The sequence below is a fragment of the Podarcis raffonei genome, chromosome 17, assembly GCF_027172205.1.
Source record: "Podarcis raffonei isolate rPodRaf1 chromosome 17, rPodRaf1.pri, whole genome shotgun sequence".
NCBI classification, from domain to species: domain Eukaryota; kingdom Metazoa; phylum Chordata; class Lepidosauria; order Squamata; family Lacertidae; genus Podarcis; species Podarcis raffonei.
In genome coordinates this window covers 22,423,212-22,495,300 of record NC_070618.1, presented here as the reverse complement: position 1 = coordinate 22,495,300, position 72,089 = coordinate 22,423,212, and the positions used below count along the sequence as shown (strand labels likewise).

General features: G+C 43.7%; 1 protein-coding gene across 1 annotated transcript; it reads left to right on the top strand.

Moving 5' to 3' along the window:
* The first annotated feature begins 16,363 nt into the window (after positions 1–16,363).
* Positions 16,364–68,705, top strand: LOC128405339 (atrial natriuretic peptide receptor 1-like). Its single transcript, XM_053371868.1, has 23 exons — positions 16,364–16,417; positions 19,911–20,007; positions 20,965–21,097; positions 23,081–23,204; positions 27,666–27,770; positions 29,649–29,751; positions 30,544–30,689; positions 32,067–32,139; positions 35,069–35,216; positions 35,972–36,058; positions 38,067–38,210; positions 40,980–41,101; positions 43,410–43,551; positions 46,716–46,764; positions 48,738–48,842; positions 52,122–52,241; positions 54,429–54,522; positions 57,130–57,217; positions 58,631–58,770; positions 62,424–62,576; positions 64,374–64,472; positions 66,209–66,300; positions 68,396–68,705. The coding sequence occupies exons 1-23, from the start codon at positions 16,364–16,366 to the stop codon at positions 68,528–68,530; spliced, it is 2,553 nt and encodes an 850-aa protein (XP_053227843.1). The 3' UTR covers positions 68,531–68,705.
* The last annotated feature ends 3,384 nt before the right edge of the window (positions 68,706–72,089 follow it).

Genomic DNA, 72,089 nt, shown 5'->3' with positions numbered 1-72,089 from the left:
GACTCCACCTGAGTAATTTTGGTGACTTTCTGACACAGGTAGGGCTGGAAAAGACAACCAGTCAGGTTTGACAGTAGTGAACTGGATAGCCCAATGGAGGAATACTCATGTGTGGTTTGAAACACACCTTTCACCCTAAAATGGTACCCATGGCAAAACAGTTTCTTAAAGGAAAGTGTTGTTTGTTAAGCAACATAATTGTTGCTTAACAATTATGTGCTTCTTGCTAAGTGTTGTTTTATAAGCAACATAATCTGTGCACAAGAGTGCTGTGGACAGATAAACAATATTAATATTTAGGTTTAGGCAGGAGGTACTGTTTTAGATAATGAATTGAGGAGCTGGGGGCATTCATGGAGTGAATGTGGAGGCATGGTGTGAAACATGGATGGGCACTCTCCTACTCTGCTCCACTTTACATTGCAACCCCCTGGGATTTGGGTGCGAGTCTCTCTCACAAAATATCTCATTCACAACAGGAGCAGTTAGAAAGAGGAACCAAAAATAAAAACACACTTCCTGAAACGAGACTGCAAACCAAGGTTGTTTTAAAAATGCATGAATGTCCTGCATAGAAAAGGCATTAAAATTACAGATGACTACTTTGTCGATGAATAATTCATTTAACAAATAATCTTAGCCCCCAATTCTACCAAATCTAACAGGAGGCAAGCCGCCCTGCTGCGATAAACTTTGAGGTAGATGTAGTGACAGAAAATATGTGCCACCTGCACTTCATAATTTAGCACAGTTTTTAGGAGAGCTCATTAAAAAAAGAAAAGAAAATCCAACTCTTATGAACTCTTTTTTTTTTTATTTACAAGTCTAATACAGATTTGGGAAGGTGGAAAATAAGTATGTCCTAAGCTGACTTCTAGCAAAGGGGTAGCCTAGCCTTCTTTTAAAATGGCTATTTATGTACTCAGTGTTTTCACGTCGGAATCAAGTCTCACTAGAAAGCATGCCCAGGGATGATATTTGAAGTTTTGATGCCTCTTTTTTCAACAAAGGCTTCAGGGGGAGAGGGAGATTTCATTTTTGAAAGAGTTCTTCCCCTCCCTTCCATCTTGCCTTTCCTCCAAGAATTTCAGCACAGCTTTTACGATGTCTTATTTATTGTGGGATGTAATCTATTGGTACAGTCAAATGCAGCATTCCTTATTTCCCTAGAGTGGGCACAGGCAGGGGGACATCCAGTCAGTGTAACTTCCTGTTCCACTGGTCTGGAGCATCCTCCCCGAGAGCCAGTGTGGTGTAGTGGTTAAGAGCGGTAGTCTAGTAATCTGGGGGACCGGGTTCGCGTCTCCGCTCCTCCACATGCAGCTGCTGGGTGACCTTGGGCCAGTCACACTTCTCTCAGCCCCACTCACCCCACAGAGTGTTTGTTGTGGGGGAGGAAGGGAAAGGAGAATGTTAGCCGCTTCAGGGTTCACAGATCAGCTGGGGTACGTGTGTATCTCAATAGCTCACCCTGTGTGCTGATCCTGAGGGTTAGCCACTCCTCTTTTCAGCCCCCTTGTCCTCCCTCCGCAGCTCCCTTTTGTTAAAAACAAAGACAAACAGACTTCTGGAGAGAGAACATTGCATGATCATCACATATAGCTTGGCTGATACTTCATCCCTTAAATATCGGTGTTGGGAGATATGGTCTGCTCTGCTGGCATCTGCTAGCAACATACCCTCCAGCATTTCTCCAATGAAAATAGGGACATCCCAATCCATAATGATAATTTTACCATTTAGACCCCATGCATCTTACTGGGTTGCCTCAGCCGCTCTGGGTAATTTCCAACATACCATATTTTTCCATGTATAAGACGCCCCCATGTATAAGACTCCCCCTATTTTTGGGGACTCAGATTTTAGAAAATGGAGGGCTATACTATCCGTGTATAAGCCGCCCCCTAATTTTTGACATTATTTATTAGGAAAAAACCTAGTCTTATACACGGAAAAATACGGTATATAGAAACATAATAAAACATTAAACATTTTAAAAAACACTTCCCTATACAGGATTGCCTTCAGACGGCTCGGGGGTCGGATAACTCCATACCCTCCAACAGTTCTCCAATGAAATCTTAAAAACCACTGTGTATACTTAATTTTTTTAGCAGGATTGTTGTAACCCATATAATGTAACACGTATAATGTAATAATCGCTGGGGGAGAGAGAGATAAAATGGATTCGAAAAATGTAATTAGATGCAAAGAATATAGGGGGAAATTTGGAAGTCAGGGTGGGGCGGGGGAGTCTGAGGGATTTAAGTAATCCCAGGAGTGCAAAATTTGAAAATGATGTGAATGTATTAAAAAAAAATGTTTAAAAATGAAAATAAAATATTTTTAAAAAGAAAATAGGGACACCCTAAGGGAAACTGGGACATTTCGGGATCAAATCAGAAACCGGGATGGCTTCTCTAAATCAGGGACGTCCCTGGAAAATAGGGACATTTGGAGGGTCTTTAGTAAATAAGCAAAGATGTTGAAAGGAGGTGTGGATTTTGAGCTCCTCAGAGAGAAGGCACGATGTGAATATAATGCATATATATTGTATGTTTAAATTTGAAGACTATGCAGGGCTCTGATCCTGTACTTTGTGTTCTTCTGCCATCTGGTGGTAAGTAGCCTGGAAATGCTACAAAAGACATTTGTGAGGAGGGAAATGAACCCATCGCCCGTAAAGTCGTCAAGTCAAGTAACCTTTATTGGCATCACATAAGAACATTCAGAATACATTCAGAATAGATAGGCCAGTGCGATCTCGTTGCCACACCAATGGCACAGTCACCCACCAAAGGGCAGAAGAGGCGAGCAATCCGCCTCATCTCTGTGGGTTTCCAGCAAGGGCAGGATCCTGTAGCATACTTTGGCAACAAAAAATCAAATAGAGGAACTTAGCTACTGTCTTGGTGAGCTCCTAGTCTCTCCCCTGTAATAAGAAGCGCATAACCTCTGTCTCTGGTTTCCGTGTTGGAATACATAGATGGTCTAGTAATTGTTGGATCATCATACAATTTACATTTAAGGGCCATGTGAGCTAGAGTTTCCACCAGGTGGGCCAATCCTATCTCCTTCTGCCAAACCCGCAAACCTACCCCAGAGGAGGTTAGAAGGATTAGAATTGAACCTAGCCAGCGAAAAAGCCCTTCTTTCTTGCGGGTTAAACAGAAATTGTAGATAATTAAGATTAAATTCCTGCACCCAAGTAGGATTACATGCAAAAGACCCAAAAAACATTTGATACAGATACATACATTGAAAAGGAGAATTTTGAAGACTGCTTTTCAGCTGAAGCCAGAACTCTTTTCACTGGGACTTACAAATATATATTGGAACTTTGCTACAATATATGATTATGGCTGTGAGACTTCTATATACAGTGGTACCTTGGTTGTTGAACGGCTTAGTTGCCGAACAAATCGTCTTCCGAATGCCGCAAACCTGGAAGTGACTGTTCTGGTTTGCGGACGTTTTTTGGAAGCCGAACGTCCAATGTGGCTTCCGCTTTGGAAGCCTTGGTTTTTGAACCATTTTGGGAGTCAAATGGACTCCCGGAATGGATTAAGTTCGACAACCAAGGTACCACTCAGTGCTCAAAGATAGAAGGACTCATTATTAACAACAAGGGAAGAATAGTTGTTAAAGCTAGCGGACTTAACTGAGATGGCAAAATTGACATGGTTAATCAGAGAAAAGTCATTGTTAACATTTGTTAACGATTGGCAAGCTCTCATAGACCTTTTGGCGTGTGAAAGAAATGATGACATTTGGATTTGTGGATTTAAAATATTTGTTTATAGAAAGTGTCTTTGTTGCATATTATATTGGAGTGGATGAAGTGAATATTGTTTATATATATGGACAGTTGAAAAATTGGAAGTCCTTTACCTTCTGAATTTTATTTTTTCTCTCTCTCTTTCAACCTCTTTCTATTTATTTATTGCTCTCTTTCTCTTTCTGTATTCCTTTCTCTTCCCCCCTCCCCCTGACACACAATGTTTTTATTGTTTTTAGATAAAAGTCTTAGTTTGGACCAGTAAAGTAAATTGAGCTACCAGTGCAGGCAGCAAGAGATTTTGGGCAAACCCTAATAGCAAGACTCAGGTTCCCAGCTTTGACTATATTCAGACTGAAATTGAAGAAGAACCAAAACAAGCACTGCATTTTAAGAGTGTTTGTTGAAAAGGGCCTCAGCTCAGCAGAAGAGCACATGCTTTTCATGCAAAAAAGCCTCAGGTACCTGGCAACTCTGAGTTTTTGGAAGCACAATGACAGGGACCATTCAGTCTCTAACTGGAGGGCTAATTATGTTATCAGAAAGTCCACTAACCAAGCAATGGGTGTGTGCTTAGGAACTAGGAAAATGGCACATTGTTTTCTGAGGTAGCATGCGCTCTGATTGGCTGTGTGATCCTGAAAGAGTTTTTCCTCTGTATATGCGGTTGAATATCTCCCTGCTATGGAGAAGGCCTGAAGTAAGAATGGAGGAAAAACAACCCTCCTTTTTTAAAAATGTATTTCCCAAAATTTAATACATACCCCTTTGAATTCTCTTTGTTCATCTCATTTCTCCATACTTCCTTGGCCACCTCTCTATTCCTTTCTCCTGAAATTCTACTCTGGTTTTGTTCGGTTTCCTCAGTTATCAGGATTTCTGTTCTCTTTCGACTCCACCTGAGTAATTTTGGTGACTTTCTGACACAGGTAGGGCTGGAAAAGACAACCAGTCAGGTTTGACAGTAGTGAACTGGATAGCCCAATGGAGGAATACTCATGTGTGGTTTGAAACACACCTTTCACCCTAAAATGGTACCCATGGCAAAACAGTTTCTTAAAGGAAAGTGTTGTTTGTTAAGCAACATAATTGTTGCTTAACAATTATGTGCTTCTTGCTAAGTGTTGTTTTATAAGCAACATAATCTGTGCACAAGAGTGCTGTGGACAGATAAACAATATTAATATTTAGGTTTAGGCAGGAGGTACTGTTTTAGATAATGAATTGAGGAGCTGGGGGCATTCATGGAGTGAATGTGGAGGCATGGTGTGAAACATGGATGGGCACTCTCCTACTCTGCTCCACTTTACATTGCAACCCCCTGGGATTTGGGTGCGAGTCTCTCTCACAAAATATCTCATTCACAACAGGAGCAGTTAGAAAGAGGAACCAAAAATAAAAACACACTTCCTGAAACGAGACTGCAAACCAAGGTTGTTTTAAAAATGCATGAATGTCCTGCATAGAAAAGGCATTAAAATTACAGATGACTACTTTGTCGATGAATAATTCATTTAACAAATAATCTTAGCCCCCAATTCTACCAAATCTAACAGGAGGCAAGCCGCCCTGCTGCGATAAACTTTGAGGTAGATGTAGTGACAGAAAATATGTGCCACCTGCACTTCATAATTTAGCACAGTTTTTAGGAGAGCTCATTAAAAAAAGAAAAGAAAATCCAACTCTTATGAACTCTTTTTTTTTTTATTTACAAGTCTAATACAGATTTGGGAAGGTGGAAAATAAGTATGTCCTAAGCTGACTTCTAGCAAAGGGGTAGCCTAGCCTTCTTTTAAAATGGCTATTTATGTACTCAGTGTTTTCACGTCGGAATCAAGTCTCACTAGAAAGCATGCCCAGGGATGATATTTGAAGTTTTGATGCCTCTTTTTTCAACAAAGGCTTCAGGGGGAGAGGGAGATTTCATTTTTGAAAGAGTTCTTCCCCTCCCTTCCATCTTGCCTTTCCTCCAAGAATTTCAGCACAGCTTTTACGATGTCTTATTTATTGTGGGATGTAATCTATTGGTACAGTCAAATGCAGCATTCCTTATTTCCCTAGAGTGGGCACAGGCAGGGGGACATCCAGTCAGTGTAACTTCCTGTTCCACTGGTCTGGAGCATCCTCCCCGAGAGCCAGTGTGGTGTAGTGGTTAAGAGCGGTAGTCTAGTAATCTGGGGGACCGGGTTCGCGTCTCCGCTCCTCCACATGCAGCTGCTGGGTGACCTTGGGCCAGTCACACTTCTCTCAGCCCCACTCACCCCACAGAGTGTTTGTTGTGGGGGAGGAAGGGAAAGGAGAATGTTAGCCGCTTTGAGACTCCTTAAAGGGAGTGAAAGGCGGGATATCAAATCCAAATCCAAACCCTGCATGTGACCTGGGAGATGGACCTCTGGCTGACTCCATAAAAGAGCAAAGTCACGCAGCCAAGTCTTTTGTTCATCTTGTTACTGCTGTTGTCTTGTTCTATCTTTTGCTGCCGTAGGCTCCCCTTTATCACATCCACAAAATAATAATAATAATAATAATAATAATAATAATAATAATAATAATAATAATTTACTTATACTCTTCTGGCTGGGTATCCCCAGCCATTCTGGGCAGCTTCAAACAAAATATTAAAATACAACTTCCGGGTTGGCGCCATTGTTTAATGGCGGATTCCCTCCGAGCTCCGGAGGGAATCGGCTCCGTAGCGTCTGGGTCTGGCCGCTGCGGTGAAGCGGGGACCCTTAAAATCACAGGCGCGGTTGCCTGTGAACACAGAGACTCGGCGGGCACCATTTGCGCCCCCCCCAATCCGTGACGGAGCCTTTTTAAAGGCTTCGGAACGGAGGCAGGGTGAGGCGTGGTGCTGAGAGTACTCCCTCGTCTACGGAGTGAAGCCGCAAGCCATTGACAGAGAGCGCCAACTTCTCCTTTGGATCGATTGGACTTTAAAACATCAACCCGTGAGTAATACGGAGATTGGAACTTTAAAAAACTTTTTAATTTGGATCTGGAACGAGCGGGAAGGGGTTAAAAAGGAAGTCCACCCCCCCCTCTTTGTAAACAATTTAAAGCAAAGGACCGGGCAGCTAAGGTCGAGAGAATCTGTTTCTTGTTTTTTAATAAAAGATCTTGACTTCACGGTTTTGACATTATAAGAAGATTTACTGGAGGATAAAAAGAATTTTGGGAGCTGAAATTTCACCCCCCCCTAGACCCGGGAACGTCCTATGAGAAAGCCTGCTGTATTGAAGAGTTTGACAGCTGTCAAGTTAGCTGTCAGTCAGCTAGTTGTCAGCTGGAAAAAGAGAACATTGTTTCTGCTGTTTCTGCTGGTTCAGTCGGTATAACTTGTTGAAAATAAGGAGGGCTGATACAAAATAACTGGACTTTTGGTTTTGAGCTGAAAGGAATATTAAGGAACTAAAATCCCCCTAGAGGGGTAATAGGGACACTACATTACAAAAATGGCTGGAGCATGTAAAATTCAAGCAGAATTGGACAGAGCATTTGTTCTCCTGGGAAAGTTACAAGATGAGTACAATGCTTTGTCTACAGAGGTTTCAGTACTACATTTGACAGTAAACAACAGTCTTGAGCCTGATAAGGATTTGAAACAGGAAGCCCATTCAACTGAACAAATAAATGAAACTGAAAGTGTAGACACGATGGAGCAATATGTTGCTTTTGAAGAAAATGAAGGAGGAGCTGGAATTCTGCAGGAGTCAAAGGAGAGTTGCAATATGAGGCCTGACATGATGATAAAAAAGGACAATAAAAATTGGATGCGGAAAGCCTGGTCTGAATGGGAGTCTGAAAAATGGAGAGATCCCCTTTGGAGGAGATCTGAAGACCTGAGGATTACAAATTTGCTGAAGGTGAAAGTTGGAGCTTTGGGGACATGTGGATTTGAAAGAAATTTGAAACAAGAGTTGGAGTACCCCATAGGCTTTGCTTTTAAGTGCGGAGGACTGGCTGGAAGCAACATGGATCCTGTTGGGCCGGAGCCTCTCCGAGACGTGGGGTTTAACATAAAGGACTATCAAAGAGACCGGCAGAAAGGAACTGAGAGAGATATAAGGGCCTCGGACGTGAGATCTCCAGGCTAAATAACATAAGACTGATGGATATTGGTTGGGGACTGGAACCGGGAAAAGGGTGGGTGGAGGTTGGGAATCCAAAGGGTACATAAGTATAATTTGCCTTGTTTTTTATATTTTGTAAGTTGTATGGAAATTGGGAAAATCGTGGAAGGGAAACTTTGGTCGACTTTAGGAAAAAGGTTTAAGAATAATTAATGAGGTATAAGAATAGATGTGTAATTTTGATAAGGTAAAATTGGGGTGTTTTTTTTAAATTAAATGAAAATAAGGCTGGTAAAAATAAATTGAGGAAATGGAAAAAAGAAGTAAAGTAAAATAATAGTATGTTAGAACAAATGTTTAAGTTAAGGTGAAGAAATAAGTTAAGGACTTGCTGAATTGACAATTTAAATTGGAATACAAGAAGGGGAGGTGCGAGGAGGTCTGAGAAATAAGGTTAAGGAAAACAAGTATCTGAAACTTTATGTGTTTTTTCTTTTTTTTCTGTTAAGTCTTGAATTTTATGTATTTTTGTGTTGTTTTTACTTTGTTTATTTTTTGCTTTTGATTGTTATATGTTTGTTGAAAATACCAATAAATATTTAATAAAAAAAAAACAAAATATTAAAATACAATAGTCCTTCAGTTATTAAAAGCTTCCCTAAACAGGCCTGCCTTCAGATGTCTTCTAAAAGTCTGGTACAGTAGTTGTTTTTTTCCTTTGACATGTGGTGGGAGGGTGTTCCACAGGGCGGGCGCCACTACCGAGAAGGTCCTCTGCCTGGTTCCCTGTAACTTCGCTTCTCGCAGTGAGGGAACCACCAGAAGGCCCTCGGCGCTGTACCTCAGTGTCCGAACAGAATGATGGGGGTGGAGATGCTCCTTCAGGTATACTGGACCAAGGCTGTTTAGGGCTTTAAAGGTCAGCACCAACACTTTGAATTGTGGTCAGAAACATACTGGGAGCCAATGTAGGTCTTTCAAGACCAGTGTTATGTGGTCTCGGCGGCTGCTGCCAGTCACCGGTCTAGCATTCTGAATTAGTTATAGTTTCCAGGTCATCTTCAAAGGTAGCCCCATGTAGAGCGCATTGCAGTAGTCCAAGTGGGAGATAACTAGAGCATGCACCACTCTGGTGAGACAGTCTGTGGGCAGGTAGGGACTTAGCCTACAAGACAACAACAAGAACCCACTGATGCGAATCAATATGGCTTACTTGACCCAACAATACAAATGTCTTACACTGAATGCAACTGATCAGTAGAAATGATTCTATGACCTGGAAAAATAGACAATGTACATCCTTTTGTAACCCAAGAAAATCTTTAATAATATTTAATAATTATCTTTAATTTTATGTGTTTGTGTGTGTGTGTGTGTGTGTGTGTGTGTGTGTGTGTGTATGCAAAGATGCTATTATGGCCACTAGCATGCACCATCCGAGGAAGCCAGAGGTATAATCATGGTTCTAGAATACATTCCAGTTGGACAAAAAACCAGGAGAGGATGTAAAAGAAGGACAGTGAGTGTTGCAGAATTCCTGGGGGGTGGGGGTCTGAATTTCCCCTACCGCTAAGCTAGACGCATTGTGACCATTTTGGACATTGGCCAAGAAATCATGGTAACATCAGGTCTGATCCTAAAAAGCTGATAAATCTAGAGAGAGATAAGAGTTTTCACAAAGGCTGCTCATTTTTTTATACATATAGACAGCAAAACAGGTCTTTCCTTGTACTGGAAACAACTAGTTGGAGATTGTTATTAGGAATGCAGGTGGTGCTGTGGTCTAAACCACTGAGCCTCTTGGGCTTCCCGATCAGAAGGTTGGCGGTTTGAATCCCTGCAACGGGGTGAGCTCCTGTTGCTCTGTCCCAGCTTCTGCCAACCTAGCAGTTCAAAAGCACACCAGTGCAAGTAGATAAATAGGTATCGCTGCAGTGGGAAGGTAAATGGCGTTTCCATGAGCTCTGGTTTCCATCACGGTGTCCCATTGCACCAGAAGCAGTTTAGTCCTGCTGGCCACATGACTGGAAAGCTGTCTGTGGACAAATGCCGGCTCTCTCGGCCTGAAGGCAAGATGAGCGTTGCAACCCCATAGTTGACTTTGCCTGGACATAACCGTCCAGGGGTCCTTTACCTTTTTACCTTTACCTGCCCTCACCCCTGAGGCTCTTGGGAAGATTACAACAAAATTGAAAACAGTCTAAAACAACTCATAATCACAGAAATGAGGTGGGTCCTATAACAAACATCTCCAGTGTCAAAAGTCAGAGCAACGAGGTAGCATTCCCTGAAAGCTGTATAATGAAGGTATACTGCTCTCCTTTAGTACAATCAGCTCAGTACGTTCTCAGAGCCCAGGGCACTCCTTGGCAATTTTGCCTCAGGACAGCAATTAGGAAGAGGAAGAACTGCAAGTAATGGACTCCAGGAGAAAATTGTGAACGGGAAACCTGATTTAACCTCCAGGCAGTATGCCGATGAGCACCTCTCATTAGGGATGCCAAACTCCTCATGGGAGGCACAATTTTGTACTGTGTCTTCATATGATAAGATATATAGGTGATGAAGCCTGGGGGTTTTAAGCGCAACCTTGACAAAATAGCAACAACTGCAAAGTGTCAAAACAAGACAAGCCTGTTGATCTCTCCAGATATAATCATTCCATCTGTGTCATTTAATCTGCTTCACGTATTAGTGAATTAAGAGTTTTTTAATTGTCTTGTAGCCTAAAAATTATAGATATATACTGAATCATTGGTGCAGTTTTCTAGGGGCCTTTTGAAAGTTTAATCTCGTCCTTCACAAAAACTAAACGAAACCTGTTCTAACCTTAAACTATCCTCACAATCCCATGCATGTCTACTCATAAATTGATCACAGTGCGCTCAATGGAGTTTAAACCATGTTAAGAAAAGGTTTGTAGCCGAAATTATTCTTTTGCAAGATTTTTTTTGGGGGGGCGGGACTGGCTAAGTGCCCATCATCCCCGATCCTTTGCGTAAAGCATGTACTATTTGTTGGTGGGGAAAAGTATATACAAAGGAGAATGTCTGGATGCCAAAATCTGAGTTTGGGGCACGTAGTCTTTGGTGAGAGAACCCCAGGTGAAATAAAGCCTCGTTTCACCCCAGCATAAGGACCCCCCTCTCTCTTTCTTTCTCCCCCAGGATTTGAAGGCTAGTGTACAGAAGTAGGAGCAGAAGGCCAAAGCAGGTTGGTGAGATGGTTCAGAGCCTTCTACTCTTCTGAAACCAAGTTTCCCTTGTTAGTTTTTGTTTGTCACTGTGCAGCTGCTTAGAGTCACAAGACTCTGTTTACATTCCAGAGACATTCCAGGCTGCTGGAAGTCTCATGGGAGAAGGGAGACGGATGTGACGTTACTGGTTTCCTGTTCCTTTGTTCCTTTGCTTCAGTTGCTCTCTGCCTTCACAGAGAGAGGATGTGTTTTCTGTCTGCGTAGTAAGAAATAAAGCATAGCAATGTAGCCATAAATCTCATCACTTCCGCGTGCTGCTTTGATTCTCTGCTGAATAGGAATGTGCCTGGAGCCTTATCAAAGGCTCAGGTCTTTAATCACGTCAGAGGGTGATTCCAGAGGAATCAGCCGGAGGAGGATGAGCTTTATCAGCTCAGCCGAGCGCAGGTTCCGACATGCCTGTGCCCAACAAGCCAGCTCTGAAGCTTACCATGCACTGAACTGGCATTAGGGAAAATGCAGGAACATTTAACAAAAAGCACATGCCAACTATTTTCCAGTCACAATCATCTTTGACATGATATTCCATCCAGGTTGAAGAATGGCGGAAGCACCTCTGTGACTCTGAACTGATACTGGGGCCAGGGTTTTTTTTCCCTTTCCTTCTTTTTCGTTTCTTAGTATGTGTCTTGTATGTCTTCTGCAGTTACTGTATACCGTATACAGTGGTACCTCGGAAGTCGAACGAAATCCGTTCCAGAAGTCCGTTCAACTTCCAAAATGTTTGGAAACCAAGGCATGGCTTCCCATTGGCTGCAGGAAGCTCCGGAAGCCAATCGGAAGCCCCACCGGATGTTCGGGTCCCAAAGAACATTAGCAAACCGGAACACTCACTTCTGAGTTTGCGGTGTTTGGGAGCCAAAATATTCATCTTGCAAGGCGTTCCTGATCTAAGGTATGACTGTACTAAACACACACACACACACACACACACACACACACATACACACACACACACTCCCTCCCTCTCTCTTTAGGGTAGTAAATTCTAAATGCAGACAGTCTGAAGACAGAGATCCCTTTAAGATCACATTCATTTCCCCTGTGTTCCATCTGCTTCTTGGCTACTGCTCATTGCCAGGCTGGATTTACAGCTTCTAATACAGCACTGATGTTTGGATTTCATTCTTTAAAACAGGATTGTGCTGTTTTGGTCCAGACCACTAGATGGAAGCAAAAGAACAATGCATTTGTCAGACACTCAGCTTTTCCTGAGTTAGGCAGTAAGGCAACAAAGATTCCCATATCTGAATGTACAGCGAAGACAGGGCTTGATGTGCAAAGCGAAATTGCTAAAATAAATATTTTATAGCAACACAGTATGTGATGTGAGGGCTGAAAATTCTTGACAAATAGGTTTTGCTAAGCATCCTCTTGACCCAGCAGCTTTTTGTACCCTCGAGTAGCTACAAACTAGGTGAACAGAGGTTGGATTTTTTTAAAAAGCTGGATGAAAATGATAAAGGGTTGGGGTAGAAAGAAGAATGAGTAGGTGATGTGCTTGCATGGTGAGATAACAAGCATCCTGGTCTGCTTAGCCATTTATGTTTTGAGCTTCAGGACCAAAAGAGAAGGGAGGGGATCTTTTTCCAAAACCACAAGCAGCTGTGGGGAAGCTCCAGTTGGACTAGAGTTGCAGCTTTGGGACAGAGGGATGTTTGATTTCCCCTTACGCCACTTTCCCAATTTGTCTGTCCCCCGTCCCCCGTCCCACCTATGTTGGTATTTCCTCATCCGTTCTGTGGATTTGGTTTTGTTGTTGTTGTTTTGTCGTTTAGTCGTTTAGTCGTGTCCGACTCTTCGTGACCCCATGGACCAGAGCACGCAAGGATTTGGTTTTATTGCATGCATAATTTATTGCTGCAAACTGTGGTCCTGGATTTCTTTTATTTTTTTAAATAACAGTTTTAATAGTATATTAAACAAATAATCTAGCGAGAGGAAAAGGGGAAGAGAAAGAGAGAGAAGTTGCTATAAAATCAGGTCCTGGTTTCAGAACCTGGTTTAATAGTCCAAGATTGAACCATAGTTTCCTGGTTCGGATGTAACAGAAAACTGTGGCATAAACAAGCCTGTCTCAGCACTGGAATTGGCATGTGGCAGAAGGAGGGAAGGCATAGCTGTCGACCTTCCCTTTTTTTGCGGGAAATTCCCTTATTCCAATGCCGTTTCCCGCTGCTTCCCGCTGCTATCCCAGATTGTTAGATATCCCGTAGACTGTTCCCAGGACAGGTGAGGCTGCTGATCCCTTATTTTCAAATCTGAAAGTTGACAGCTTTGAGGGAAGGCAGTGGGGAATTCTCGATCACAATGCTTGTTCTGGGCTTAATAAACCACACAGCTGCCAATCTTCCCCTTGAGGAAATGTTTCAGGTATTGCACTGATTCTGTAAAATAAATGTGGTAAAGGATGGTTAAGTCCAGTCAAAGGTGACTGTAGGGTTGTGACACTCATCTTGCTTTCAGGCCGAGGAGCCAGCGTTTGTCCACAGACAGTTTTCCAGGTCATGTGGCCAGCAGGACTAAACCGCTTCTCGCACAACGGGACACCGTGACAGAAACCAGAGCACACAGAAATGCTGTTTACCTTCCCGCCACAGTGGTGCCTATTTATCTACTTGCACTGGTGTGCTTTCAAACTGTTAGGTTGGCAGGAGCTGGGACAGAGCAACAGGAGCTCACCCTGCTGCATGGATTCGAACCGCCAACCTTCTGATTGGCAATTCCAAGAGGCTCAGTGGTTTAGACCACAGTGCCACGCACATCCCACTGATTCTGTAGCTCCTTGCAGTCAGTAATCACATGCACCTGAGTGTATATGCTCCATATCTACAAGGCCACCATTGTTGTAAAGGCTTTCAATTTGTGAGAGGGATACAATGTTCTCTCCTATGTGAATGTATGAATAATAAAGTGATTCCTGTGGATACAGAAGCTGGGCATTTCTGATCTAAACTCAGTTATTAGACATCACAGGGGTCTAGATACCTGCTTGCAAAAGCACCAAATTAGTTTTTTATAATTTATTTAGTTTTCAGTTTAGAGTTTTACAGTCAATTATCCAACAACCAACATAAAAACAAGATTCCAAAGGATCTCCCGAACTTCCCTCCTTCCCTTTGTGGGTACCATTGTTAACCATTTCCTCCTGCATCTTTTATAATAATCCAAATATTTTACATCTCCATTATATCCAAATTTCAACATTAAACTACAAGTGTTATTCCAATCCTACTAATGATTTTAACTGTTTACAATGGTTCTTAAGATAAATTATAAATCTTCCCCATTCCTTATTAAAAAATTGGCCTTCCTGATTTCTGATTCTTCCGGTCATTTTTTTGCCATTTCGGCATAATCCATCAACTTAATCTGCCTGGATTCTGATTCTCCAAGCCTGTCTCCCATTTTGATAAATGAGTTTGAGAAGATCAGGAGGTGCCACTTCATGCCGATGCACATCAAAGAGTGATGATGAATGCAATGTTCCCAGCATCTCTCCAAGGCTACATTGTGTCCTTGCTTTGGCCTAGAAAACTTAAGTTTCCTCAGACCTGTGTTTGAGTAGCAGCTGTAGCCAAGGTTCTAGGGAACTAGAACTAGGTGGAATTTTACTGTAGCATAGAAATGACACTTTCTGGGGTGCACAAAGGAGCTATCATCCTCATGGCCACCACTTAAGTAATTTGAAGCAGGTAGCACCAGGGCCGCAGGTGGCGCTGTGGTCTAAACCACTGAGCCTCTTGGGCTTGCCTATCAGAAGGTTGGCGGTTCAAATCTGCGTGACGGGATGAGCTCCCATTGCTCTGTCCTAGCTCCTGCCAACCTAGCAGTTCGAAAGCATGCCAGTGTAAGTAGATAAATAGGTACCACTGCAGTGAGAAGGTAAACGGCATTTCCGTGCGCTGCTCTGGTTTCACCAGAAGCGGCTTAGTCGTGCTGGCCACATGACCCGGAAAAACTGTCCTCAGAGCGGACAAACGTCGGCTCCCTCGGCCTGTAAAGCAAGATGAGCGCCACAACCCCAGAGTCGTCTGCGACTGGACTTAACTGTCAGGGGTCCTTTACCTTTACCTTTTTAGCACAAGGATGGTGGGTATCTTGTGAATGAACGCTGCATAGGCTGGAGCAGAAACACTAGAGATGCTCAAGGAAATCGTTCTTTGCCGGTTGCTCTGCGAACTCACCTGATCTGCATCTTCAGAACAAATGTGCCTTCACAGCTCCAAAAACACACCCAAATACTTCATTTATTTATTGAATTTATATACTGCCCTATAACCGATGTATATTTTAGGATAAAATCATTTAGAAATACATGTTCCGAAAGAAAATGTTTGTGCTTTTTATGCATTTAATTACATATTTCCATGTGGCTTTTTTTTAAAAAAAATCTATAATTGCAGATTAATGCAGAAACAGGGCAGAACTGACTTGCGAATGAACAAATGCAAAACTGACACAGACAGAAATAGACTGATCCAGCCATCTCTAATTTCAGTCATATCTGGCATTTTAACCAAGCCCTAAATTAGTCCCAGGGGCTTAAACTGGCATAACTCTATTTGCTAATTAATATCTGTCCTGCAGCCTGAAAATTGCTAGTCTCTTAATATATGCGTGGGAATAGAAATGTTGTTGACTCTACTTCGGAGTTTCATTTTTGTATTTTGCATCTCTCTCTCTCTCTCTCTCTCTCTCTCTGCCTGCTTTAAACTTATTACTTTTACTTGTTGGCAATTTATTGCATTGTTAAGTCGCTCTGAGATTTCTTTTTGGCATCAAGCAACCCAAAAAACGAACAACAACAACAACGGTGCATGACCCCCTAATTTCCTCACCTAATTTCCTCACCTTGTTGCAGCAAGAAACACTATTTCAAAGAAATCGAAAAGGGGAAGCCTGTGGACTAAGAGTTATGGGCAGTGTGTGTGTGTGTGTGTGTGTGTGTGTGTGTGTGAGTGAGTGTGGCTCACCTTATCATTACTCTTCCCTCTGCAATTAGCAGGAAACTGTGTGTTTGTGTGTGTGATCACGGTGGGGGACCCTAGGCAAGCCTCTGTGTTTCCTTGCATGAGTCATGTACCTGGGACACTTTCCATAATGTTGTCACTGCATGCAAGGAGATCTACTGCGTGGTGATGGGGGGCTGGGAGGAGGAGATGGAGCCCTGGCAACTGTAGAGCACCTGTACGAGGAAACACAATTCATTCAGCGCCAGACATCTGCTTGCTTCAATACCTGTTTAGAGAGACTATGAGTGCAGTCACATCCTTCGGCCCTGAGCCCTATATCCTCCTCAGTTTACTGGTAGGTAAACATTATTTTAGATGTTGTTATGGGTCGTTGAGGATAATTGCAAAAGCAGAAGGTTTATTGCGGCCGAGACACACAACGTGCATCCGTAATACGGACAATGTACCAATGACAAACTTTATCCAGGTTGTACAAGCTGCTTTGCAGGCGGAAAGGTGAAACAGAAGCAACTATGAGAATGACAGCAGTAAAAATGATTTATGGGTACGAGCCAGCTAAACCCTGATAAGTCTCGCTGGCTGCAATGAGAGTTAAGCATTCAACAAATTCTCTCCATCTGAAATAAATGGGCCTGGGGGGGGTAAGGGAGGGACGTAATTTTGGTTGGATTGCAGTACAGGTGATAGTAAAGAAGGGCTTTCTTACATTAAAAATGTTGCTTAATAAAATAAAAAATAATAATAGTCAATTTAAAAAAATGAAACAGCAATAAGCTAATAAATCGTGAACAAACCCTAGTATCTCTAGGTCTGTTTGTGGGGTGGGGGGAGTGATAGTGGCAGCGACAGTCTCAATAGATAACAGAAAACTGTTAGCCATATATAATTTGCATCCTTCCATTGAAGTGAATATATTGCGATGTAAGAATCTCTTTTATTCGTGTGTGTGTGTGTGTGTGTGTGTGTGTGTGTGTGTGTGTGTAATATAAAGTACAAAATTACAAGTGCACAGAGTAAAATAGGACACAAAAAAAGAAGCAAGAATAAATAGTACCCATGTAGAAAACAAAGCAGAATAAAAGGGGGGGGTATTGTAGTTAACCAGACCTTATCCTAGGGCTGCCATATCCTGGATTCGTCAGCTGAAAATAGCATCCTGAGAATCGGTTAAAATGTCTGTGGAAACCCAGGCATATGGCAAGTATGGTATTGTTGTTGCGAATTACCTTAAAAACAAAAAAACTCAAAAACTTCTTTTTTTGAGATTTTGCGCGCGCGCACACACACACACACACACACACACACAGACACAAAGCTTTTGTCTGGATTTTCCTTTCTGAAATATGGCAGCCGTACTTAACCTAATATGGTGTTTCTAAAAATGAATTCCAAATATCATTAAATTTGTCCATGGGAAGTCTACAGTTGAAGACAACTTGTTGATGTGAAGTGAGTTTGTACATATCTTCAATGTTTCTTATTCTTTGCATATCTTCTTCTGCATTTTCACAACTTCATTTCCTCCCCTCACATTAGAGAATCCTCTAATAATGTCCCCTTCTACTTTTGATGCTCTTCTGCAGCATATAAATGCTCATGTCTGAAGAGAGGAACAGATCCTGGGAGTCTACCATTCTTAATATTCAGACATATTTGTAGAACAACCTTACGCTGTGTGAAATGGAGGTGGTGTTTAATTAAGGGCAAAGGCAGAAAAACCCATAGCCTATTTACAGAAAAGGCAGCTGTATTGTGTGACAGATGAGAAAAATACAAGTTTAACAATGGTGGGGTGAGCAAAGAGCTCTTTTCATGAAAAAATGATCAGGGAATCCCTTTGGCTGAAATTCTGTTAATATTTGTTGCAATTGGTTCATTCATCAACATGACAAACTCAAGGCAGTTAATACCAGTGTTATGCATTCAAGGGCCATGTTGATATCTTTGCACAGAGGTCCATAGGGTGTCAGGGACTAGCAAGACTCCAAAGAGGGTGGGATGGAGGCAGGGGACCAGGGGAGCGACCCAAGAGACTAGTGATTTATGGGGTTTGGTGCCACCCACAAAGCAAATCAGTCTCTTAAGATTAAACCAAGAAAGAGTACAGTGGTACCTCGGGTTACATACGCTTCAGGTTACATACTCCACTAACCCAGAAATAGTACCTTGGGTTAAGCACTTTGCTTCAGGATGAGAACAGAAATTGTGCTCCGAAGGCGTGGCGGCAGCAGGAGGCCCCATTAGCTAAAGTGGTGCTTCAGGTTAAGAACGGACCTCCGGAACGAATTAAGTACTTAACCCAAGGTACCACTGTACCACTGTACCACTGACCTCTATAAGACTGAATATCAATATACGTATCAAGACTTTGAGATTAGACCATTGAAGAAGCCCAGAAAACTATCTTGGGAGTGTGCTACCTGCAAGCCCCAGTTAAAGGGCCTCATCGGGGGCGAACAGCAACCTTTTGATTACTTGGACTGCCAGGGCAAAACAGGTGCAAAACGCCAGCACCCTGTCTAGTAACATTGATCTACAACTCTACTAGCATCTCTCGGTATTGTGAATATCACCGAACTTACCTTTTGTTGGTACCTTCATGAACTTATCTAAAAGACTGAGTGAAGCATTTGAAAAATCTATTGAAACCAGACATTATAAGTTCATTTCAGGCTGGGTAGTTCGCAAGTCTTTGTGGCTTTGTTTAATGTTTTGTATTTTTCTCAGAAGGTTGATAAAGTATGTATAATTATTGTTCTGTGTATATTAATAAAAAAACGTGTTGCATGAGCAGGAGCCAGGGCAGTGAGAGGAGGAAGAGTCAGGGGAGTCCAGGACGGAAGAGAGGCACACAGGATGTGGCAGATGAAGAAAAAGCTGTGTGGGCGACAGACGAGTCAGTAAACTCTCCACCTTCCCCTGCCCTGCTGTCTCCTAGAATTAGTAGGGGCTGGAAGCGGGAAGTGTAGTGATGATCTCCATGCAGGAGAGGTTGCACGCATGCAACTCACCAGGGGAGGTTATAGAAGCCTGCAGTGAGGTCTCACTGTTGCTGCAACTACCTTGCAGGGTGCAAATCTGAGGGGACAGCTGCCAAGTGGCTAGATGCGTGTGCATCCAGAACACCGTGGGAGTTGCTGTACACGCTTCTTTGGTCCATAAAGACTTAACTCTCAGATGCATGCCTTCCTTAGCTGGGGAGGTCCAGGACACAGAGTATGCATGGGTGCTTAACTCTCCGGGTGCTGATCTGGTCTTGCCTGTCAGGCTTCAGGGACTCAGCTTCCTCCCCGCCCCCTTTGGCAGTAGATAAACAGAACAAAGTGAAGGAGTCTCTTACCAGTTAGAGATTTTAATGATCACAGCGAGAGAACAAAGAATCTCTTTCCTAGGAATGGCGGTGCTCCCAATTAAGGATCTCACCCACTTCCCCCCTTGTCATCCACATCACTTCTGTGTCTTGCAACCTGATCTCGCAACCACCGTGCTTTCTGAGCTGCCACATTATCTGCTCTTCTTGACCTTGTGTGCTGGTCCCGTTTTGGGAAGCTTTTAATGTTTGATGTTTTATTGAGTTTTTAATATTCTGTTGGGAGCCGCCCAGAGGGGCTGGGACAACCAAGTTAGATGGGTGGCATACAAATTAATAATAATAATAATAATAATAATAATGCAGTAAGAAACTTTTCCTTGTCTTTATACTTTCCTGGGCAACCAGCCAGGAGCCACTGACAGCATCCTGACACTGAATCTCTGAAGATGTCTAATAGGAAATTGAAAGAAGTTCCAAATCTTTATGTATGGCTTTCTGTCTTTTTCTGTGGCAGGTTGTTTTCGTGGATGGGTGGCATGATTTGGATAACACCGATTATGACTGCTGGCCCCTGGAGAAACCAGATGAGTATAACATGCTGGATTGTGGTGGTGAGTTCACCTCTTGTTTTTGCAGGATATAGCCTCTTGGTAATGCAGTAGACTGGAAAGAAATGGAAGTAATCAAGAGGATTCCTAATGCATCTCCAAACTTGTACCTGACTGCAAATCCATGAGTCAGCACTAACATCTATTTCCAGGCAATTTAAATGGAGGACAGTAACCAGCACGCTCATAAGAATGTCAGGGCGGGGGGGAATGTTTGCCTGGAGTTCAAGTATTCCAAGGAAAATTCAGCCAGGGTGATCTAAACACAAAGAAAAGATTTACAGCAGAGGTCTCCAAGCTTTCTTTGCCTCGGGCCGGTGTCTTGAGCAATGACCGCATGGTGGGCTGGAGGGCAGGGGAGCGCACTCCCGTACACGTGTGCACATGCTATTTCTGGTGCACATCTGGGTTGGAGGAGGTCCGTGCGCATGCGCACAAGCTATTTCCGGTGCTCCTCCGACCCGGAAGTGGGTTGCCGTGGCACGCTGGTAAGAGCAGGCGGTGGGGGGGGGGTCACCGCGGGCCGGATAAACAAGTCCCTCAGGCCTTATCCAGCCCCCAGGCCGTAGGTTGGTGACCCCTGATTTACAGCATGGTTACGATCTATTCATTATGTGTAACTAAATATACAGGAGCTTGCCTTTTGTCCTGAAGCCATTGGACAAAATCAGACCAGCTGCATGCCAACTCCCAGAAGCCCAAACCAGCACAGCCAATGAACAGGGATGATGGGAGTTTTGGCCAGAAAATTCTGGAAGGCCATTGGTTCTGTATCCGAGCTCTGGAGCAACAGATTAAAAAAAAATGCTCCATCATCTATGTGACACCCCTTCAAATCCTGCTTTATTAGTTACATGCACAAAATAACCTGTTTAGGCCAATATCATTTGCATAGTGCTGTTGATTGGTTGTTTGGTTGGTTTTGGCTGTGAAGTGTTGAGCTGGCTTTTATTTCTTCAGGCCTGGAGATGGCTTGGGTTCAGAGGCCCCCAGAAAAGGTCATAAGCGGGGAATCCTTTGATGTAATCTACGCAGTCATTGCTTCCGACAACTTTTACCACTATTCTGTGGAAAATGGGATCCTTTCCCACAGGTGAGTCATTGAATGCAAGGTGGTCCTAGCTGTACTCCTCTTCAAGGTTTGACAAACATTGATAAACCTGTACAACAAAACAGCCTTGACACACCTGCAATTCTTTCATACAAGTTCAGCAACCTCTGATTGTTGCAGACTATATTAACATCTGCACTTTTTGTAAATGCTACCACCCAGTGAGACATCTGGGTCACTGGGGGACTCAGTATGTTTTCATTATAGTTCACATACATGAGAGGACAAAAGCACACCTCTGAAAATTTATCTTCTTGAACTTCACCTGTAGCTGAACATAAGTACTAGTAAGCTTTTCTCCAATATTCTGCCATAGCAGGTGCTGGAAAGAGAAGCTCCCCTCAGATTAATTCAGGAGTCCCGTCCCCGCCCCCCCAAGATATATAAAAACAGAAGTTATTGAATTATTTTTTTCACCTTCAAATAAAGGATTGGGCAATATCACAATCTGGTGTGAATTAGATTGGAATGACATTTCCCCCCAAATTTAATACTTAAATCACAGTGTTGTTGTTTTTAACTTGATTAAAATTGGGGAGACTCTTCCCTGTTATGATCAAAGAAATATTGTCTTAATCTCCTTTCGCCGTGATAGGTAGGCATCCTTCTTATCCCTTAAAGAACATCTGGTTGATATTACTTCCTAGCATGCTTCTGCCCTCTTTTGGCTAGTAAGTCAGGGCTGAGCCAAGAGACAAGGGGCCAAGGTCTCAGGTAGCCACTGGCTTTCGCACCTCCTGAATATTCCACTACGGTTCTCAGCACGAAATAATTAAATATCAAAATCCTATAGGAATGTGGATTTGGAGAGAGAATATATTTTAAATGGTCTTTAAATAATATGCAGATTTTTTTTGCACAGATTCCCCCAAGAAATCACAGGATTGATGCAGAAACGGCAGGTTTGTGGGTGAAGCTGTGTGAAAGTGACAGAGACCAGATTTGACTGCTCTTGATTTGCTTGTCTTTAGGAGGATTTGGAAATTATGGTCCTCCTTACTATACTAACACCAAGATGCAGGGCCGGCCCAGGACATTGTACTGCTTCTGGCAAAACCAAAAATGCCTGCCACCCTGCCTGGCTGTCTCTGCCCACTTCTGCCTCTGCAGCTGCCCCCTGCCACAACTCACTGCCTGGCCACTTCCTCTTCCACCACCCACCGCCTCCTTCGCAGTGGGCACAAAGGAGGAAATTGCAGGCGATGGCAAAGGGTGTGGGCGGGTGTGGAGGAAGCAGCCACAGTGGTGAGTTGCAGCATGGGAGGCCGCCACCTGAGGCGACCTCCTCCCCTTGCGTCATGAGTGGGCCGGCCCTACCAAGATGTCTACATGTCGAATCCTCCGGAAAAACAATCTCTCAAAGGACCTGTTGATGGCATTTTACCATTGTACTGTTGAGAGTGTATTAACTTATGGTCTGTGTGTGTGGTTTGGGAGCTGCACGGTCAGGGGGAAAACAATGCTGTCCAGGGTTGTAAAGACTGCAGAGAGAAATTGGGTGCACTGTTCCCACCTTGGATCAAATCTACGCTTCCAGGTGTCATAAGAAAGCTGCAGAGATAGTGCAGGATAGTGTGCACCCCAGAAGTGATCTCTTTCAGCTTCTGCCTTCTGGAAGAAGGTACAGGGTTATAAAGACTAGGACTAGCCGCCTGAGAAACAGTTTCTACCCAAATGCGATTTTGGTTTTAAACGCATTGTAAGGAGTCTGTATTGGAGTATATTGTATTTTAAAATGGGGTATCAGAGTTTTTAGGGGGCTAACCAGGTGGGGATAGCTGGGATAGCAGGCTTGTTGGTTTTTGAATGTTTGATGTAGATTTTTTCAATTTCGTTGTTCTGTATTGGACAATGACAATAAAGATTATCGTATCGTATCATATCATATCATATCGCATCGCATCATATCGAAATTGATTTCAAAGTAAGTTTTGTCTCTGGATTCTTTTTTTCCTTTTGTTTAAGTGATGCAATGGCTGCCAAAACATTCTGTGAGGACCAGGAGTGCCCTTCAAACTGGAAAGATGCAAATGAAGAGAACTGCTGTGTCCATCATGCGAACATTCACTCTTGCCCGTTGGCCTTCATGGTTAGTACAAACATCAAGGCTCTTGACATGGCCGCATTTGCCTAGACTGGGGAAACTGATAGGCATTAGGTCCCGGGAAACACCGTTTAATGGAGGCATAGAGCAGGGCTAGAAATTTGCTCAGTGGTTCTTTCCTTTCCCCTCTGTGGGCTATGGCTGAGAGGCACCAGGAACATGCATCTCTAACGAGGAGAACATGCCTAGCACTGTGTTATAAAAGCGGGAGCTGTAAGCCAGGAAGCCCCTCAATTCAAATCTCAGCTCAGCTATGGAAGCAGTGATGACCACCAACTGGGATGGCTTTAAAAGAAGATTGGACACAGGGGTGCCAACTTGAATAATAAAAAATGGGGGGACACACAAGGTAAGCCCTGCCCATATAATCAATCACAAGACACACCATTTGACTGGCAATGCCCATCAACTTTGGGGCCTTTGCCTCCTCAAATATTTTATTGGGGGGGGAGCGATGAAAGGACATCGGCCTCTAGGAGTTGGCACCTATGACTGGACCTATTCATGGCAGGCAGTGCCATCAGTGGTTCCTGTCAGGAGTTCAGCCAACACTCGAGTAGGACCCTGGCAGAGACACATGCCCGACTGGCATGTTCCCTCCCTCCTGGTCGATTGTTCAGGAGCTTCTAAAGCTTTCTTCATCTCGAACATCACAGCGACCAATGCCAACAGACATTGGCACACTTAGGGATTCGCAGAATCTTTGCAGCTTGCGTGACAAAACCCCAGCAACTCAGCATTTTGGCTAATCTACTTTATTTACATATAAACACACACGGAGCACTGCAACACGGCTCCCTCTCTAGCATCAGACAGCAAAGAGAAAATGAACAAAGGACAATAATCCCATTTCACGGAACACAAACATCCTGTCTCCATCACATCCCACTCTGTGGAGTCAAAAAATATACCGTCATGTGAAAGACAACAATCTTATGACTGCAATCATAGAGCAGGAATTCTAACAGTTACTAACCACAATGGCTATGTTCTGCCTCCGCTGTCAGTTCAGTGTGCCCCTGAAGACCAGTTTCTGGGAATCACAGATGCAGAGAGTGCTATTGCACTCATGTCCTGCTTGTGGGTGTCAAGGCTTTGGGAAAGCTATTCGTCCCCCAGTTGCAGCAAGAGCAGAGAAACAAGGTAGAGTAATTTTCATGAGTTTTATTCAATCATAACAGCGAGAGACAAGAGAACGCGACCAAGCCCTAACAATGGTGTCACTCCAACTGAGTCCCTCCTCCCTCCTTCCTAGCAACAGCGTCTGCCCTAACGGTGGCTGCTTGTGGTCAAATGTCTCTGATTCCTTTTTTCTTGCACTCTTAACGAACACCGAGTTCTGGGAGAAGGGGGGTCAGAAATACTCTCCAGTGATGATGTGTCAGCGGGCTGCCCTGCTTCTGTCTCCTCCTTCGCCTCCTCCTTCTAACACTGCCCAACTTTTCTGTTCATCTGTCTCTGAGCTGTGACCTTCCTCCAGCTCCTGCTATAAATCAAGGCTGCATTCCTCTTCTCCTGCAGCATCAGGAGAAGGGGAGGGTGACCCCCACTATTCCTCCTCCAATCTCACCTTCTTGAGTCCAATCCCTGGCAGTCGGCTTCGCAAGAGCATCTTGTTGGCCACTGTGAGAACAGGGTGCTGGACTAGATATAGCAGACTCGTCTCATGTTCTTGTGATCTTACGGTTATCTGATCTGAGGGATGTCCCCACTACGCTCTCCACGCTAGACTACTCCCTGCAATAGGGAAATGGTAATATGAGGATCCACTGCACTCTTCTGATCCCTGGCTGCTTTGAGCACTTGAAATGTGCTATATAAATGCAAAGCCCTTTTCTCCGTCTTCTTTAGAAAGAAAAGGGGGAAAGTTATTCTATGTGAACAGGCTTTTCCGGCTCTCCCTGCTTTTCGTTCTGAGGATGGGAAGGTTTTTTGCGAGTTAACCAAAAGGACACCGTTCTAGCCATTGGTTATTAAAGTTTCATTTTGGTGCAGATATTTTATGCTTCCCTGCTTAGATGGAACTGAATATGAAGGCTAAGAGGAATGTGGCTTTGTGATACGGAACACTCTTATATTGAGATAACTCTGTTCGGCTAAGTACGAGCTATTTATACACCCTGGTGTCTTTTGCACGATTCTTTCCTTTCATACTTTTACCTTTGCTTGCAGGAGCCATCTGCATTTTGGTATAACACAAATGGAGAGAAGTACATGGGGCTATCTGACATTAGCCACCAGAAATAAGCCATCCTTCCCCTACCCCCCACCCCCGCTAAAACCTTAAGTCTTTTGTATTGTATATTTTAGCACAATATAGTGAACATAATCCTTGTTGGTTACAGCTGGCTGGGAAATGAGAATCTTTGAAAATACTTACTCAAAATAGACTTTGTCCCCGCCCCCCACAAAAATCTATGGAAGAGCTGTCAGAACATGTTAAACATCAAAGAAAATAAGCTGCAGAGAATCCTCTGTAAAGGAAGTATATGGACAAAATTCCCTTCTTATACGCCTTTTACTGAAGGAAATCTAGAGGAGCTACCACCGCAAAGATGGTCATTTACACATCATCAAAAAAGAGAACAAAGGGTAACGCAGATTTGCATGGATTTTTCATCTGCTAAATTAATTTGTAGGTGCAGAGGCAAATTCAGAAATAATCACTGCATATTATTTAAAAATACAATACAGCTTATCGTATTGATGAAGACTGAGATGAGGTGGCCTCTGTAACTGCTTAGTCTGCTGTCCAAGTCCCTGTTCTTACTACTTCTTGTTCTGTATGTTTAAATTAGACTTCAGGGGCAGATTTAAGGCAGTGCAAGTGGTGTGGTTGCACCAGGTGCACAGCCAAGGAGGATGCCTTCTCAAAGCACTTGCTCAGCTTCAGGAAGGAGGTGTGAGGGCTCTGACAGTGTGATAGAGTCTTTCTGCCTCCTTCCCAAAGCTGGCCAAGTGTTTACTGGACTTTGGGAGGAGGGCTCTAGGATTCTGCCAGAGCCTTTCACCTCCTTCCCAAAGCCTGGCTTAAGCTGGAGCCACGAGGGCTGAGGAGAGGGCATTAAATGGCCTTCCACAGGGTGGCATATTGCCAAGGTCCACCCCTGTAGACTTGGACCAGGCAGCCCTTCAAACAGAGCAGGGGTGGGAAAACTTTGGCCATCCAGATGTTTCTGAACTACAACTCCCATGATCCCTAGCCATTGGGGCTGATGGAGTTGCAGTTCTGCAAGCAAAACAATCTAAGGCTGTCAACGGATGACCCATAGAGAGCTTTCTGGGGGATAAAAGGGTCTCTCACAATTGAGCTAAAATGTCAATGTCATGTTTAAAATGTCAGGGCGGAACAGAAGCTTACCAAAATTTTAGTTCTGACCGTGACATTTTAACTTTTCCATTGAGCCATCCGGAGGGGGGGGGGTTGGATTTTGAATTTGAAACTTTGAAATATTCATGGGCAATTTGAATGGGGAATTCTACGATAACTTGATTTTGCAACCATGTGGTCTAACTTCAATTCAGTAACCTTTAAAGCCCAAAATGACCTGGGTGTAGGATAGCTTATGTAATAACAACTGTACAGTAGATCCCTATTTGCCACCTTTTCCATATGATTTGCTCATGCTGGGAGATATTGCGATGGCTTACCCAAACTTAGGCTGGTGGTTTTGAGGAGAAGGACTTTCTGTGTAGTGGTACCCACTGTCTAGAACTTCTCCTAAGGGAAGCTTGCTATGTCTCGTCTCCTTTATCCTTCAGGAGGCTAGCTGAAGTGTTTTTATTCTAGAGGGCTATGGGGCCAGTTGATGTTTGATATTATTGTACTGTGTTTTAAATGAGGGATAGCCAATATGGTACCCTCTAGAGATATTGAGGACAACAGCTCCCATCATCTCTGTCCATTGGCCATACTGACAGGGGATGATGGGAATTGTAGTCCAAAACATCTGGAGAATACCCCTTGGCTACTCCTCTTATGAAGTATTCTTATGTCTTGGTATGATGTTTTCGTATTTTGTAAACAGCTTTTTGCATTCTGTAAAGTTGAGATATACATCAACTGGCAATACTAAAACTAAAATAATTTAAGCTTTCAAGAGCACTGAAACTCATGGTCCTGGAGGTTAAGTGAGATGCAAAATTGGAAATCACAGGAAATTACAAATAAAAATGGCAGGTACTTAAAACATTTCATCTGACATGCAAGAATACTAAATGTACCCAAAAGGGCTGAAAAAATGAAGCCTAACTGCATAATTCACTTTAAGTTATCGGGGCGTTATCCAGAATTGCACTAAGGCTGATTATATATTCCCCTTTCTTAAGCAGAGAATGTGGCATTTAAATTCATTTCCAACTAAAGTTTACTGTTACATGAACTTCTAAAAGAATATTTACATGACTCTGAAGCTGTATTGTTTAATTTAATCTGCTTGACAAAAGGGGAAAGGTGGCATTTGTGGACCATGGATCCCAGACGATGGCCAAATATTCACCCACACCAAGTCTACTGCGGGCAAAATGACACAGAGAAATTGGACTGCCAAGGTAAATAAGGTTTAATCCTCCTCACAGACTCTGTTTCACTCTCTTTTGGACTGCTGGGCAAAAGCCTGAATTACCGTATTTTTCGCTCTATAAGACGCGCCAGACCACAAGACGCACCTAGTTTTTGGAGGAGGAAAACAAGAAAAAAAATATTCTGAATCTCAGAAGCCAGAACAGCAAGAGGGATCACTGCGCAGTGAAAGCAGCAATACCTCTTGCTGTTCTGGCTTCTGTGATAGCTGCACAGCCTGCATTCGCTCCATAAGACGCACACACATTTCCCCTTACTTTTTAGGAGGGAAAAAGTGAGTCTTATAGAGCAAAAAATACGGTATCTATTATTCCCCTTTGCCAGCCTGGTGCCCTCCAGATAGCTTGGACTACAACTCCTGTGCTGGTTGCAGCTGATGGGAGTTGTAGTCAAAACCATCTGGCCTCAGTAGGCCACAGTGGGAATTTGGCTAGCTTAGCAGCTGCTCGGGACATTATGCTCTCTCTTTTTTAATCGTTGCACCAAGAAGAACTGACCACATTTATGTCTCAAGAGCTCCAGACTACCTTTAAGCAGTTGTTGCATTGAATGAATATTCATTACACATATAGTAGAAATGGCCAAGTATCAGCCTAGTATTGTGATTATGGCACAACATGGGGTTAAAAACCCCCCACCTAAGTTGACTCTGGGTTTGATGTAGCTATGTATTTATATAATGGGGAACCTGTAGACTTCCAGAAGTTGTTGGACTCCAAATCCCATCATCTCTAGTTAGCATGGTCAGTGGTTTGGTATGATGGGATATAGAGTCCAAAAACATCTGTAGGGTCACAAATTCCCCATCCTCGGTGTACATCATGCAGCTATTAGGGCAGCTTAACTTAATGTGGGCAGTAGCTTTCTGAATTAGTGAACTCTTTAAAGTCCTTTCACAGGAATTATTAAAAAGGACAGTGGAATAGGGCACTGTGATGTTGCTGCAAATGTTCAAGAAAAGGGCTCCCCCTTTCACTTAGCTAGATCCAGGTTCATTTAGTTATTCAATATTTCTTCACGCAGCATTCAGAATGCATGACTCAAGATGTGGCGATAGCCTCTAGCTTAAAAGGAAATTCGACAAATTCTAAGAGAGTAGGCTATTAGCTATGATAGATCAATCGAATCTACATAGTGTGTCTGGAATACTGTGTCCAGTTCTGGGCACTGCAATTTAGGAAGGTTATTGATAAGCTGGTTGTGTGCAGAAGGGGACGATCAAGTTTCTGGAAACCAAGCCCTATGAGGAACGTAAGTTGAAGAAGTTTGGTATGTTTAGCCTGGAAAAGAGAGACTGAGATGAGATATGATAGCCACCTTCAAATATCTAAAGGGGTTGTCACATGGAGAATGGCGCAAGCTCTGGAGGGTAGGACTCAAACCAACGGCTTCAAGTTTCCAGAAAGGAGATTCCGACTAAACATCAGGAAGGACTGTCTGACAGTAGGAGCTGTTTGACAGTGAACAGTCTCTCTTGAGAGGTGGTGGCCACCCAACCTCTCTTAAAAACCTCCAAGAAAGGAGAATCGATGTTTTGAAACAGAGGTTGGATAGCCATCTGTAATGGATGCTTTAGCTGAGATCCCTGTATTGCCAGGGGTTGGACTCGATAACCCATATGGTCCCTTCCAACCCTACGATTCTTTGATTCTATGAGTGAAACGCTATCCCTGCAGATAACAAATGCTGGGGACTAACAGGGGGAAGGTGACCATCTCCACAACCCTCCTCGGGAGACTGCAGAGGCATCTGGGTGGCCAATGGCAATCTGGACTAGAATGGTTCTCGCTGATCTCATTGGGTTGCCGTTCTTCTCTTTCTCTTCCTCCATCTTGCTTGCCTTGCAGGTAGTCCTGGTGCATGTGGGCATGACCTCTCTCATTGCACACATCAGGGTTGGGAGAATGCAGGCTGCTTTGGAAGCCCAAACCATGGTCCTCCCAGCAGTAGGTATGCTACAAAACAGTGGAGGTGGTGAGTGAAGGCGTTCAGAGAATGCTTGCGCTTCTGCTGCTAGGAAGACCAGAGGGACCTGAAGATTCATTAGAACTTAATGTATCATTTCCCACATCACTGGGAATCTTCCTTGTCCTTGCTTGTGCAAAGAATGACAATTGTACAAAAGATTCATTGTGTCATGGGCTTGATCGCCAATGCCAGAACCATTGGTTTCAGGCACCGCAAGTCATGCTGGATGTTGGGAGGTCAACTTCCCCTCTTGACTGAAGAGCCTCGGACATCTGTCAGTAAAGACACATTTTGATTGAAGTCCTGTTTTTAAAGAGAGTAATAACAATAATTTATTATTTATATACCGCCCATCCGGCTGGGTTTTCCCAGCCACTCTGGGCAGCTCCCAACAGAATATTAAAACCGCTATAAAACATCAAACATTAAAAGCTTCCCTAAACAGAGTTGCCTTCAAATGTCTTCTAAAAGTCAGATAGTTGTTTATTTCCTTGACATCTGATGGGAGGGCGTTCCACAGGGTGGGCGCCACCACTGAGAAGGCCCTCTGCCTGCTTCCCTGTAGCTTCACTTCTCACAGTGAAGGAACCGCCAGAAGGCCCACGGTGCTGGACCTCAGTGTCTGGGCTGAACGATGGGGGTGGAGACATTCCTTCAGGTATACTGGGCCGAGGAGGGACCCTCTTCCCTTTGATCATGCTTAGCCACAAAGGAATATCCTGGTGCCGTGCTATTGTATTATTAACTCCAAAACCTCTTTCTTTTTGTGCTCAGTCTGTGGGGATGACATCTGTGAGGATGACGAGGGCTGTTCCACATGCCCGGCTGACTGTGGCGAATGTCCGTTGGCAACAGACATCAGGATCGCAATTGCCTTACCAATATGTCTGGTCTGCACCGGCTTTATTCTGACAGTCGTGGTACGCATTAAGTAGAACTTCACCATCGCTCAACTGCTCTCCTCCATGCTTTCCTCCCCTCCCTCGTCTGGTCCCTCTTACTTAATCTTCATTTTATAATGCAACGCAGCATAAACACAAGTTCTACTTCTTTGCTGCCCTCTTGGGTTTACCTGGATGAGAAGCAGCCATCGCTGGCTCTGCCTCACAGGGCGAGACGCATTCCAAAATAGGCAGTTGTTACCTCTTGAGTGTGCCTCCTAGGAGATTGTCTGACAGCTGAGGACACTTCCTTCTCTGTTGTGTTTGCAACGCAAACTGTCTCTCTGCTTTGTGAAGTTGCAGAAGGGGACTCGGCAATGGATAATGTTTGCCTCAGATTCTGTCTGTAGGCATTTTTTTTCTAGCTAGTAGGAGATAACTGAAGGAACTGACTCTCAGTCTGCTCAGTCTTTCAGATAAACACTATCGGGGAGGAGAAAAAGTAAATGTTTCTTTTGCCCCCCCCCCTCTCAAAATGATGATGATGATTATGTGAAGCACTGATGGTGCAATAACCTGTCAATAACCAATTTCAGGAATTCAAGAAAAACCAGTCTAAATCTCTGCTTATACATTTCTGAAATATTTAGCATGTACAACAACAACAATTTATTTATACCCCGCCCATCCGGCTGGGTTTCCCCAGCCACTCTGGGTGGCACCCAACAGAATATTAAAAACACGATAAAACATCAAACATTAAAAACTTCCCTAAACAGGGCTGCCTCCAGATGTCAGATAGTTGTTTATTTCCTTGACATCTGATGGGAGGGCATTCCAGAGGGTGGGCGCCGCCACCAAGAAGGCCCTCTGCCTGGTTCCCTGTAACCTCCCTTCTCGCAGGGAGGGAACTGCCAGAAGTCCCTTGGAGCTGGAACTCAGTGTCTGGGCTGTGAACAATGGGGGTGGAGACACTTCTTCAGGTATACTTCAGGTATCCTTCAGGCCATTAAGGACCACCTCTCCCCATGTAAACTGTCACAGAGTCTGCCTTCATGATCTGAGGCCCTTCTTTGTGTGCCTCCTTCATGTGAGGTCCAAAGGGTGTCAACATGAGAATGGGCCTTTTCTGTGGTGGCCCCCCTTTTTCTGAATGCTCTCCCCAGGGAGCTTCACCTGGCACCTTCATGACACATCTTTACTCGCCAAGTGAAAACATTCCTCTTCAGCCAGGTCTTGGGCTGATTAATATTGTACAGCCTTTTAAATGTGTCTGTAAGAAGGGGGGTGGGTATTGTTTTGCTGTTCTCGTGCTTTTATCCTGCATTTTATTCTGTGAACCGCCCTGAGATCTTATGATGAAGATCTTATGATGAATTGCCTAGGGATGAATTTGTCCTCTCATGCTTTCTTTAGTGGTTCCAGTACCAAAAGCAAAAAATGTTTTGGGATGAAAGCTGGATCATAGACTTCAGCTGCATCAAACAAGGTCTGTAAGTATTAGTATCATTAGTATCATCCTTATCATCTCATGGAAATGACTCAAAGCAACTTAAACAAACACATCAGAAATACTAAAGCCAATTACAATAAATATCGTATTTTGCCGTGTATTAGACGAGGTTTTTTGACTCAAAAATCATGTCAAGAAACTGGGAAAGCTGTGGTAGGTGTGCACTCTAGGAAGCTCAACAACTTTGGGCCATCTCCCCTCATTTTCTTTAAATTTATCCCCCCGCCCCCCAAAAGAATAGGGGCGTCTTATACATGGAGGCATCTTTTACACGGAAAAATATGGCACTATGAATAAAAACCTAATAGTTTCCTGTATTAATCAGAATAGGAAAGATCTTTACACATGAGATCAATGCTTTCTGCACTAAGAAATGCAAACTGACATGGAGTGTGTAAAATTTAACCATATACTGTAAGAAAAATGCACAAGGAAAAGCCCTATGAGATCAGACAAAGGGCCCATTCCGTCGCACAGGGCACAGGGGGCAAGGGGGCCTTGCCTCCTTCCCAAGCCTAGTAAGTGCTGGGCATTGGGAAGGAGGTGTGAGGGATCTGACAGGCCCTAGAGCCCTCATTCCTCCTTGCCAAAGCGTTGTTAGCACTTGCCCAGCTTTGGGAAGGAGGCAGGTGGGCTCTAGGAACCTGCCAGTGCCTCTTTCCCAAAGCCTGGTGTCTCCCTTACCCGGTTTCGGGAAGGTGGCTTTTACTGAAGTGAGGGTAGCGAAATCTCAGCTAAGAAGCTCAAATCATATATATGACTGGCACCCTTCTTTGGAAATTAAACCAATGTCCACACTTCAACTTTACTTGCAGTAACTTATAGATGAATTAAAACATAATATTTACAGTCGCATGCTTCTCCAAGCATGGGCTTACAGTCTCTTCTTTTAACTTCCAAACAACTGTATTTTTCCTCCCTTTCCAGAGCTCAGCACTCAGCCATCTGTATCTCAGTTAGGCCATGCCTTGCAGCTCCTATGGGAGATTTCCAGTTTTACCTTCTCCTGCATCTTTGCTCCCTTTCCTTCAAGCAAAGAAGCACTCCAACACTCCATTCAACTTAGCAGTGTTCACAGTGGATTCTATAACAAATTCATCTTGCTTCCCATAAAATGGAGTTTCTCTTTCACTAGATACCTCCCATGTGACCAACGCTAGCCAATCACATGAGAACTACTTCAGAACTCTCTAGAATTCAGTTACCAACCAATCAAATTTAAATACATAGTAAAGCATGCAAGCATTTACAATTTCGGTGAATTAAATTACTATACTTAACAGCTTTGGGCTGTGGGGAGCATCAAATATTACCAAGGTCTGCCCCTGTTTGGATGGCTTTCAGTTATCACCTGCTCCTAAGCCTCTGCAGAAGAAGGAATTTCAGCAGCTGCTAGTTTATTAAGCGAGAAGTGGCATTTGATACCATCTGGGAAGCCCTCTGAAACCAACTATGTAGCCTGCCTTTCTTAAGCTGATGGATGGAGGGGAATGTCAACTTTAAACATAATATATCATTTTGAGTATGAGTACTTCATACAAGAGTTTATGGTTTTAATGTAATATATTAACAGCACTTTCCGTTCGTGATTTGATTCCTCTTTTTTCAATTATTTGTGGATTTGTTTTTTGGTTTTGATGAGACTTTGCTGCCCTCCACACATCAGAGACCCAGCTAACGAACTTGTTCTGCTGAAAGCTAACAAGACCAGACAAAACTGTTAGTGCTACTGTCAGCATGGATCTAGCAAAAGAAAACACCCCAAATTGGGAGGCATAAATTTAGCATTCAGAAAGGATAAACAGGGAAAAGAGATGATAACACTGTTAATTAAAATATCTGGAAACGTAGACATAAATATGCAAATCTGACAGGGAAGAAGTAGCGACGGACAGAGCTGTGCAGAAAGACGAAAAGATGAAACAGTAAAGAAATTAGGAAGCTAATCTTGGCTTTTATAAAAAAAATAATTATGCAAAGCCAAGTGTTTCATCATTATGTTGAGTCTGAAAAGTGTGTGTGTCGAATAACCCAGATGGCTGCAATAAAATAAATTCTGATACCTTATCTTCACTGTATTAAAAGCATGACAGCCAAATGATTCAGAATGTTAACTGTGTATGTAAGCCAACCTTTTAAAAGTTTCAGAAAACTATGCAAACCCTTCTATATGATGGGTCAGCTCACCATCAATCTTCGGCACACTGCTAGCAGTGAACAAACACTCAAATGGTACTCTTCTTCTTGGGCAATCACTCGTAGCCGAGTAAGATTGTCTTCCATAATCATGGTCTCAAAAGTGAGTCCGTAAGTGACTGTGGAGGCCAATTTTGGATCCACACGTCCTTGCACAGTGGGGGCATAGGTTTCCAGATGGGAGTTAATCACTGTGAGGGTTTCCCAAGCATGCCTTCCTCTTAGTGTGTTTCTCCCTTGCGTCCTGAGTTCAAGCGTCTTCAAAACCCATGGCACCTTTGGTAAACCCATGGCACTCCAGTTGGAGCACTCGCAGGCCAGAATTTCCCAGTAGTCAGTGTTTATGCTACAGTTTTTAAGATTTGCCTTGAGAGTATCTTTAAACCTCTTTTGTTGTCCACTGGCATTACATTTTCCATCCTTAAGTTGGGAACAGAGTAGTTGCTTTGGAAGATGATCAGACATCCAAACAACATGACCAATTCAATAAAGTTGATGTTGAAGAATCATTGCTTCGACACTGGTGATCTTTTGTGATTTGCCTTGAGAGAGTCTTTGAACCACTTTTGTTGACCTCTCCTCAAATGGTACTAGAAAGGTACCAGCAGAGCAAACAATTTGCAGATTTAATCCTGGGATCATAATAATGTTCAAGCATTCTCACCAATGTGCATTCAACCAACCTACATCTAATTTCCTGTTTCATCAGAATACATGGCAAGGACTGCAATGGGGAGCGCCCTGAGTGTGCCACTTCGACCCAGCGCCTCCAATACCAGCTGCCTCACAACACTGAGCTCCTGTACAGCAGCTGCCAACACTTCTAAGATGAACTATTTTACGCAGACGGGGATCTAGTAGGTGTATTTTGCAGTCCTTTCGCTCTATTCTATTACTGCAACATGGGAAACTGTCTTATGCTGAGTCAAGCCTAGGCTCTGTCAAGCTCCATAATGAGGCTGCTGCGTCAGACCAAAGGCCTGCCCAGTTCAGCTTCCTGTTTCCCACAGTGGCCGAGCAATTGCTGTCATGAGAAGTTCATAATTTCTCCCTGGTGCCAATGGGAGATCTCCTCCCAATGCAAATAATGCTTCCAGCGATGGGATTTTCCTCAGGGGAGGAAAGCATTGAATTCTCCCCGCTGCAGTGACCCTGATAATTTTTGTTCCCCCACAGGTGCTGCTATTTTCATATTTAACACAAAGGCACACGTTGTCCAACGTGGTTTGGCCAGCCGCCGTTAAGCTCACTAGTGACTCAACTACATTAGTCAAAAAACAGTGTTTGAATGCATTATAAACATGCAACACCAGATGGCACTGGAGAGTAAAAAAAAAATTCTATGCGATTTTCCATAGCGTTTTTTTCCTAACTTACTTATAGTTGGGTTTTTCCTGTGTGTCGATCCACCCTAGGTGAACTATGGCTTGTTGCCACCTCTCAGCCTACCTCACAGGGCTCTTGTGAGGATAAAAGGGAAAAGGAGAAGAACAATGTATTGTGGGTTTTTTTGCACCACAGATAATATAACTGTAATAGATAAATATATGGAGGGGTTGTGGGTTTTTTATTTACTTCTGGTTGCTAAACAACTGTCTTTGCCTTCTTCCAGTGATGGTAGAACAGTGGCCATCAAGAAAATAATGAACAAGACGTTTACTCTCACTAGGACCATCCGTAAAGAAGTCAAACAAGTAAGGTAAGCTACTTTTAAAAGCGTTATGGGTGCCTTTATAGATAATGCACACAAGTGTGCGCTCCTTAAATTTGAATTCACTATCCACTTGTTTCAAAAAGTGAACTGAGACCTATATTGCCTTACTGGCATGTTTAACTGTGTGTTTCAGGATCAACTAGACAACCTGTCCTATGATATCTTGTATGTGCTGAAGGCATGCTAAGAAGTCCTTCCCACATCCCTTCTTGTTTCAAAGCCAGCAGCAGTCTCTGAATGGCTGAGAGAAACAGGGGTGGACCTTGGTAATATGCTGCCCCATTGAGGCCATTTGACGCCCTTTCCCCACCCCTCACAGCACCAGCTTAATCTGGGTTTGAGGAATTTATTTCCCCAGCCACTCTGGGTGCCTCCCAACAGAATATTAAAAACATGATAAAACATCAAAACTTAAATACTTCCCTAAACAGGGCTGCCTTCAGATGTCTTCTAAAAGTCAGATAGTTGTTTATTTCCTTGGCATCTGATGGAAGGGCGTTCCACAGGGCAGGTGCTGCTACCGAGAAGGCCCTGTGCCTGGTTCCCTGTAGCTTCACTTCTCGCAGTGAGGGAACCGCCAGAAGGCCCTCGGTGCTGGACCTCCATGTCTGGGCTAAACAATGGGGGTGGAGACGCTCCTTCAGGTATAGAAATGTGGGCCTTTTTTATGGAGCGGGGAGTGGGGGAGAGACAAAAATAAATACTTAAATTCTCAGGAAATGAACCCATGTGACAGAAGCCAAGAGTCCATGGCATGATCTTGAGCCATGTGGTCAAATAAGAGTCCCTTCTAATAAATGAGAAAAAGGAAAGACTTCACTACCAGTGGAACCTCCCACAATCGGTTTCCCATTTTGGCTCAATTCTTTTTGTCTCCATCTCTATCTCTCTCACTCCTCACATATCCCATTCCTCTCTCTGCTGCTCAGTCACAACTGCTCAGAAGTTCTGTGGGCCCTCTAATGATCCAGGAGTGGCCAACATGGTTCTCTCTTGATGATGTTAGACTACAACTCCTATCATCCATTACCGTTGGCAACGTTGGCTGGCGTTGATGGAAGCTGCAGTCCAGAAGCTTCTGGGGGACCTCACGTTGGCTGCACCTGTGTCCAGTGCTTTTTTTAAATATATATATATATGTTTAGGGGTACTCTCATTTTCCTACTCATATTGAAATACTGCCCCTCAATGGGGCCAAACTTACCGTATTTTTCGCTCCATAAGACACACCTTTTTCCTCCTAAAAAGTAAGGGGAAATGTCTGTGCATCTTATGGAGCGAATGTGTTGTCCCTGGCAGCGGCAGAGCTGAGGACTTTGGTTACTGGAGCGTTGGGGGCGTGGCACATCGCCCGTGCGAGCATCCTAATGGCGGCACCCGTGCGAGGGGGTGGGGAGAGGTGAGGCGGGGGAAGAGGGCTTTAGAACACTCTTTAGAGTTCCCTCCATCTGAGGGGCTCTGTGACTTGCATGAGAGCAGCCAGGAGCCAGCTCAGAGGGGGATCTTTCTCCCTCACACGCTCTGTCAAATTGAGACGGGGAGCTTTTTTTTTGCTTTCCTCCTCTACAAACTAGGTGTGTCTTATGGTCAGGCGCGTCTTATGGAGTGAAAAATATGGTAGATTCACAAAATGTTTTGGGGTATGTGTCCCCCCCAGAAAAAAGCATTGTGTCCATCTATAGCAGATTTTGGGAGCTAGGACACACACACACATATACACACACAAATTTACAGACCAAACCTATGCATATCTACTCAAAAGTAAGTCCTGCTGAGTCCAGTGAAACTTACTCCCAGTAAGTGGGTTACAGGCTTACATATGGTTTCAACTCCCAAAGCAACTACTTCACAGTGGCTATGGAGTTGTTCTGGGGCTCAAGCCCGAAGTCCCTTCTCAAGGAGAGACTTCTCTTGCAAGGGAAAGTGTCAAAAATGCAATGTTGTGTTCTTAGAAAGTATATGGCACAACCCAATTCCTGCCTGCTTGTCACAGAGAACTGGACCACCCAAACCTCTGCAAATTCATTGGGGGCTGCATTGAAGCGCCAAATATTGCCATAATCACGGAATACTGTCCTAAAGGAAGTTTGACTGATGTGCTGCTCAATGAAGACATCCCTTTAAACTGGGGCTTCAGGTGAGAGAAAGGTGACAAAGGTGGAAGTCAATGCTGGCATTTTCCTCACAGTTACTGCTTGGGATGAGGGAAATCTGTCAATTTTAGTTTCTCGTTCTCTCTCTCTCTCTCTCTCTCTCTCTCTCTCTCTATCCCCTCCATCTTAACTTTAGTTATGCACCTCAGTTTGTTTGTTTGTTTTAATTCTCATGGAAGTTCACCCACATTTTAGTCCAAATTTATTCTGATATGTGATTGTTTATTGTGGAATCTGCCTTGTAAGGGTTTGCGTTCCTGAAGAAGAAGAAGAAGAGTTTGGATTTGATATCCCGCCTTTCACTCCCCTTCAGGAGTCTCAAAGCGGCTAACAATCTCCTTTCCCTTCCTCCCCCACAACAAACACTCTGTGAGGTGAGAGGGGCTGAGAGACTTCAGAGAAGTGTGACTGGCCCAAGGTCACCCAGCAGCTGCATGTGGAGGAGCGGAGACGCGAACCCAGTTCCCCAGATTATGTGACTACCGCTCTTAACCACTACACCACACTGGCTCTCCAAAACTGACACCTCCAAAACTGGTGAGCTCTTTTAAGGAAGCCACCTAAATTGTGGAGCTTTGTTTAACCAAGGTTGTTGAGCCAAAGTTGTATGAAGGAGAACTGGGGACACCTCACCCATCCACTGAAAGGGCCAAATCCGGCATGTTCAGAATACCTGGAGAGGGGCGTGTGCACAAGGGAACAGCACTGAGGAAGAATCGCCTGCCATCCTGTTGATATATATCAGGGGTCAGCAAGGCTTACTGGGCATGGGCTGGATCACTCCCAAGGAGATCCTCAATGGGCCGGGCCAGCACAGCGCGACAGCAGCAATCACATATGTGCATGTCTGTGGCGCCGGAAATTGCTTCTGCGCATGCCCAGACGCCCAAAATCACACCTGTGCAGAAGCGATTTTCAGCATCTGGGTATGTGCAGAAGCGATTTCCAGTGTCTCGGAAGAGAGTCGGTACCAAAAAATGTAAACCATGTCATACCTCACCCCAATATTCTTTCAGCATCCTGAGCGGCTGGTCTTTATAGGCTAACAGTAAGATGGTTTCTGTTCCCAACAGAAGTAGCATCAGCTTTTGTAGATTAAAAAAGGAGAAAAGAATCCATCAGAGTTCCTGCATCCCAAGGCAGGTAGAAATAGGTGAGCAAAACAGGGAGCAGGTCTTGCAGCACTCACAGCAAAATTTCTTTCTTTCTTTCTTTCTTTCTTTCTTTCTTTCTTTCTTCCTTCCTTCCTTCCTTCCTTCCTTCCTTCCTTCCTTCCTTCCTCTCTTTCTCTCTCCAATTCAAATCAGTTCTTTATATCGCATGAGGGAAAAGAGAAGCTATAATGTATTACAACAGCATTTATAGAATGAGAGTTTTTTAATATATTTTTAGAATCCATTATATTAAAGTGTTAATAACAGAAGACAGTATTTGGCGGGGCAGAGGTTGTCTTGCTGGTGTGATTTGCATCATTCCCTTCATGGACAAATTCTCAACAACAACAAAAATGTAGCTGCTATATTGATATGAGATAAGATTATATATAGATGAAATAACAACAAAGCCCTCACTGACTTTCAGACTGATAAGAAGATATGTGTAATCATTTCACCAGATGGTGTTTTTGATAGAATATGGGATTTTAATTACAGCGAGGCATCATTAGGTAGATAAGATGCCAGTGTGATGCTGAGCCTGAAGTGATCTTTTAAGAGTGACTGACAGAGAGAACCTTACTTTGGTATCAAATTGTTGATTAGATTTTTTGCGTGTGGGTAGGGCCATAGGGACGTGGGTGGCGCTGTGGGTTAAACCACAGAGCCTAGGACTTGCCGATCAGAAGGTCGGCGGTTCAAATCCCCGTGACGGGGTGAGCTCCCGTTGCTCGGTCCAGCTCCTGCCAACCTAGCAGTTCGAAAGCACGTCAAAGTGCAAGTAGATAAATAGGTACTGCTCCGGCGGGAAAGCAAATGGCGTTTCCGTGCGCTGCTCTGGTTTGCCAGAAGCAGCTTAGTCATGCTGGCCACATGACCCGGAAGCTGTATGCCGGCTCCCTCGGCCAATAAAGAGAGATGAGTGCCGCAACCCCAGAGTCGGTCACTACTGGACCTAATGGTCAGGGGTCCCTTTACCTTTATGCTTAATAAAGTAGCTTAGAGCTTACAACCCAAGCCTAGCTCTGACTGTGTTTCATCTCTGCTGGACTCTGGATGTGTGCTCAGTGTCTCCAAGGCGTGAGTCACTATAAATCGTCAGGGAAGGCTGTCAGAACTCCCTAAAGCTGCACGCTGATGGGAGGAACAGGCTGGGAACGTTCCCGTCGTTTGCCTGGGGGTCATCCATGCCCCCGGCTGACCCGACAGATCGGTCCCCCACAAATACTCTAGATTACTCCTCCAGATAGCATTGCACATGGAACAATGCAAGCCTAAGTTATCAGAAGGCATGTGTAAGGGATCATTTTCAAGTACACTTTTCTTGTTTGACACCATAGAAACGATCCCTGAAATGTAAGAAGGGACCGACCTAGTGCAAGCAGGAAGTGAACAAGAAGAGCAAACCATCTGTGGATTTGAGGGGCGATAATTATTGAAACTCTTTGTGGAAGCCATACTGGCAAGATGCCTTATTGGATGCAAGTCAAACATCACTGCAATCTTTGCCCATTTGTTCCACGGAGCTCTTGAAGTGTTAAGTCTAGCCCTGTGGTTCAGTGGGCCATGTTAACACCAATTATTATCCCACCACTTTAGGCTTTCTTTCGCCACAGACATTGCTCAGGGAATGGCGTATCTTCACCAGCACAGGATCTATCATGGGCGATTAAAGTCCACCAACTGCGTCATTGATGACCGCTGGGTTTGTAAGATTTCAGGTAAGTGGAACAGGAGCTGTTCTCTCTGTGCTATGGAAAAGTACAAGTGGATATTGCCTTATTATGGGATAGTGCTGCTGATGTCCTCGCGGTCGCCATCCCCACATCTCCTGAAAACGATGAAACTATGCAATGTTACATTGCAAATGTCAAATGGCTCAACTTAGACCCATTAGCAACAAACAGCAATTAGCAACATGTCTTCAGGGTGGGGTTGTTGTTTTTTAACACACGTAATGTTTATCATGTAATATAGGAGGTTCTTTTTGCTATTTCTCACAGCCGTATTGTGAACACTCACTGGATAACAGTAAAAAACAAAAAAACAAAACCCCAAATGTTTGGCAGATCAAGCTCAAAGGGAGTTGAAGGAACAGACTGGCAGTTACTCTGCGCGTAGATAATAATGTTCAAAGTGCTTCACATATACGAATAATCCTTGCAAGACTGCTATAGGGTAGATGATCAGAACTATTATCTGTGTATTGCAGATGTGGGGGGCTGATGCAGGGAGACAGTAGCCTGTTTTAACGTCTGCCTACTGAGCTTGTGATACAGACAGGTTTGGAACCAGGGACTGTCAGGTTTGCTGCTCCATCTCATTCAGCCTGACGCACAGATTCCAAACACATCTACTTACTCCCTAGTGCGTGTGTTTAGGATTGTAGCTTAGCCACTATATTACAATAGCCCTTGGGCTGTATGCAGCATGTCACATACATCATTTTATTCACCCCTTTAGTCACATGTACCCTTGGGTAATTAATGAGTGGCACTTAAGAAACTAATTAATTAATTAAAATATCACGTCGGGACTAGCTCTGCTCCCCGAGTGATGCTCCCCAGCTGTTAAGATCTGCTCAGTAGGATCTGTCATTGATTAGACCCTTAGATATTATGTATTTCTAGGGACGTGGGTGGCACTGTGGCCTAAACCACTGAGCTTTTTAGGCTTGCCAAGAAGGTTGGTGGTTCAAATTCCCACAACGGAGTGAGCTCCTGTTGCTCTGTCCCAGCTTCTGCCAACCTAGCAGTTCAAAAGCATGCAAGTGCAAGTAGATAAGTAGGAACCGCTCCGGCGGGAAGGTAAATGGCGTTTCCGTGCACTTTGGTTTTTGTCACAGTACTTCATGCACCAGAAGTGGTTTAGTCATTCTGGTCACATGACCCGGAAAGCTGTCTGTGGACAAACGCCGGCTCCCTCGGACTGAAAGCGAGATGAGCGCCGCAACCCCATAGTCACTCATAACTATCCAGGGGTCCTTTACCTTTTAAAGGTAAAGGGACCCCTGACCATTAGGTCCAGTCGTGACTGACTCTGGGGTTGTGGCACTCATCTCGCTTTATTGGCCGAGGGAGCCAGCGTACAGCTTCCGGGTCATGTGGCTAGCATGACTAAGCTGCTTCTGGCGAACCAGAGCAGCGCACGGAAACGCCATTTACCTTCCTGCCGGAATGGTACCTATTTATCTACTTGCACTTTGACGTGCTTTCGAACTGCTAGGTTGGCAGGAGCAGGGACCGAGCAACGGGAGCTCACCCCGTCGCAGGGATTCGAACCGCCGACCTTCCGATCGGCAAGTCCTAGGCTCTGTGGTTTAACCCACAGCACCACCCGTGTCCCATTTTACCTTTTACCTTGTCATAGATTAGACCCTTATATATTATGCATTCCAAGGGAATGAGCTAGGGCTTTTCCAGGGAGACTTCCCTGGCTCCATTCCCGGAGAGACTCAGGCAGGGAGATGAATCTCGCCCTGCCTCCTCATATCTAGAATTCAGATAGCAGCATTTGGGAATCTCCTTGCAGCTTAATCTATTTGGGCCCTTGCTTATTTTTGGAGAATAGCCCTCCTTTCTCTTAGTCACAGTAACAGCCAATCAGATTTAACTATGTGACACCAGCCCGGAAGGCAGACCAAGCTAGTTCGGAATGACAGCATGTTAGCTGTCCTGTACAGCCCATTGCGAAGCGAGACAGTCAGATGTTCATCCTTACTGAGTGACAGCTGTCGGATGCGGGAAAGGGCTGGCTGCTACTGACAGAACTCTGAATGTGAAATGCTGATGCTGAATATTTAAAATGTGACTAATATTTTGACATCCAGAGAATTTGCTCTCATCCTCATGTCCGGAATTTGCTGAGGAGAATTCATTTCAGCTCTAAACTGAATCAGCCCATTTCCCAACTGAGAGTGTTGAAATGAACATCTCCTGTGGCACTCAGTTCAAAATAGTGCAAAACAACCAGGGGAAATTTCTGATCCTTTTTTTCCCCCTTCCCCTCCTTTGCTTCTCCTTGTGTCAGACTATGGCTTGCAGTTCTATAGAAAAGAAGATTATTTAATGGAGTCCAATGTTCCTCATAAGCACTTCACACAAATATATCTGGCGCCTGAGGCTCACGCCACACCAAACTTTGAACCAACTCCAGTTGCAGATGTGTACAGGTGATGATGATCATAAATGGGTCTCCCCCACTCCCTTTTTTCATGTATAATCAAAGTAAATTGTGTTACTATATGACGGAACAAACATGGGGGGTTGCTTTTTGTGTTGCTGGAATTATTCGCTGTTTTGCAAATAAGCTGTGACTACTGTACTCCTGTATAACAGATTATTCTTTCATAATCACGCTGTCCCATTCTCTTTCTCTCATTCGAAGCGTTACTTCTGTGACCCCATCAGAACTTCACGAGGCCACCCAGCAGAGCTTTTCCAAGTTTTTGAGGCCTTCTCTAACTCTGTTTCCCCTAGGTGATGTTACTTATCAAGTACCATCAGTCCTAGCCAGTATGACCAATACAGCCGTACCTTGGAAGTCGAACGGAATCTGTTCTGGAAGTCTGTTTGACTTCCAAAATGTTCAGAAACCAATGTGCAGCTTCTGATTGGCTGCAGGAAGCCAATTCCTGATTGCAGGAAGCTCCTGCAACCAATCAGAAGCCATGCCGGATTCTGAAAATTGTTCAAAAACCGGAATTCTCATTTCTGGGTTTCGATCTTTGGGGAGCTGATTTGTTCAGGAGGCAAGGTGTTTGAGATCCTAAGATTCGACTGTAGTTGAGGGGGTTAGAAGTTGTAACATAAAAGCTTATATCTAAGCATTCAAGTATGGTATCCGAGCTGTTTTTAACTAGCAGTCTTATGGGTTCTCTGCTTGGTCTGCTTTTATTATTCCATTGAGTCTCCTTCTGTGTTTTTTCAGTGTTCTGTTTTATTTATTGTTAATATTATGAAGAGCTATTCATCGTCCCAGGAGCAGCATACTCGTTTTTCAAAGAACTGAACGACGTAGACTGAAGTGGCATAATCGGGGATCACTTGGCAGCATGAATAATTTGTCCCCATTATAGCAGGCAGTTCTTCAACCCTCTGAGGCCATTTTGGGGAGGAAGAGCTTAAACTTAACAAAAACACCTGCAGTCGGTGTCATCTGTTGCATGTTTTGCACCCACAGCCTGATATGTGCTTCTTCAGCATATCATCAGACTGGCCTCTTTGGAGTTGTGAAAATGAGTGTAATGGATCAAGTTCTCTAATGTTTGATCCTCTTTTAGCAATGCATCGAGGTTAATTCCCATTTAGCAAGTTTCAAAGGGGTTTCGCAGATGTTTCATCTTCTTAGATATAATGTTGCCAGATACAAAAGAGGACATGAGCTTCTGCGCCATTAAATTGCATGACAAACTAAAAACCCCTCTTATGCATGACTGTTAAAACTGCAGGAGCTCTGTTCCCCTGTTTGGTGATGACAATCATCAGTCTTCTGATTGTCAGCTGGAGAGTACATCCACATTTGTGTTGGGCAATTTCTGAAGGTTTCTGGACGCACTTCTAGCATGTGGTGCTTTGTTTTACATTTATACAGTGGTACCTTGGTTCTCAAATGCCTTGGTACTCAAACAACTTGGAACCCAAACACTGCAAACCTGGAAGAAAGTGTTCTGGTTTGCGAACTTTTTTCAGAAGCCGAACATGCTCCGTTTTGAGTGCCACACTTCTGTTTTGAGTGTTACGCTTCCAATTTGAGTGTTACACTTCTGATTTGAGTACCACACTTCTGTTTTGAGTGTTACACTGTCTGTTTTTGCTATTTATTTTGCATTTTTGTTTTTGCGGCTCTTTTTTGTTTGTTTTTGTGACTGTGTGAAAACCAGTTCAGCTACTGAAGGATTGATTGATTGAGTGAGTGAGTGAGTGTAGTGCATTGTTTAACGCTTTCATTTTATGGATCAATGGTCTCGTTAGATAGTAAAAATCATGTTAAATGGCGTTTTAGGGGTTGTTTTTAAAAGTCTGGAACAGATTAATCCATTTTGCATTACTTTTAATGGGAAAACACGCCTTGGTTTTGGAACGCTTTGGTTTTGGAACGGACTTCCAGAACTGATTAAGTTTGAGAACCAAGGTACCAATGTACTGGGGTTAAAGGGAACTTTATTTCATTACCCATAGGGCACAACAATGTTATTTATAAGGAATGGGACCTGTACTTGGTTGAGTTCATTGAGCATGAAGATGGCACGCCATCTGAAGTAGACAGAAGCACCTCACTATGCTAAATAATTGGCTTTCATTAATCCGTTCCTTCGTGACTTATTTAAAGATACTAGCCCCAATCCACCTGAAAGTTGGCTGTTACTAAAGCTACAACCCTGTGCATACTTTCATGGGAGTAAGCCCTACTGAACAGAGTGGGACTTATTTGTAGGTAGATATACATATAGTTGGGACGCGGGTGGCGCTGTGGGTAAAAGCCTCAGCACCTAGGGCTTGCCGATCGAAAGGTCGGCAGTTCGAATCCCCGCGGCGGGGTGCGTTCCCATTGTTCGGTCCCAGCGCCTGCCAACCTAGCAGTTTGAAAGCACTCCCGGGTGCAAGTAGATAAATAGGGACCGCTTACTAGCGGGAAGGTAAACGGCGTTTCCGTGTGCGGCTCTGGCTCGCCAGAGCAGCGATGTCACACTGGCCACGTGACCCGGAAGTGTCTCCGGACAGCGCTGGCCCCCGGCCTCTTGAGTGAGATGGGCGCACAACCCTAGAGTCTGTCAAGACTGGCCCGTACGGGCAGGGGTACCTTTACCTATACATATAGTTGTGCCTTAAGTTCTGTTGAAATTAAGCAATCGTAAGCCAAAGTATTGTTGCTTTTAATGGGGCTTAATCATCATGGCTAAGTTTAGCCAGATGAGAGATTTTTCAAAGTTGTCACCTCTTCTTGGTAGTGGCCCCACATCTGTGGAATTAAATTTTGCTTGAGATTAGGCAAGCTCCACCCGTTGATTGTTTGAATGGGCTCTGAAAGTCAACTGCTTCCACTTTTCAAGACTGATCTAAACTGAGCTGCAAAATGTTTTATTCTTAGATTACTGTGTCTTCAGGTTTATGCTGGAGGATTTGTGCTGGCTTTTAAGATTATTACGAATTCCGGGTGTTTTAGAAATTATTTTTAGATAAGTTTTGCATTGCATGACAGTTGCTTAATTTCGTCTTCGCATGCTGCTTTGTTGAGTGCTTTCTCTTGAAAATTGGCTCCTGCATTTACAAACTAAACTAATCATTCTGTTTCCAATGTTCTGCCACTGGCAATGACTTATCTCCAATTTTGCAGCTATGCCATCATTTTAATCGAAATAGCAACAAGAAGTGACCCCACCCTGGTAAGATCTATGATGACTGGTACTTGACTGTTCTGCTCCATTTGGGAATGATTTTGTGTGTTTTAAAATTGTAGTGGTTTTGTTTGTTTTTATAATTGCATACTTTATTGTTGTAACCTTATAAATCTTAGAAATCAATAATTCCAGGGTGTTTGGGGGGAGTTGGGATTGTGGGAGACTGCTTTTGGGGGAAATGGGCAGAGATAAGCAGTTAATTATTACTGAGCCCTCAGCCCCCCCCAAAAAAATGTTAGATTTTTATATACCGGTATTTTGTGCAAAAACTTGCATAATTTCCAAATTAACTTGACTGGTTCTTCGGGTAATTAAATATCGGTTTTTAAATACTTGAGAATTAGAGTGTTATCTTGGTTCTGTTATGCTGAGAAGGCCAGAATGTTTCAGTCACACACCCTTGCTTGGGTCATTTTAGAATACAGTGGTACCTTGCTTTATGAACTTAATACATTCCGGAAGTCTATTCTTAAACCAAAGCATTCTTAAACCAATGCATGCTTTCCCATAGCAGCGGAGGACTCAATTTACACTCAACAGGAAGCGGAAGATGTTCCGCTTCCAAGGCAAAGTTCGCAAACCAAAACACCTACTTCCGGGTTTGCAGCGTTCTTAATCCAAGTTGTTTGTAAACTAAGCTGTTCTTAAACCAAGGTACCACTGTACTCACAGATTAGTGCTTCTCTATTGACATGAAAACCTTACCAGCGAGGTAAGGCAATCATGTTTGTGCTGGTCCCGAGGGTTAACCGTGCAGTATGGAGGCTGTCCGTCAGAGCTGAAGCTGGGTCCAAGGCAGGGAGTTGCTCCCGCAACCTGGGACTGGGCTGGATGGCTTTTATCTGCCCTGAGGCATAGGGCGGCCCCGGTCCACAGGTGACTCGCCTCTCCTGGCCTGGAGGCGAGCACTCCTCCTGCGGGAACTTAGTTCCCTCTGCCTCTCTGCCCTGAGCCTCTGCAGCTCAGGAGAGGCTGGAGGGTTACCGAACCCAGAGGCCACCTCACCTTCCCCTGACGGGGCTGAGAGTGGTGCACCTGCAGGCAATGGGCCCTCCATCACCTCAGGAACCAGAGCAGACTCAACTGGTGCCAGCACAGGTGAGGACCCTTCAGGCTCTGGCCCCAGCCCCGGCTCAGCTGGTTCTGGAGGCAGGGAATCCTGTGCAGGCTGGGCTTCCTCAGGTTCAGCCTCCGAGTCCAAATCCCAGGCCATCACAGTGTTAATCGTTTACATGCTCACTTACCTTGAAACGAACAGCATTCAAGTCAAGAGCTGTTGAACGAATCTTCTTTTGTCTGAACTTGGGGTGCCCTCCTGGATCCTATAACAGAACCTCAAACTAGGTTGAATTTGAGGTGAGGGTTTTTGCAAGGTCGTGAGAAGTGCTAGAACGGGTTGTAGGAATTCATTGAAAAGCAGAGTATAGATGTCTTAGGATGGCTTGCTCCCAAGAGACTGCGATCTCCTCAGAGTTAAAAACTGGCAGTGATCTAACCCCCTTTTTGGGGGTTCAGGTCAAAGTTGTTGAGCTTCTTTGGAGGGAGCCAGTGATCTACCAGTGATCTACCAAAGAGTTCCAGTGATCTGCCTGTTGGATGTGCCTGCCTTAAAGCAACACACACACACACACATTTTCTTGAACAAAAAGGGGCAATATGTGGAATTTTGCTGTGAATAAAAGGCACCAATGACAAAACTGGCGATTCTAAAATATTATTACTGTTATCCTTTTATTTGTTTAATTTGTAGACTGCCCTTCATCTGTAGATCTCAGGGCTGTTCACAGCATAAAATGTATTATATAATAATAATAATTTATTATTGTGACACCCATCAGACTGGCTTGCCCCAAAGCATGTGATTTGAAAGCGGATGTCTGTAGAGCACGTGACTCTTGCTGATTTCTATGATTACAATCTCCTTAAAAATAAATAAAGGCACTATTTGTGTTTTCCAGAAAGATGATACACAGTCAGAGGAATATTCTTTGTGCCCCGCTTTGACAGAATTAATATCAGAAAAATCTGAGCATGCCTGTCCCTGCCCTACAGAATATGTAGAGGTAAACCGAATGCTAATATACTCCTGTCTTCTTTATGGTGGAATTATTGTTGCAGAAGTGGACTGAAGTTGCCAGCTGGGAGCTGCCTTGGCCTGCTGCTTATCCATTTAATAGCAGCTTGATCTGCAGAAACCAGCAGGTGAAGTGTTCTGTGATGATGAGATGAGCACTATCATCTGCTACTATTAGTGGATCAGGCTGCTGGGAAAAGTACAAGGGGTCTGTGAAATGTTTGGCAATTGTAGCAGACACGATCCACGATCCATGTTGCCCTTGAAAGAAAGGGAAGGTTTCTTTTTCACTTAAAAACAAAACACACAGATGGAAGAAGAAGAAGAAGAAGAAGAAGAAGAAGAAGAAGAAGAAGAAGAAGAAGAAGAAGAAGAAGAAGAAGAAGGAAGTTTCCAATTCCTCCTCCAAGACAATGTGTGGCTTTAATATTCCTTAAAAATAGTATTATTCTGACAAACTGAAATGTCAGCTTGTCTCACAAAAACAGAATGCAGTAAATGATGCTTTTAATATGCAGCTACTGGAGTTTTATGACTTCCTGTGGTTATAAACTGTCAGATCCATGATCGTATTTAATAGTCGTTATGCTCTAGCTTCTGCATTTGAAAGGTGGCTGTCAATGAGCCAAAATATGTGTCTGGAGGGGGGAAAGTCTGTCTAGTTTAAAAGAATTCAAGCGTCACCTTGTCATTTTAGTTTGTCTGCCTGGGAAAAAATAGATTCGGGGAAGCCAGGACCACTTCCCCCTCTTCCTTGTTTCTTTCAGATTACTCTAGAGCAGGGTCTCCAACTTTTTAAGACTTTTTTTAGCTGTTTAAGACTACAATTCCCATCATCCCTGGCCACTGGTCCTGCTAGCTAGGAATGCTGAGAGTTGCAGTCCAAAAACAGCTGGAGACCCAAGTTTGGGGAATCCTGCTCTAGAGTAACGACTTTGAAAGATCTAGCTACATTGTATCTGTATATCTTCTCCTATAGAGGGCACAACAACTAGCTAAATGAACTCACTTTTTTTCCCAAAGTTTGATGATTATTGGCTTGTGGCAACACAGAGGTGGGCTTTTTCATCTGGTGGTGCCATGGTTGTGGAATGCCCTCCCTGCTAAAGTAAGAGCGACGCCATCAGTGTTGGCATTCTGAAGACAAGCATTCCCCTGAACTTAACTTCTGATTCTGTCATTTTCATTGTTGCACTTTTGAATGGTTTGTTTTGCATGGACAGGAGTCCCCCCAACCCCAAGCGACCCCTGAGCGGAATAATGACTCAATACAACGTGCTATGGGATTAAAATTATCCACAACTTTATTAAGTTTCAGATGTAGGGAGACCTTGGCTCATGCACTGGGTGTTTATCTTTCCCAGTCCCCAGCCAGGGATCTGGGAGACTTCAGGGCTATCCAGAACGTGTGGGGACTGGGCTGGCTCTGGAGAACATATGTTCAAGCAGAGAGGGCCCCGCCCCCCATTTCGCTGCCGTTGAATGACAACCTCTCGGCGTATGGCCAATGCCTCCCCCCAAGACCCCTTTAAGGGGAACCCTGAGATCACCGCCCCAAGGGGGGGGGTCACCACTTCACGCCCCCCCCATTTAGGAAGATTGACCTAAAGGATTCCGCCCAAGGCCTGAAACCGCCAAAGTTGTGATGTTTTGCTATGGGAAAAGCAAAACCTGTCAATGCAGGAAAATTCCTTTCCGGCCCTTCAACAGCAACCTTGATGTAACAGCTCCTGCGTACCTGTGGAGAAGAGGTTAACCTGCAAAAGAAGACTTAACTGAGGGAGGGGAGGGTGGGAGAAGCTCTGGAGCAGACTGACGCTTCGCAGGTAGGATTCACCTTCTGTTGTGTGGGCAGGGTGGTCCCTCCCCTTACCTGGCCGATCCCCTGGTAGTGCCTCCCCAGGCGGGATTGGGCGATTGGCTGAGGTAGGTGGAGACCTCCAGGTTTCCAGCCTGGGGAGGATGAAGGCAACCCAAACTACCAGGAGCCGCACTGGGATCCGGGGGGGCTGTGCGTGACCACGCAAAATGCGCCCCCCATTTGATGTGGGGAGCGGTCATTACTGTATATTTGAATTAAGGCTGTTTTAATGTCCCCATGGACCTGTTGCTGTGCATTTTAATTATGTATTGATTTTATAGCTGCAAGACCACTTGGGAGCCACTTGGACATACAAGTGGTATATAAATTAATAAACAGTAATAATACATTTTGATAAAGTGTTGAGCCTATTCTGGCAACTGGCGGTGATTAAGAGATGCTGACTGCCAGAAGCCAGAACCTCATTTGAACTGGAAGGAGTGACATACTATCCTGTATCTTTTTCTTTTTCTAAATTATATTTTATCAAATTTCCAAAGTTTCACATATGCACTTCAATACGTAGTAAATTTTTCTTTTCTTTTGTCAACTTCCCACCCCCTTTTATTTCTTCCCCTCTGCTGAACCCTACTTTCTATCTCTTATATCATAACAACAATACTATAATCTTTAATTCCTTCTGTTGCTCATAGTGCAAACCCTGCTTGCAAGTTCATACTATAATAGTTCTTTAAATAGTCCGAAAAAGTCTTCCATTCTTCCATAAAGCAATGATCATTACGTTCTCTTATTTTAGCTATTAGCTTCGCCAGTTCTGCATTGTCCATTTTCTTACTTATCTATTCATGTTTGGTGGGAATTTATTCCTTCCATTTTTTGTGCATAAAAAAATCCTAGCTGCTGCTGTTACATACATACAGTGCTTTGTTTTCTGGGGGCTACGCAGGGGTGCGCATTTTGTGAATCTAAGTTTGGCCTCATTGAGGGATAGTATTTCAATATAAGTAGGAAAATGAGAGTACCCCTAAACATTTTTTTTAGAAAAAAGCACTGCATACATAAACAGCTTAAACATCTTTTTTGGAACTTCTGTCCCCAGAATCCCTAAGAAAAAAGCTTCAGGGTTGTTTTTGTTTTTTTGCTATAATCACTTTGAACATCTTTTTTATCTCATCATATATCATTTCCCAAAATACCCTTGCTTTCTTACAAGTCCACCACATATGAAAAAAGATTCAGCTACCTGTTTACACTTCCAGAAATCATTAGAAACTTTCTTATACACGTTAGGCAATTTGTTAGGTGTTAGATACCATCTATATATCATTGCCATATAATTTTCTTTCAAAATATAGCGAGCATTAGCTTTCATATCAGCTTTCCATTTCAGCTTTTCCCATGCATCCCCTTCTATGTTATGTCCTAAATCTTCTTTCCTTCTTGCAGCTGATCAGGAGGTGTAGGAAGAGCAATCCAGTGCAAAGGCTTACCTTTGAGCAAGTCAGGAAGTTGCTGCAGAAGATGAACCCAAACAAAGTTAGCCCAGTTGACATGATGATGACTTTGGTAAGAATCATTCTTAGTTGGACCGGAGTGGACAACTCTTGGATGTGCTTGAAGCACATGAAAACGTTATTTAGGAATGCATATTCTGTGTCACTTGTTTGAAGGCAGTAAGGTGGCAGTAAAGAAAGAGGACATATGATTTTATAAATTAGCAAAGATTCACACCTGCCAATACCAAGGCATAGTTCCTCATCGTTATCTCTGTACAACAGACATTGTGCAGAAGCATTATGCTCATAAAACTAATGAGGATGTGAATGGCAGGTACTTCTTGCAAGGGGGGTCCAATGGACAGGAAAGAGGTTGCTTAACCATTTCTCTACCCACTGATACTCCTCTATATATGTTATGGGGAGTTTTAATGTTTGATGTCTTATCATGTCTTTAATCATTCTGTTGTGAGCCACCTAGAGTTGCTGGGGGAACCCAGCCAGATGGGCAGGGTACAAATAAATTATTATTATTATTATTATTATTATTATTATTATTATTATTATTATTAATTCCAGGCTATTTTAATAGTTCCCCACTCCATCCCAGCTTGCCTGTGAACTGAAAGTAAGTCTAGCTCTGGCAGACTGGTGGAGGTTGCATTTGTGGGAGATAACTGCTAAGCATGGGAGAGGTTCAGCATTCCTCTCTCCTGTTCACTGGTCCTCTTCAGGAAATGGACCTACATTCAGCAAACATGCTTTGTTGTTGTTGTTGTTGTTTAGTCATTTAGTCGTGTCCGACTCTTCGTGACCCCATGGACCAGAGCACGCCAGGCACCTCTGTCCTCCACTACCTCCCGCAGTTTGGTCAAACTCATGCTGGTAACCTCGAAAACACTATCCAACCATCTCGTCCTCTGTCGCCCCCTTCTCCTTGTGCCCTCCATCTTTCCCAGCATCAGTGTCTTCTCCAGGGAGTCTTCTCTTCTCATGAGGTGGCCAAAGTACTGGAGCCTCAGCTTCACGATCTGTCCTTCCAGTGAGCACTCAGGGCTGATTTCCTTAAGAATGGAGAGGTTTGATCTTCTTGCAGTCCATGGGACTCTCAAGAGTCTTCTCCAGCACCATAATTCAAAAGCATCAATTCTTCGGCGATCAGCCTTCTTTATGGTCCAGCTCTCACTTCCATACATCACTACTGGGAAAACCATGGCTTTAACTATATGGACCTTTGTTGTCAAGGTGACGTCTCTACTTCTCAAGATGCCATCTAGGCCTGTCATTGCCCTTCTCCCAAGAAGCATGCTTAGGGACATGCATTTCTCAAAGAAAGAGTGAACATTGGTTACCAACCATTGGTTACAGATACATGGGGGAAGGGGACTCTGATAAGCAAAGGAGGATTATACCTCTTTATTTTAAAATTTCCTATTTTTCATCATTCCTATAGGCTCAGTTTTGGATGTTTCTGGATAACTGTGGTTTTCTGATTTAAGGGAATTAATTGTCTGGTGAAAATCTGTCATGATATGATAATACTACAACAATGGTGTTTTCTTATTATTAGTTTTAATACAGAAAAAGCCCATGGAATTATACACACATGCACAGACACTTAAAATAGATTTACAAATGTAAATGTCTGAGATCCAAAACGGTTCCTTGTAAAATAGGTTAATTCTGCCGCAAGAAACAGTAATTATATAATAAATGCTATTGGCTACCACTCAATCATAGATTACATTTATTAGAAATAGTAAAGGAATTTAAAGACATTTCCTATGGGGTAGATCCTGGATAGATCAAATTTACTGTATACTCCACGGAAGACTTCTGTGTGGGTTACAAATATTAATTAAAATATTTATTTTAAAAATGCTAATAAAAGCAAACATTGAAAATGAGCTAAGATAAACATGTGAAATATAAATAAAATCAGTAACCGTCCCTTCACATTATGTGTACAGCTGGGGAAACACTGGTGTGCACGGGGTGGTTGTGTCTAAAAGCAATTTATTGGCTTTCAATTTGCAAATGCTCTCAGGCGTCTTTGAATTGTGACATTAGGGTATCTCCAAGTTCGTTCTGTTTTATTGCTGATGGCTTGTGGGCCTAGCTATGCAAGGTTGACTTCTGCCTTTGTGCAGAAGTCTGGTAGCAACATCAGCGGCTGGTAAATGCAGAGCCCATTATCTGACACAGAACGTCTGACGGGGTTGCTTGTGTTGAATACATTTTTGTTCTGCCTACCTAGATGGAGAAATACAGCAAACACCTGGAGGTGTTAGTAGCAGAAAGGACTCAGGACTTGACGCATGAAAAGCAGAAGACAGACCGCTTGTTGTATAGTGAGTGAATCGCACCACTGGGAATACAGCTTATTCTGATATAAAGGGACCCCTGACCGTTAGATCCAGTCGTGGACGACTCTGGGGTTGCAGCGCTCATCTTGCTCTATTGGCCAAGGGAGCCGGCGTACAGCTTCCGGGTCATGTGGCCAGCATGACTAAGCCACTTGTGACGAACCAGAGCAGCGCACGGAAATGCCATTTACCTTCCCGTGCTTTCGAACTGCTAGGTTGGCAGGAGCAGGGACCGAGCTATAGGACCTCACCCCGTCGCGGGGAATTGAACCGCCGACCTTCCGATCGGCAAGCTGTAGGCTCTGTGGTTTAGACCACAGCGCCACCTGCATCCCATATTCTGATATATGGCTTTGCTAAAGGGGGACTTTCAGTTCTGTGGGTGCTCCCATCATGGTCCTGTCAATAGCCCGAGTAAGGAATTCAAGGCAAAAATCCAGGTCAGAGGTCCAAGGCACTCAAAGCACCTTCAGGACCTTGGAGAGCTCCAACAGTCCAGCTGAGGAAGCTATGCAAGCTATAAGGGGAATTCAACATTGCCACAAGCATTTCAGCTTGCCAGAGAGAACAATCCTCCTTCTCCTCCTCAGAGCCAATCTTGGGGGATACCTTCTAGGAGGAGCAAGTGGTTGGTGCCAGGTGCCAGGGGGAAGCCAGCCCAGAGCTTCTTCTAGTGGGACTCATCAGTTGCCACCTGCCTGCTCTCTCTCTCCAGGCACTATGTGTGGGCTTATATATGTTCATTGGTCCTACAGGATAGTAAATCTCACCTCCACAGAGATGCTGGCTGACTGTTAAAAGGGTCTTCTCCCTATTTTCCCAATCTTTGGCTTCTGTGGTGCTGGGTTCTTGGCAGTTCTCCCAAGGATGGAGATGGAGCCTGGTCTTCCTCTTGTTCCTCCATCTGATGGTGCACAGCCCCCAGGTTGCGGGTCATAACATTCAGTATGCATTAAGTGGCTCTTAAACTTTGTGGTATTGGGGATCCTTCTTGAAATGTGCTTGTTCATTGGGGATCATTTCCATATTTCCTCACCCAATAGCAGAAATGGGGAACCTGTGGATCTCCAGTTGCAGCTGGACTCCATCATCCTTGGCCATTGACCATGTTGGCTGGGGCTGATGGGAAATGGACTCCACAACATCTGGAGGGACACAGGTCCCCCATCCCTCACATATAGCTACAGTTGTGGGGTGGTGCCTAAAAAGGCTTCCGAACTCACATTTAAGTGCTGGTGGCCACATTTCCCAAAGCCAAGTGTACATACAAGGAAAGATGTTGTGGTTCTCTTACAATTCTGCTTCAGCTGCTTGCACCGCATAAGAGGCAATGTGTTAGTGTCAAAATGAAAATTGGGTTGCATCTTCAGCATGTGATGAGCACATCAAAGAAACCTCTAGTGCAATAGATCCCAAACTGAGGAGTGGGGAGCACAATTGATCCACAAGCGTCACTCAGGTGGTCCATGAAACGTTCACATTAAAATTACACGTTGGTTTTTAACAGTCTTTTAGTGTAAGGACGCGGGTCCCAGCTCCTGCCAACCTAGCAGCTTGAAAGCACGTCAAAGTGCAAGTAGATAAATAGGTACCGCTCCGGCAGGAAGGTAAATGGCGTTTCCGTGTGCTGCTCTGGTTTCGCCAGAAGCGGCTTAGTCTTGCTGGCCACATGACCCGGAAGCTGTACGCCAGCTCCCTCGGCCAATAAAGAGAGATGAGTGCCGCAACCCCAGAGTCGGCCACGACTGGACCTAATGGTCAGGGGTCCCTTTACCTAGTGTTTCTTGTATCTCTTATATATTCTATATGGAATTTAAATTGCAATGCAACAAAATACAATGTAAGGAATTAAAGCAGCAATAGAAATAAAAAATTGTACCACACCAAGGACAGGGAACAACAATTGCTACACCAGACCGAAAAATAACAATTAAGTGATCCGCTAAGACTCTTAGCATTTTTCAAGTGGTCCCATTGGGAGTGTGGGGAGAGTTTGGCAACCACTGCTCAAAGTAGTAGAGCATTTCCCCCCGCCATGATTATTTTCAGAGTGGTTCCGGGGACCTTAGGCTACCCATTCGACCACAGTTTTAAAAGCAGAGGATTTTGAGAAAAGAATCCCAACAGATGAGAGTGGATATTATGAAGGAAAAGATAAAGATAGAGAGAACCCGATGAAGTGCACTGTTAAAAATAAAAATCTAAATAAAATACATAAGTAAGTTCCAAAGAAATTCTCAAAGACAGAAAAGGAACCAGGCTGGGGAGGGAGGAGGAATGATGTGAATAGGGACTTTACATTTCTGCGTCCTGAATCAACTGAGAATTTGGTTAGGTATCTGCTTACTGTGGGAGATTTCATACCAGTGGAATCAAACTAAATTGAGAAGACCAGTTCAAAGAGCCTGATGTCAATATATATCTGCTGCTTTCTGGTCAGTGGATGCATTTTATCTTGTCGTTACTGTAAATGCATGTATTGGCCAGGTATAGGATTCCACTGTGAAATCACTTTGTATTTATTAATAAAGGTTGGGTTTTAGTGGGTACTTTGCGTTAGTAATAATGGCTTTTGTTTGTTATACGAAACAGGCATGTTGCCAAAACAGGTAGCTGACGATTTGAGACAAGGAAAGGCATCACAGGCCCAAAGTTACATAAACTCCACTGTATTTTTCAGGTAAGTAGGACTGAACCCAGCAGCAAACCGCTACTTAGCCTTTGTGTGAATAGCTTTTTCAGAGACGTCAAGGTGCGGTCGATACCATGGCGAGATACGTTTTTATTCTTTGTGTCCTTCCACAACTGTCTCTGCAGATATATCGAAGCTGAGTGTTGCGGAAAGGTGAAACTCTCGGGGAGCACAGCCTGCAGCTGTTCTGCAAAAGACATGTGCAGTTTGGTGTGACTGCCATGGGTGCTTGTGAAGAGCAGCACACTCCTTCTCCATCTCTAACATTTAGCACGTATCTGATATGATGATGATTTATTTTCATGACCATATTCATGGTGATGATTGATTCGTTCACATAAACGTTCCTTGTAGGCCTCTGCAAAGATTTTTTTTAAAAAAATTGTAGATGCATTTAGGAATTAAATTAACTAGACGTAAAGATTCATGTCGTCTCGTCTAAGCAATGTCAACACTGCATTGTGTTTTTTGAATCTAGGAAAAGTGGCTGCAACAAGGAAGTTTTTTCCTCCTTTGGTAGTAAAACTTCCCTTCCCATTACACATATTGATAAAGCTATTGTTGCCGTATCAAGAGTTTAGTGCCATGTTAGCCATGCAGGGAAAGTTGCTCTAATTATGCTAGAGAACTAATAACCTGTACACTGCTTTTTATGAAAGAATTTTTGTTCCTCTTTTTTTCTTTCTGCCTTTGAGAGAGTCATCACCATTTAGGATTTGTCTGAAATGCTTCACGTTTCAGCATTCAGCAGGCGAGCCCATTAAAATTCTGCAGATTAATGTCTTCTGATTTATGCTTACATCTGCTTGTCTGCAGATGGACAAGATTTATACACGACAGGATGGACAACACAGAGATTTATTTGCCCAACAGATGTAACTCTAACGTATAGATAAGAGATTATGTACTCCTCTTGTAAATGAAGTTTGATTGGTATCAGAGCAGATTTTGTGAGGGTACGAGGCAGCTCTTTTGTCCCAATGAATATACTTTAAAGAAATATCAAGATCATTGCATGGATTCCCCTCCCCATTCAAAGTCCAGTAAATGATTTCTGCTTCTACCATTAAAATTAATGGGAAGGTCTTCTTGGCAGGGGAGGCCCATATGAAGTCCTTTCAGCTGCAACAGCCTGGGGAAACATAATTCAAATATTGTTTTCACCAGCGCTTTATAAAGGAATGTTATCTTCCACTCCCCCAACCTGCTAAATTGACATGGTGAAATTGAAAACTGCAAAAATAATTATTGTAGGGAATCAGCAGAGTGGAGGAAGTGGAGGAGGAAAGCACTGCTCAAATATGCAGAATTTAAAATGTAATGTGCCATCAAAATGTGTCAGCATCAAAATGTTTTCCAAAATCCTTCGACTCACATTTAAGGCTTGTTCTTCCTTGCCAGCGACATCGTTGGCTTCACTCAGCTTTCCAGCACCAGCACACCTTACCAAGTGGTTGACTTCCTAAACAAGCTCTACACGACCTTTGATGAGATCATAGACAATTACGACGTCTACAAGGTGGAAACTATTGGAGATGCCTGTGAGTGCTTCAAAACAACATTGTCATCATCAATCTTTATTACGGTCCAGAGAGCCAACAAATCGTTACAAAGCAATACACAATTCATACAGCCTACCTCCAGGTTAGGGGACGCGGGTGGCACTGCGGCCTAAACCACAGAGCCTAGGGCTTGCCGATCAGAAGGTCAGCGGTTCGAATCCCCGCGATGGGGTGAGCTCCCGTTGCTCGGTCCCTGCTCCTGCCAACCTAGCAGTTCGAAAGCACCTCAAAGTGCAAGTGGATAAATAGGTGCCGCTCCGGCGGGAAGGTAAACGGCTTTTCCGTGCGCTGCTCTGGTTCGCCAGAAGCGGCTTAGTCATGCTGGCCACATGACCCAGAAGCTCTACACCGGCTCCCTCAGCCAATAAAGTGAGATGAGCGCCGCAACCCCAGAGTTGGCCACGACTGGACCTAATGGTCAGGGGTCCCTTTACCTTTACCTTACCTCCAGGTTAAACAAGCATTTTGTTCAGAATATAGGGATCACTGGTTCTTGCAACCACCAATAAAAACTTTGCCACTGCTAATGTTCTAGCGTTTGTCCGGTCTTCCAATAGGAACCTGACATAGTGAGCCTCTGATTTTCCCGGGAAAGGTACCAGCAAGGGTAATATCAGTTCAGCCCTGGCTTGCTCATATTTTGCACAGTGCAACAAAATATGTTTTATGGAATCGATGTCTTGAGCACACGAGCAAAGTCTGTCCTGGTAGTGAACTCCTCTCAACCTGCCATCCAACACTGCAGAAGGAAAGATGTTTAGTGTGGCTTTGGTGAAAAGCCTTCGATACTTTGGTACTGTCAGGTTTTTAATGTAAGATGTTAACTTAAAGACATGCCCATATTGAACTCCTACTGCCAGCGGACTACAGACTGCGTGTGATCAAGATCGCAAGTCACTGTGTGCATTATCCCATAATCTTTGCTTTAACGTCTTTAGGGCGCCTTCATAACCCAGGTAATACAGTTGGGAGGGGGCGACAGACCAATAGAGGTGGCTTTTTTAGCCATGGTTTTCTGCCATTTGCTGACAAATTCCTCATTGGTCAGGCGTTGGTACAAACCCTTCCCTAGATCAAACACTGAAATCCTGAGCCATTTTTTTCGGGCAGCCCACAACGCTCTGGCTGAAATTGGGCATTCACCAGCTTCCAACAGAAGTACGGAATTGGGGACGCAGTTAGGTACCTGCAGCAGAGATCATAGAAATTTTGCCTGAAAGCCATCTAGCTTTGGCAGGTCCCCATTACGCCAGACATTTGCAGCGTACAGGAGTTGGGAAACGGGTTTTGCGTTGAAAACCCTTAAGGCTGCTGGAACATATACAACATTGTTAGTCCTTCCAGGACTTCCTTTTTATTATTTCAGTTCCTCACCAATTCCTTGAAAGGTTAAAGAACAAAAAAGCAGGCGTCCGAGTAAATGAAAACGGGCGTTGAACTCGAGCGGCTATATTTCGCACGCTGGGACAATAAAATCACAAGCAAGGGATAACCTTTGTTGGCTAACTTACTTGTTGTCAGGCTCGGGGAATTCTACCCCTTCCCTGGTGTCAGCTCGAAACAGGAAAAAAACGAAGAGCCCTTAGTCTATGAGTTTATTTAAAACCTCACGGTGAGAGACAAAGAAATCCAGTCAGCCTCCCATAATGGCATTGTTCCAGCTAAGCTCCCCCCTCTTCCCTTCCTAGCAACAGCACTTCCCCTTACGGTGGCCGCCAGGGGCTAATTGTCTCTGAGTTCTTTGCTCTTGCACCCTCAACGAAGGGCACGTTCTAGGAGAAGGGGGGTCAGAAATACTCTCCAGTGATAATGTGTCCACTGGCTCTGGCTCTCCCCTCCCTTCTTCTAACACTGCCCAACTTTTCTGTTCATCTATCTCTGAGCTGTTACCTTCCTCAAACCACTGCTGTAATTCACTACTCCCTTCCTCTTCTTTGGAAGTGTCAGGAGAAAGAGGGAGATGATCTCCACCATTCCTCCTTGCCTTCAGTTCAGTCCCTGACACTTGTCCTGTGTAGTATTAGTGGGCAGAAACAAAAGCTGAAAGCCAGAACATCCCCAGTCCAAAAAAATATTTTTTTTTTACATTTTTATCACATTGCCACATATCTAATCATCAAAATCAAAGAAATACATTTCCCCAATTCCCCCCCCCAACTCCCCTCAATTTCCTTTTCTGGTTTTTCTCCCCCAAATTAACCCCTGCCTGCTTTCAAATATTTTACATGTTATCTCCATATTGATAGTTTTTATCTCTGTTGTTAATTGTAAATGTTTACTCAAACCCTGCTGGTGAGTTTAGATCTTTACATTGTTTCTGTAAATACAACATAAATAGTTCCCAATCTTTCTTAAATTATCTATTGTCTTTGTCTCTGAGTCTTTCTGTTAGCTTCGCCATTTCAGCATATTCCATCAAATTTTGTAGCCATTCTTCCTTGGTTGGTATTTCTTCACTTTTCCATCTTTGGGCTAATAACATCCTGGCCGCAGTTGTAGCATACATAGTTTCTTCTTTTCTCTTGGTAAATCTTGACCCATAATGCCTAATAAAAAAAAAGCTTCTGGTCTTTTAATAAAAGTCAATTTAAACATTTTCTTAACTTCATTATAAATCATATCCCAATACTTCTTAATCAATTTGCAGTTCCACCACATATGGAAAAAGGTGCCTGTCCTCAGTCCAAATTTGACCTCAGCCCAGGCTCATCAGGAAAAGCAATGTTTCTTTACATTTGCCCATATCTGCATAATAAGAGTTGATCGTCATGGCCAACCTTACAGAGATGCTGTAACACTTGCTGAAGTAATGTATGCAGAGTGCTTTGAACATTTAATAAAAGTTTGTGGTTATTTTTCCTGCACTAAAATATCCCTTCATGAATAGGTTTCCCATAAATTATTTCCTGTGCCCCAAGGAAGTTGTCCTGTGAGTGTGCAGACTCGCAATGGGACATCTCCCAAATCTGTTATGGGTTTCTTCTCAGCCTCCAGAGCAGATTTGGTGGGTGAAGGGGTATCTTCGGGGGGGGGGGTAGGAGAACAAGATGCTGTGCCAAGTTTACTTTCTGCAAGTCCCCTCCCCCACCATTAAAGAACAAAAACAAGAAAGATTTGTGGCACCTTAAAAATGAAACCTTTATTTTTCAGAATCTGTGACAGAAGCTTTTGTGGGTGAGAACCTACCTCATCAGGTGCACAAATTGGAAACCTAGACAGCTTGGTGTAGAGAGAAGTAGATTTTTCTTTTACAAATTGAAGCCAAAAGGTCAAGCGAGGCAGAAGATAGGAAGAGGTGTAACTCGGGAATTTGTAAACAGAACACAAAATAATACAAAATCCAGCCAGGCAAAGACTCTCATATATGAGAGGTCAATGCCTCGGATCTAAACAGCCTAGGGAAAAGTAAAATAGCTGTGATCATCTGCTTGAGGCTCGGCATGTTTGCACATTTGCATTAAGCCATGGCTTGGCTTAGCATGGCATGTACATATGGCCCAGCCATTCCAGTTCAACCATCTTCAGGTGAGCTGTTGCCGTTTCTTCTTCCAAAGTTCGGACACGAGCGATGGTAATAGCAATATTGAGCCTATGCCGACCTCGGTGAATATTCCCATTTATTTTTTTCCTAGACATGGTGGTGTCAGGAGTGCCCAGAGAGAATGGCATTCGCCACGCCAGCGAGATTGCGAGTATGGCTCTGGACCTGGTCTCGGTGTGCAAAACGTTTAGGATCCCACACAAGCCCAACACCCAGCTAAAGATTAGAGCAGGGATCCACTCAGGTATGAGGGTGCACTGTGCCAGGGAGAAATGTTGACTCTGCAAAAGTGGGATGTGGGTATAAAGGAGAATTAAAGTAGGTTGCCCTCATTCAGGACCGGGGAAGGTGTGAAGCTTGCCCTCTTAAGGCTGTGTCCACTCATAGCCCTTGTTGGTGATGGCCAGGTTGTGATGGAGACAGACTAGAAAGAAGTGCAGAACTACATCCCATTGTGGGAAAGAGACTGGTTCTCATGCTGCTTTTTGAAGTGGCAGTTCTGCCTCACTTTCTGAGCTAATCTAAACAGGGTAGCAGTAATTGATGGAAATATACCGTACTTTTCCGTGTATAAGACTAGTTCCCCCCCCCTTTTAAAATAATGCCAAGAAGTGGGGGTCGTCTTATACATGGGATGTGCATAGAGTGGACGTCTTACTGATTGCTGCTGTGGCTGTCAGTGGCTATCGTGTGTGTTATTGGTTGCTGCATCAAAGGGAATGGGTGTTGTTGATTGGCCGATGCTGCGGCAATAGGGCAGGCGATTTGCAGGCGAGGGGAGAGATGGGAAGGCGGATTTTGCAATGTGTGCAGGTGAGCGATTCTCAGCATCCCCCCCAAAAAATAAGCTCAACCATCCTCAGTAATCCACCCTCCCAAAAAAACTCAACAACTTTTTAGCATCTCCCCCCTTTTTCTGAAATTTCAGTCCCCCAAAATAGGGGGCATATTATACATGGGGATGTCTTATAGACAGAAAAGTACGGTATATATTTATTTATTTCGGTCAATAACCAGTTGAAATGGATGTGGGAACAGCAATTGGTCCTCCCTCTTCCCAGGAATGAAAGAACGTGAAATATACTCAGAGTCGAGAGTGGATTTCATGCTCTTTATTCAGCTCATAGTGGTGAGGAGGAATGGAAGTTCCCCCACAATATCTGCTTTATATACATTATTTACACAATGGGCTGCACGTGATTGGCTAATTCCAGGATTCTCCTGTAGGCCAATCAGGTTGTGGATTCACTTCCACCTGGAGCTGGATTGGGTGGCTCCTGCGAACCAATCATACTGCTGCATTGTTCTAGGACCAATCAGACTGCTGCATTCTGAATCCTATTGTTCTAAGACCAGTCAGACTGTTGCATTTTGGATCCTATTGTTCTAGGACCAATAAGATTGCTGCATTTTGGATCCTATTCAACTCAGTACATAACAGAACGATTTGCACGTATCTCGTGCTCTTAACTTAGAGCGCCCATCACGAACAAATGCACTTCTGTGGAAGAAGCCTCTCATTATGATAGCCTACAAATCTCAATGGCAGCTATCTGCAGCTCCATCAGCTAAGCTCCTCCCCACTTCATCTCCAAGTCACATCAGACATTTAAAGCACTCGTATGTCACTTTGACAGCTAGAGTTTCCCCCAAAGAATCCTGGATACTGTAGTTTGCTAGGCTGCTGACCCTGCAAGACCTGTAATTCCCAGCACCCTTAACAAACAACAGCTCCTCAGCTTCTCCCTGAGTGACATAAGAGTGCTTCAGATATATGGTGTTGATGTGACCAACATTGCCTTTCTTCACACAGAAGACTTTCCTCCGTACCAAATGCACATCCCTGCCACTTTCCTCCCTGTGCTGTTCCTTGTTCTCCTTTTGCAAATGTTGTACTGCTTTTATTTTTTAATAGAGTGAACCCACACAGAAATGGTAAGCCCTGACTGTTATCTCTGATACTGGGGTGAACTGCAAATAAACTCAAGTCAGAAAGGATCCTTGGATTGGTTTGGGGTTGTTGTTTTTCCCCTTTCTCTAGGGCCAGTTGTGGCAGGAGTTGTGGGAACAAAAATGCCCCGGTACTGCTTATTTGGGGACACCGTCAACACAGCCTCCAGGATGGAGTCCACCAGTGAAGGTAACAAAAACAGCAGCAACTGGCAAATCTCTGTGAGAATTAATGAAAGATGAGCTGATGACATTTCAGGTGGGCCACTGCAGAGATCTAGGGACGCGGGTGGCGCTGTGGGTTAAACCACAGAGCCTAGGACTTGCCGATCAGAAGGTCGGTGGTTCGAATCCCCATGACGGGGTGAGCTCCCATTGCTCGGTCCCTGCTACTGCCAACCTAGCAGTTCGAAAGCACGTCAAAGTGCAAGTAGATAAATAGGTACCGCTCCGGCAGGAAGGTAAACAGCTTTTCCGTGCGCTGCTCTGGTTCTCCAGAAGCGGCTTAGTCATGCTGGCCACTTGACCCGGAAGCTGTACGCTGGCTCCCTCGGCCAATAAAGCAAGATGAACGCCGCAACCCCAGGGTCGGTCATGACTGGACCTAATGGTCAGGGGTCCCTTTACCTTTACTACTGCAGAGATACTTATGTTTTTGTGTTGATTGGGGTTGGGTGGGTGAGACCAAAGCAGGTGGATTAGTTTCCCCTCTTTCGGCCACTCCTTTCCCTCTCCCTCTTTTTTTAAACACTTCTCAAGATTCCTTGGGGTGAAGTTTACATGCATGGTGTGTACTCAACCCAAGTCTTTGTCCTCTTCACTGTGATAGCCCTTCGCCTTTCTATTCTCCAGCCTAAACATACCAAGTTCATCCAATCTTTCTGCCTAGTTCTTTCTAGCACTGACCATCTTTGTCACTCTCCTAACCAAGATTGCATGGAATTGTCTTTGTGGAGTGGAAGGGTCAAGTTTTCCAACATTTCTCCAGTGAAAATAGGGATGCCCAGTGCTTTTTTTCTAGAAAAAGAGGTGCCGGAACCAGGGCCGGATTTAGGTTTGATGAGGCCCTAAGCTACTGAAGATAATGGGGCCCTTTTGATGTCCAGCTGTCCTTTGTCAACAACAAATTGCCGCTGTTTTTTGTGTTAAATATATGCTATATGGTAATTTATGGACCTAATAGGTATCTAAAGCCACTTGCATATGACAAATAGGAGCCTACACAACACAAAACACTGTTGTTGTTTGTAGTTTTTATTTTATTTGTTTTTTATCTTATGTTTTGGAAATGTACATCCAGGTTTTTTTTTAATTTGAACTTTTTTTGGTGGCCCCAAGAGAGTGGGGCCCTAAGCTATAGCTTGTTTAGCTTATACATAAATCCAGCACTGGCCAGAACTCACCTCTGGCGCCTCCCTTGTCCTCTTAGAATGGCACGCACCTGAGAGGTGCCAGAACTGAATTCCGGTAAGTTCCGGCTGAAAAAAAAGCCGGGGGGGATATTTCATACTCTCCAACATTTCTCTGATGAAAATAGGGATGTCCTAAGGAAAAGCAGGACATTCCAGGGATCCCATCAGAAATAGGGACAACTTCTCTACTTGTCAACGGACTGTACTTGAAAAATAGGAATAGTTGGAGAGTCTGAACTTGTCAACAGCTATAAGGAGATGGGAAATACTATCATTAATTCTTAGTTGACACAGTCATGGACACATTCCAAAATGCCTCAGGCGGAAGCCATAGACCTCAGGGTTCCCCTGTGAGTCCACTAGCAGGACTGTAGCAGCAAATGGCAGAAACGAGATTGGGGGAGAGATATCTACGTCTAAGAGGCCATTGGTCAGTTTCTACAGCAAGTTTTTCTTTGAAAAGGGAAGCAGGGCTGGTAATAGTGCTGTAGCTGAATGTCTCTTTTCCTTCTAGCTCTCAAAATACAGTGCAGTTCAAATACATACCAGCTGTTGGAACAGATTGGAGAGTACATATTGGTGTGCCGGGGGAATTTGCAAGTCAAGGTAAATAGGAAACGTTTGTGTTCAGGCTTTCCCGAAGGGGAAATGAGTGGCAGACCTTTGGAAAGCTTTTGCTTTAACCCCTTTGGATTGGCTGGCCTTGAGTCTGCTCTGAATCTTGAACATCATTCGTTTCTGGTCTGCTCCTTAGGGCACATTTGCACTGTGTAAAGTGACTCAAGTCTTAATGCCTCTCCCAAGAAACCCTGGGAACAGCCGTGATATTGAAAGTTACCAGCCTAGGGCCTAATTTCTGCCTAAGTTCTCCAGGACCTATTTTTATCCTGAAGACTTGAAGTCCCAGAAGATGCAAAGCTGTAATATAGAGGAAAGTGGGTTTGAGCAGAGTTTCACCTCAACAGTGGGTAACTAGAACATCTATGCTTATTCCAGTGCAGATGGAAAGTGCAAACATATTTCTGTTAGGAGCGCCCCCAGCTTTGCATTTTTAGCCAATTAACCACTGGCCTTTTTGCAGTTTGATTAAGTATACATATACATTTCTGAGGTTCTGTGTTTCTGAGGTACTGAAGAAAGTATAAGGCAGGCATAGGCAAACTCGGCCCTCCAGATGTTTTGGGACTACAATTCCCATCATCCCTGGCCACTGGTCCTGTTAGCTAGGAATCATGGGAGTTGTAGTCCCAAAACATCTGGAGGACCGAGTTTGCCTATGCCTGGTATAAGGTAACAGTCCATTTAGTAAACAAAAGCTGCCACTTATGGGCCTGGTTTGCATGTAACGCTAGGCTAAACTATGGTTTGTGCTGACACACTGTGGGAAAACTGTAATGGGAACTAAGCCATGGTTTGGATTAGCATTATGCCATTCCAGACAAACCACAAGCTGAAATCAATGTCGGGTTTTGGCTGGTGGTTTGCTTAGGTGAGACAAGCGATGACCTTCGGTTACATGATTTCATCATAGCAGACAGCAAGATGAATGAAGTTGCTTTTGACAGAAGATAAACTGCAGTGGAACAGAAACAGTTCTGTATGAGATGGATACGAGGTGGAAAGGAAAAAAAGATGCATTCTTACATCCCTGGTCCATGCTATGCCATACTTTAGTTTAGTGCTTTGCATGAACCAGGCCATTATTAGACAGAAGGACAGTGGCGTAGCGTGGGTTGCCAGCATCTGCGGTCCCGGGGGGAGGGAGGGAAATGGATGGAGAGATGCGCATGCGCATTCAACTACATAATAGCATCTGCGTCACCCAGGACATTGTAGCTGCAGAGATAATAAAAGAAGAGTTGTTCCATTGTTTGGAGAGGTCACTTCCTGGTTCACATGGAGAAGCCATTTTTAATGGTGCCCAGTGAAGGAAGTGCACAGCTGTATTGGGGCAGCATTGGGTGCCGAATTTTTTCTCTTGGGGCAACCACCCTGTGCCTCCCCCCGCCCCACCATGCTACACCACTGCATGTATTCACCCAAATTAGAAACCTCAAAACAGTACCCTCAAAACAGAAACACTTGGTTTCAGCACACAAAATTTAAAAAGGGGGGGAGGGGTGGTTCCATTCCAAACTGAGCAAAACACAATGGTGTCCATTGAAAAGGATGGCATTTTGGCCCACTTTGAGAACAGATCTTGAATTGCAGCCCTGCTCATCAAAAATGGAGTACGGGTCAAAGTTGTTAACCTTTCCTGGGGAAGGAAAGCCCTGTTTTTTTTTTGGGGGGGGGGGTTCAGGTCAAAGATGTTGAGCCTTTCTTAAGGAGGAGGAAAGCCCAATTTTTAAGGGTATGGGGGGGAGAAAGAGGAACAGCCACACACCAACAAATTGCTGGGGAGACAAACAGCCTCACTGAGTAAACTCCATCTTCTGTTCTGTAGATTGTGCGACAATAGAGGGCGGGGCAAGGGGGCGGTAAGGAAAGGGGCCCAGCGATCGACCGTGATCTACCAAAACCTCCCAGGGTCTACCAGTAGATTGCGATCGACCTGTTGGACATCCCTGCTCTAGTGCAATTTAAATAAAGCAACAGGGGGCGGGGCTAGCCATGCCTCTATTTTAGTGCTGGTATTTGCTCTCAGGTGAAAAGTATTGCTGACACCATTGATAAGTTGTGCTATTACGTTTCTTTCTAGGGGAAAGGTGACATGATAACATATTGGCTGGAAGGAAAGAAGTCTAGTGCAACTCAAAAGAAGAAGCTAAGCCCTTCCACAACCTCTCAGACTCTTAACCAAAGTACTTGCAGTATCATCCCAGGTGTTATATAAAATGACCTGCTTTCAACCCTGCCATACAAAAACCCCACCAGGTACTTTCTCCATGGTCACAGTCTTTATACACCCCAAATGAAACTGTAAGCAAGAAGCATCTAAGTCCTCTTCTCCAAAAGGGAGGTCCTCATTAGTGATATGAAGAAAATAGACACCGTTGTAGGCTTGCAAACCCTGACTCTGGCTGTTTTCAGACATTAGGTGAAATTATGGTTTGTTTCGCCTGCCCCCAAACCATGGTTTATTCAGGGCCAACAAACCAGGGTTGGAAACCCTGCTTGAATCTTGTCTGCAAAGCAAACTTTGTGCTAAGTGAGAGCCAGTGTGGTGTAGTGGTTAAGAGTGGTAGTCTCGTAACCTGGGGAACCGGGTTCGTGTCTCCACTCCTCCACATGCAGCTGCTGGGTGACCTTGGGCCAGTCACACTTCTTTGAAGTCTCTCAGCCCCACTCACCTCACAGAGTGTTTGTTGTGGGGGAGGAAGGGAAAGGAGAATGTTAGCCGCTTTGAGACTCCTGAAGGGGAGTGAAAGGCGGGATATCAAATCCAAACTCTTCTAAGTGTTATTTGTTGTTGTTACTAAATTCACAGACCTCTGCCGAACCACAATTAGGATCACTGCGTCACCTAATGAGGGGGCTGCACTCTTTGGATGGCACAAATGGTAGTGAATTGGGGGTAGGAAATGGTTTAAAACCATGGTTTTTTTTTTTTTTTTTTTTTTATAATATTTTTTATTACGTTTCTTTCCAAATTTTATACATTACAAACAAGGAGTTTACAAGAAACCATTTTTTTTTTTTTTAACAAAAATCCCAAATTGGACTTCCCCACCCCTTCCGATTCTGCGTTCTTTATATTAACAATGTCAGCAATTTGTTACCTTATGTCATACCTTATTGTAACTTTTACATGTTATGTATCTATATTCAATGTATTATGTCAGAATTTTTATACCTTTAAAATAAACGTAACATGTTCAATTTCATATTATCTCCTTTTCTCTTTTATCACTTAGTTTACTATTTACTTAATCATAATTGCTAAAGCGTATCATTTTCAAATCATGCACCGTCTTAAAATTCATACAGTTTGTAATACTTTTGCAAGTAGTCTTTAAACTTTTTCCAGTCCACCTCAATTGTTTCTACATCCAAATCTCGGATTCTGCCGGTCAGTTCAGCTATCTCCATGTAGTCCATCAACTGCGTCTGCCATTCCTCCAGCGTGGGTAAATCTTGTGTCTTCCAGTTCTTTGCGATGAGTATTCTTGCTGCTGTACTAGCATACATAAACAAAGTTCTGTCCTTCTTTAACACTTTCTGGTCTACCATGCCCAACAGGAAGGCCTCTGGTTTCTTGGGAAAGGTATACCTAAATACCTTTTTCAACTCATTGTAAATCATTTCCCAGAAAGCCTTAACCTTTGGGCATGTCCACCAGAGGTGAAAGAAAGTCCCCTCTGCTTCCTTACACTTCCAACATTTATTGTCAGACAGGTGATGTATCTTAGCTAACTTGACTGGGGTCATGTACCACCGGTATATCATTTTCATAATGTTTTCCTTCAAGGCCGTACTGGCCGTGAATTTCATTCCGGTGTTCCATAACCTTTCCCAGTCTTCAAACATAATGTTGTGTCCAACATCCTGTGCCCATTTAATCATAGCAGATTTAACTGTCTCATCCTGTAAATTCCACATAAGCAGCAAGTTATACATTCTAGATAACAGCTTTGTCTTTGGTTCTAACAATTCTGTCTCTAGTTTCGACTTTTCCACCTGGAAACCAACTTTTTTATCCATTTTGAAAACCTCTTGAATTTGAGCATAATGTAGCCAGTCTCGCACCTTATTTTTTAGTTTGTCCTGGCTCTGCAACTTCCAATTGTCTCCAATTTTTTCAGTCAATTCCCAATATTTCGGCCAATAGGCCTCCATATTGGGTCTTTTTCGGGCCTTGGCCTCCACTGGTGATAGCCACCTCGGAGTTTTACTCTCTAGTAAGTCTTTATATTTCATCCAGACTGCAAAAATTGCTTTTCTGACAATGTGGCTTTTAAACAATTTATGTGCTTTAACCTTGTCGTACCATAGGTATGCGTGCCATCCAAAAGCATTATTAAAACCTTCCAGATCTAGGACATCGGTGTTTTCCAACAAAAACCAATCTTTCAGCCAGCAGAAGGCTGCAGCTTCATAATACAACCTCAAGTCCGGCAGGGCAAACCCCCCTCTTTCTTTCGAATCTGTTAATATTTTAAACTTTATTCGGGGCTTTTTGCCCTGCCAGATAAATCTAGATATATCCTTCTGCCATTTTCCAAAGCAATCCACTCTGTCCACGATCTGTAAGGTTTGAAACAAAAATAACATTTTCGGCAACACATTCATTTTTATAGCTGCAATTCTTCCCAACAAGGAAAGTTTCAATCTTGACCAAATTTCTAAATCCTTTTTAACTTCCAACCAACATTTCTCATAATTATCCTTAAATAAATTCAAATTCTTGGAGGACAAATAGATCCCAAGGTATTTCACTTTTTTAACCACATTCAGTTCTGTTTCTCTCTGAAACCCCTCTGTTTCTGTAATTGTTAAATTTTTGGTCAGAACCTTAGTTTTTTGTTTATTCAACCTAAATCCCGCCACCCGACCAAATTCAGATATAAGTTCGAGAACTCTTTTTGTACTGGATTCTGGCTCCTGCAGTGTCAAAACTAGGTCATCTGCAAAAGCTTTCAGTTTATATTGTTTCACTCCGACCTCTATCCCTTGTACCAACCGGTCCTCTCTGATCATATTCAATAGCACCTCCAGGACTGAAATAAATAACAGAGGGGATAGAGGGCACCCTTGTCGTGTCCCTTTTTCAATTTTAAATTCCTCCGTCACCACATTGTTCACTATTAATTTAGCTTTTTGTTCTGAATAGATTGCTTGTAGTCCATTCTCAAACCCCCGTCCCACTCCCATCCCCTCCAAGTTCTTCTTCATAAACATCCAAGATATATTGTCAAATGCTTTCTCCGCATCAATAAAGATTAACACCGCCCTTGTGTTCCTGTTAGTCTGCAAAAGTTCTAAAATGTCAATGATGTTTCTAGTGTTCTCATATAAATGTCTACCAGGGAGAAAGCCAGCTTGGTCTTTATGAATTACTTCATTTAAGACTTTTTTAAGTCTATTTGCCAAAATGTCTGCAAATATTTTGTAATCCACATTTAGGAGTGAGATGGGACGGTAGTTTTTAAGCTGAGTCTTTTCAGATTCTGACTTAGGTATCAATGTGATGAAGGCTTCTTTCCACGTTTCTGGTGCCCTCTTCCCATCCATAATCTGGTTACATACCTCCAACAAAGGTTGTATCAAATAGTCCTTCAGAACCTTGTAATATTTGGAGGTAAGTCCATCCGGGCCTGGAGATTTGCCTAGTTGCATATTCTGAATGGCACCTTCAATTTCCTGTGTGGTTATTATAGAGTTCAAGATTGATCTTTTATCTTGAGTTATTTTTGATAGTCCATTTGTCTTTAAAAATTGATCTATCTCTGATT

Coding starts and splice junctions, on each gene's coding strand:
- LOC128405339 (XM_053371868.1), top strand. CDS start 16,364: ATGAGTGCAGTCACATCCTTCGGCCCTGAGCCCTATATCCTCCTCAGT. Junction 41,102..43,409: donor CTGGGTTTGTAAGATTTCAG/GTAAGTGGAACA, acceptor TCCTTGTGTCAG/ACTATGGCTTGCAGTTCTAT. Junction 64,473..66,208: donor GATGGAGTCCACCAGTGAAG/GTAACAAAAACA, acceptor TTTTCCTTCTAG/CTCTCAAAATACAGTGCAGT.